General features: G+C 36.8%; 2 protein-coding genes and 1 long non-coding RNA gene across 5 annotated transcripts; 2 read left to right on the plus strand and 1 right to left on the minus strand.

The window, feature by feature from the left end:
• Window positions 1–23,177: 23,177 nt before the first annotated feature.
• Window positions 23,178–35,293, minus strand: LOC138891485 (uncharacterized). The gene is made up of 2 exons (XR_011407751.1): window positions 35,005–35,293; window positions 23,178–23,707 (listed from the first exon to the last, which is right to left on the minus strand). It is a non-coding gene; the product is annotated as an uncharacterized lncRNA (long non-coding RNA).
• Window positions 35,294–38,042: 2,749 nt separating this feature from the next.
• Window positions 38,043–40,926, plus strand: LOC104120685 (zinc finger CCCH domain-containing protein 39). 3 transcript variants are annotated; one of them, XM_009632500.4, is made up of 3 exons: window positions 38,043–38,292; window positions 38,558–39,365; window positions 40,402–40,926. In XM_009632500.4, the coding sequence occupies exons 2-3, from the start codon at window positions 38,615–38,617 to the stop codon at window positions 40,644–40,646; spliced, it is 996 nt and encodes a 331-aa protein (XP_009630795.1). In that variant the 5' UTR covers window positions 38,043–38,292; window positions 38,558–38,614; the 3' UTR covers window positions 40,647–40,926. The 3 variants fall into 3 exon arrangements, with proteins under 3 accessions (XP_009630795.1, XP_009630796.1, XP_033508573.1); XM_009632501.4 differs by having other exon boundaries at window positions 38,043–38,245; XM_033652682.2 differs by having other exon boundaries at window positions 38,043–39,365.
• A 9,858-nt stretch (window positions 40,927–50,784) lies between these two features.
• LOC104120686 (uncharacterized) lies at window positions 50,785–56,248 on the plus strand. The gene is made up of 2 exons (XM_009632502.4): window positions 50,785–51,027; window positions 55,994–56,248. The coding sequence occupies exons 1-2, from the start codon at window positions 50,860–50,862 to the stop codon at window positions 56,042–56,044; spliced, it is 219 nt and encodes a 72-aa protein (XP_009630797.1). The 5' UTR covers window positions 50,785–50,859; the 3' UTR covers window positions 56,045–56,248.
• The last annotated feature ends 15,841 nt before the right edge of the window (window positions 56,249–72,089 follow it).

Consider the following 72,089-nt stretch of genomic DNA (forward strand, 5'->3'; position numbering starts at 1 on the left):
TCCCTTATTTTGCAACAGATTAAGCATGTTTTTGGTGATCTGGAATGTCTCTGCTTGTATCTAAGATACAGCAATGGCGGTGGCTAAGTTATCAGCAGTTGGTTGTGCCCAATCATAAAGAGCAGCTTCTGGCACAATAGGTGCCACTACTCCATTGTTTGGGTCAACCCAATTATTCCGATTGTTTTCGTTGACATCGTCCACGTTGTCCATTTCAATTTCGAGTGTGTGTTTTTGTTGTAACTGTTCGTTCTTCTTGTTGGCTCGATTTAATGCCTTGAATGCTTTCGCGGGGTGTGAGAGTCCTTCAAAAAGTTCACCAGTCCTCAAAGAGCTTCTAGGCATACACCTGAGTCACAGGAGAATTCAAACGTCAAAATTTCAATGGAAAAATTTAAACACTGTAAGAAATTGATCTAAACTAAGAATCCTAGAAATTCTTCTAAGTTGTAATAAATAATACCGTTAGTTCCCCGGCAACGGTAACAAAATTTGATCACGCTCAACTATGCCTTATAAAAAGGACTAAACGGTCGCTGCAAATATATCCCGGTTCAAGTTCGGAGTCGAATCCCACAGGGAACTAACCTATTTACTACAACTTTAAACAATGCTAATGATAAGCTCAGACAACTTCCGGATGCAAGAGTTTGATGAATAATTAGTGAAATTTATTTAGCTAAGGAAAAATGACAATAAAATTAGCAATAATCAAGACTAAAATTGAATTCAAGGGTAAAAGGATCTAGGGTTATTGATTTCTCCAATTTTTGGATTAATTCTCAACTCTTTAACTATAATCTAGCCGTAATACTCTATGAGAATTATGAGTTTCGGGCTACCGTAATTATCTCTCGATCAATTACGATAATTTACTAGAAGCATTCTACTCTAATTAACAATTTATGCAACTCAGAATTGTCCCACCAAAGCTTCGTTATTTCTAACCCCACTTTTAAATTCAAGTAATTAATCTCTTAACTTTCCCAAAAGTGGTGTTGTTCAACAACAATCTAACCAAGTGTTCTTTCTCAATCAACACAAGGTAACTAGACACGATTAATCGAGGGCCCTTCCAATTAACCACTATACAATACGTAGTTGAACAATCATAGAACAAACACGGCTCAATTATAACAAAATAGAGTCAAGACTTTATCCAACAGTTGGTTCCATCAACCCTAGATAATAAATTTAGCTACTCATACTAATGAAAAACAAATCACTAAAATAATTCATAATCAACAAATAGAAGTATGAAGAAGAAGATGAAAACTCTTAGGAAATTATCCGTCTTCTCTCCCTCGTTCTTGCCTCTAAAATCTTCTAAAAACATCTCCCCTTCACTTCTGGGCGAGTTTAGGTTTCATATAGGTTTAGGTTAGTCGCCTAGGAAATTACATAATTAACCCTGCGTATTTGGCTTTCGTCCGCCCGTCCGCGGCCGCGGATTCGACCACGGATCCGGCCGCGGATTTGGACTGCCTCACTGCCTTGAGTTCGCGGCCCACTCCGCAGCTGCGCACCTGGAGGGGTCATCTCACTTGCTTTTCTCGCTCCTTTTTGACCGGGCTAACCTTCGATTGGCCTTTCACACTCTATGTTGACTCCAAAACACTTGTTAGCTCCCTCCTAGCTCGTAGTAGCTCCTGCAAAGCATCAAATTCTTAATTAGAGCATTTTTTTTATCTTTTAGCATTCAAATATCAATAAAGTACGACTAAATTAGAGTGTAAGTAGTGTCTAAATTGCATAAATATAGCCTACTATCAGTTATAAAGGTTGTGATTCACATTGAGGTAAAGTTGTGAAATATCATTCTTGTTGAGTTATTCACTTTCGGCTGTTATTGTTGAGACTCATGTGCATATTGTGGTTGAGCCATGGGCTATCTATTGTGAAAACACTATTATTGTTGATTTCTTTGGCAAGGTGTGATATTGGTCAATTGAGGTGCGATTTGTGATACGTTTTGATATCGATACACATGCGGTGGTATAAGGCTTAGGTTTGAAATGCATGCGGTGAGATAAGGTGGGCTTGATTCGCGTGTCGCTAGTAGAGGAACTACTTGAAGCCACGCGGTGTGATAAAGTGGCTAAAACACGGGAAGCTATTTCAGGAAAAATGATTTTCAAAACTAAATGCAAGGCTCTCGCGGTGATATAAGGAAAGATTGTTAATTTTTTTGTGATATGAGACTACGAGGCGGTACCTCGGTAGTGATTATTGTTGATATGTTTCTATTACATCACTTGTGTTTTGGTTGCTTTGTTGCCTTGGCATGTTATTCCTTGTTTTCTTCCGTGATGCCTTATTTGTCTTAGTTCAGTGTAGATATTCCTGGTATATTTCTTTATTGTTTCATTTCCATTGTTTATCATTATTCCACTGTTATGTACCTGTTCAGTCTCTTAATTATTCTAGTAGGGCCTTGACCTGACCTCGTCACTACTCTACTGAGGTTAGACTTGGTACTTACTAGGTACTGTTATGGTGTACTCATGCTACGCTTCTGCACATCTTTTTATGCAGATCCAGGTATCTCTTACCAGTCCAGGCACCAGTGAGTCGAATTCAGATTTGGAGACTTCAAGGTATACCTGTCGACGTCCACAAGCCTCAGGGTCAACCTCTATCTAGCTTTATTTCATTTTCTCTTTTTATAGACATTGTTGTATATGGATGTTCATTACTTACTTGTAGAGCTTGTGACTTAATATCACCGGATTTTGGGGAGTTGTGTTCCGCTGAGTTGCAGAGTTCTTTATAGGATAGTTGTTAAGTTATTTGAAGTTTTTATCATTTCTCAATTAAATTCTGCATGTTTGTTAGGCTTACCTAGTCTTAGAGACTAGGTGTCATCACGACATCTTACGGAGGGAAATTAGGGTTGTGACACGTGACTTGGTTGAGTTCGAGGAATTCAGTTCTGATGGCTTGGTTATGTGCAAATGGGTCTCGTATAGCTCCCGATGATTTCTACCACGACTTGGGGTGAATATTTTCTACAAGCATGGGGAGTTTGTGTGCGTTGTGATTTTCTCCTGAATAGGATCAGGTGGAAGATTTCTAGCTAATCGAGTATGTAATCTGCTTGTGAATCCAAGTTGATTATATGGTTCTCGTGTTTTCATATTATGGCATGATAGATGTGGTGTGTCATGTGGGATTGGGATTTGCATGTGCACCGTCACGGTTCAGTTTTGAAGGGAAGGTCATGAATTCTTATACATCATTGACGGTTTTAGATGATTAAATGAATGTTATTACTACTTGGTATTGCCTGAGAATGGTGCGTATTTCAGAAGGCGCACTGTGTTTTGACTTACGGATGCTTCATTGGTATTGCGATACTCGCCTGGTTGAGCAACAACTGATGTTCAGATTCTACCATGTGGAGCGGGGGAATTATAGAAGTATTTCTCATAGGATGATTGTGTATAAGAGATGTATTAGTCATTCGAGTGGTGGAATTGGGATCGGCTATGGTGGTTCATGTGTTCTGTGGATTTGGAGACTAGGAGTTCTTAGAAGCAGAATGTTTCGGGGTTACGGACTGTGAAGATGTGGCCAAAATTATCCAGATACTGGTACGTGTCATGGTTAGATCATTGTGGACTTTTAAAGGGCTATTTATCCATTTGGGGATGACCAAAGTTGATTTAGGGGCCTATTGGTAGGTCAAAGAGGATGTGTATTCTATACTGGGTCGGATTTATTGACTCAGAACTGTTAGTGTTGAGAGGTGTGTTATTCGGTTAGAGTTGAGCTTGTTCGTGTTCTGATATATTCTATGTGTTACTCTACTATGCTACGAGGAAGTTGTGATTTGTTGGTTATATACACACATGATGTGGTTCTATTTGGGTTTTGAGTGAGATAGTTATTGGGGTGTTTAATGGTTAGTTATGCCTTGGTTATGGTCTTTCCAAACTGTGGTATATTATGTTTTCGCTTCTCCATGGTTATGGTCATGCACTTCGTGTACTTGATGTCGAATTGCGTGTGGTTGTTGATTTTTGAGAGTTGTGGCTTGAGGTATTTCATACAGACCAGTGTTTGGATAGGGCCACACATTGCAGTGGAGTTATGTTGGGATATGATCCTTTGTGTTAGATTCGTGTGTCTTGGCCATGTGCGATGGGTTCATAGCATTGCGTTTGTGATGGTACTTGTTGAGCTTAAGGGACGGCTCTCCTATTTGAGTCATTTTCCATGTTTGAGTACATTTGAATTGTTGCTTATTGGTGCACGGATTGCACTGTTTGTGGCTTTAGATTGTATTGGTGTGGCATGCCAATAGAATAGTTGTGTCTGATGAGATGAGGTCATTGAACCAGGAATGGGTACTATCAGACTTGATTATCGTATGTTTGGAAGAATAATATCATAAGTCGGCTTAGAATTTGGTTTTGGTTTTTGTCGGACGAGAGAGAGCTCCATGACTTGTTGATCTGATGAGTGGTTATGAGTTTCTACGTGTTTCTTTCATCATTGGCAGTGTACAAAGGTTTCTAACAAGGTTTTATTTGATATGGGGTTTATTACCGGTACCGAGTTTTTTTTTAGCAGCTAATGTGTTAGGAAATTATTGCTATGAGTATGCGAGTTATGTGGTATATCATGTGATTATATCTTGGGATTATGGTTATGGCTTGATATAGCTTTTTCAGACTTATACAGTGTGTAGATACGAGATTCGGGTCTTGTAAGGAATTTCAGATGTTGGAAATTGGCTTCTAAGGTTTATGGGCTAAGGTTGAAGGAAGAATCTTCAGTTATGTTGAGTCGACAGACTTATATGGATTGGGGTGGCGTGGGATCACCCCCGGGTATGTGCATGTTAAGGTTACACAGTGATTTGACGGCTTTGGAATGACTCTTGGCACGTTCGAGGACGAACGTATGTTTAAGTGGTGGAGAATGTAATGACCCGATCAGTCGTTTTGAGCATTTGTATTCCATTCAGCTATTTTAAGTCTTGAGTAGCTTCGTATGATGTATTATGCCTTGTGTGAATCATCGGTTTTGGTTTTCACGAGATTCGAAATTGATTTGGAAGAATGATTCTCAACTAGGAAGCTTTAAGTTGAAAGAGTTGACCAAGTTTGACTTCTATGTATTTGACCCCGAAACAGAGTTTTGATGGTTTTGTTAGGTCCGGATGGTGGTTTTGAACTTGGGCGAATTCCCGGATTTGCATTTAGGTATTTCTAGAAGGTTTCGGCGCTATTTGGCGAAAGTTGAAAATTAGAAGGTTGGGAATGTTCATAAGTTTGACAGGGAGTTGACTTTGATGATATTGGTTTCGGATTGTGGTTTCAGGAATTGTAATAGATTTTTTATGTCATTTGAAACTTGTATGCAAAATTTGAGGTCATTCCGAGTTTATTTGATATAGTTCGGCAGGAGTTTTAGAAGTTGAAAGTTCAAAAGTTCATTTAGTTCGATTTGAGGTGTGATTCGTGGTTTTGATATTGTTACGCGTGGTTTGAGGCCTCGAGTTGGTCCGTGTTATTTTTGGGACTTGTTGGTATATTCGGACAGGGTTCTGAGGGGTTCGGGCGTGTTTCGGATTGATTTCAGACCATTTTTCTTCATGTTTGTATTGCTCATTTCTACTCATTTCTGATGCCCCAGTTGTTCTTCGCGATCATGGAGATGTAGATGCGATCGCGTAGAGGAAATCTGGAGCTGGGCATTTTTTTCATCGCGGTCGCGACTGGGGGATCGCGTTCACATAGCATGATTACAGTACGCGTTCGCATATGAGTCGTCGCGTTCGCATAGAGCTGAGCCGGAGCTAGGAGCTGGTGATTTCTCTTTCACGTCCGTGTGAGTGTGTACGCATTCACGGAGAGTTGGCATCTATGGGCATCGCGTTAGCTTGAGTATGATCATGAACGTGTAGAGTGTTTCATGGCAGTGTGATTTTTCTTCTTCACGGTCGCGATTCATATATTTGTCCAGTGATTTATAAGTACTCTATTTTCGAAGGTGTCAAACATTTTAGCATATTTTGAGCTATGGAGCTTGGATTGGGATGATTTTCACCACAAGGATTGGGGTAAGTGTTTTCTACTCGGTATTGATTTTATTCCGTGATTCCATCTTCATTTTTGGTATTTGATTGATGATATCAAAAGAGAATTTGGGGGGGGGGGGGGTTTGTTTAAACTTTCTTAAAATAAATTTATGAGTTTTGAACATTGATTCGGATTCAGATTTGAGTAAAATTAATATGGTTGTACTCATAATTAAATGGGTTGTCTGATTTTGTAAGTTTTGTCGGCTTTTGAGATACGGGCCCGGGTTTAAATTTTGGTTGACTTTGAGTAAATGTGTAAAGATTTGACCTTTATCATTTGAGATTGTTTTCTTAGGCATTATTTGATGTATTTGAGTTGCTTTTGGTTAGTTTCGGGCCGTTCGGAGATTGTTACGCACGGGATGGAATTTCTAGAGTATGATTTGGCTTGCTCGGTATTGGATTTGGCTTGTTCGAGGTAAGTAACATATCTAAACTTGAATTTGAGGATATTTAACCCTGGGAACTATGTTATAAGAGATGTATTGAGGTGACGCACATGCTAGGTGACGAGCGTGTGGGCGTGCACTAGGGAAATCATGATTCTAGTTGACTATTAGACTATGACCAGACTTGTTTTGTTGTTATATCTTGTTACATCCGTGTTCTCCCTACTTGTTTGATTATATGATGAGTGAATCATGTTAGAAATCATGTTTACGCTATGCGCTTATTCGATTGAGACCTAATCATGCTATCTTTGTTGTTTTGAGTTATCTGCTCTAACTATAATTATATACTCAGTCATGATTCTTCATTTGCATATCATATCTCAGTCTATGTTCATCATTCGTTGTTACATCACATGTTATCATTGTTTGGGCTGAGTGGTACGAGAGTGTGAACCCTTGAGACTTGAGAGATTGATGACTGAGCTAGGGCCTGAGAGTCGGATTGTCAGTGATATTTATAGGATCAGGATGCATGCCACAGCAGGCCTTATTGGCTATTTAAGGGATCGGGTTGCATGCCACAGCAGGCCTTATTGCTATTTATGGGATCGAGTTGCACGCCGCAGCATGCCTTATTAGCTATTTATCGGATCAGGTTACACGCCGAAGCAGGCTTTATTGACTTATTATGGGATCGGGCTGCATGCCGCAGCAGGCCATATTGGCTCTATATTAGCGCTTGGGCAGGATCCGCCCCTCCGGAGTCTGACATACCAGCAATGAGCGTAGGTACCGTACAATGCTGAGTGATTGTGTGTGATGAGTGGGAGTTTGAGTCAGGTAGATTGAGTACTCTGAGAGTGTGAGTATCTGGGATTATCACCGTGAAATCATTCATTTGACATGCATACTTGGCATGTAGGCATAGAGATGCATTTTTCCTCATGCTACACAGTATTGTGACATTCATGATTTGATATGTAGGCATAGAGATGTACTTTCCTCATGCTATCTGATAATGAATTATCTTATCTGTTGTTGAAAGTTTGGGAAAAATCACAGTTTTATGATATACTCACATTTTGGTAATTTCGGTGAAAGATTTGGGTTTATCTATTATACTTGAAAAGCATCTCTATTCTTCTGTAACTGTGAACGAGCTGAGTATGAGATCTTTTGAGTTCTTACATGTATTGCTTTCATTATATTGTTACGAGTTGTTTTCGACTGTTAGTGTTGGACTCTAACCGTTATTCGAGCTCCTCACTGCTTCCAACCTAAGGTTAGGTTTGTTACTTATTGAGTACAAGGGGTTGGTTGTACTCATACTACCCTTCTGCACCTTACGTACAGATTTTGGAGCCGACATTGTTGTATACGGTGGGAGCTGGCATTGAAGATGAACCTGCGTTCCGGCTAAGTTGCCTCTTGTTCTTGGTAGATTTAGATTTCTAAATCTATTTATGTATATTTCGAACAGATGATGTATTTATTTTATACTAGCTTTGTAAACTCTAAGTCTTAGAAGCTCGTGATTTGTACTACCAATCCTTGATATTTTTGTATAAAACTTCAGTTATTTCATCATTTATTTTCTAAATAAAACTCATTTGAATTGGATTGTTGTTTATTGGCTTACCTAGCGGGTTGGGTTAGGAGCCATCATGACTAGTTAGATTTTGGGACGTGACAGACCCCAAGTTCCCTCTGTAGGATAACGTGATGGCACCTAGTCTCTACGACTAGGTAAGCCTAACATGCATAGAAAAATAGCGAAAATACCACTACAACTTCAATAAAACCTTCATTCTATAATGATAACTCAACAGTACAATAGCCAAAACTTCCCCAAAACCTGGTGAAACGGATTCATAAGCACTACAAGATGGTACTACAAGTCTCGAACTACAATACTGTTTGAAACAAGAAAGAAACAGTGGAAAGTCTAAAATAGAAGGGGAATCTAAGGCATGCGGACGTGGAGCAGGTATACCTTGAGTTCTCCAAAAGAAGCAACTCAAATCAACTCTAGCGTCCGGCATGGGCATACGTACTTGGATCAGCACAAAACGATGTGCAGAAGCGTAGTATGAGTACACAACAACGGTACCCAGTAAGTATCAAGACTAACCTCGGTAAAGTAGTGATGAAGTCAGGTCAAGACACCTACTAGTATATAATAAACAGAATGAACACGTGGTAACAAGAAGTAACAGAAAATGGAGCAATAAGTATTATGAAGTTAGTTAATAACAGAGACTAACGAAAGAATTGTAAACATAGAGATAACATAAGAGAAGAAATTGAAAAGAACCACGATGTTCATATATGGACAATAACTGATAGAACAATGAAGAATAAAACAACAAAAAGTGTTCCCACCAAATAACTCTTTCTAACACGAGATAAACAATATGAATCACAACGAGGTACCGCCTCGTGTACAATAAGAATCAAAATCGAGGTACCGCCACGTATATATATCAAGAATCACAACCGAGGTACCGCCTCATATTCACAATTCACAATCCACAATCACAATCTCAATCACAATCTTTCCTTATACCACCACGTGAGCCTTACATTTAAATAGGTTTCAAAAATATTTTTCCCGAAATAGCTACACACACTTTAGCCACCTTATGATGTCGTGTGGCTTCACGTAATTCCCTTACAAGCAAGATGCACATAAGTCCCACTTTATGCCGCCGCATGCACATTAACCCCTAGCCTTATACCGCCACATGCACGTCAATATCACATCACAATAACAACTCGCACCACAAGTACTCATATATCACGACTTTCCAATAATCAACAATATCAATGTTTTCACAATATTAGCCCATGGCTCAACCACATTGTGTACAAGAATATCAATAACAACAATGAATGTAAAGTGCTAAACAAGAAAGATGTCTCAATAATAAACAACTTCGATAACGACTTCCACATATTCAATACCAATAACTCAACAATGAGAGAGATAATGTATAACCACGATATTAAATACGAATAACTTACAATGGAAGAGGTAACATATAACAATGACTTCAAATAATGGAAATCAACAATGAACGAGATAACACGAATAATAACTTCAAATAATGATAATCAACAATGAAGAGATAATATGTGACAATAAAAGAAGCAACAAGTTCAACTAAAGCATGAGAGGAATTTATCAATTAGGATGTAGAACAAGTGTTAACGGGTCATTTAAGGCATGTAATGATAGACTAACACAAGCAAGAATAAATTGGACTATGAGAATTTAAAACATTTGCAAAGACTTAAATGCCTTAGCACGTAGTAATAAGGTTTTGTTTGGAGGTTTGAACAAGGTTTGTTCTCGATGTAATTTTGCTTAAAACTCGTGGGGGCTTAGTATGACCGGGAGCTTTCCCCACAGTGCTTACTTAGAAGTTTTTAGATTATAATGTTTTCGAGGGTAGCCTTTGAACCGGTTTGGAATTTTTGAAGGCCTTATGGTTTGGTTACGTGTTTCAGACGTCTCCGAGCCGTTTCTAGGATAGTCATAGCCTTTTAAGTTCGGTTATTGCCCAATAGGCTTATTACCCCGGGCTTCCATACCCGAGCCGTCCGGGCTTTCCCAGGATGACAGTCCCCGAGTGGGGGTGGCCGTAGCCTTTAAAGTTCGGGCATTACCTAATAGGTTTTTGTTCCCCCGGGTTTCGACAGCTCGATCCATCCGAGTTTTCCTCATTCTTTGGCTGCAGCCTCCAAGTGTTATTTTAATTCGTAATATATGTAACGAAAAGAATGAACGGGGTCGTACCTTAGCAATAGTATCATTTTAAGTGGGGTACATTCCAGTTGTTCGATAGTCGCTCACCGTTCCCTGCTTCGAGTTTGTATGATCCTTTGCCGGTGATCTCGATAATTTGATACAGATCTTTCCAATTCGGTCCCAACTTACCTTCGTTCGGGTTCCGAGTGTTTAGTGTCACTTTTCTTAACACCAAGTCCCCAATATTGAAGTGTTGGAGGTTGGCTCTCCGGTTGTAATACATTTTGATCTGTTGTTTTTGGGCGGCCAACCGGACGAGAGCAGCCTCGTGCCTCTCGTCCAATTATTCCAGGCTCGTGCTCATGTCCTCATCGTTTGACTCTTTGGTCGCATAGCGGAACCTGGAATTCGATTTTCCTACTTCGACCGGTATTAGCGCTTCGCCACCGTAGACCAATAAGAACGGGGTGGCCCGGTACTAGATTTTGAGGTCGTACGATATGCCCACAAGACTTCGAGCAAAATTTCTTTCCATTTTCCTTTGGCGTCGGTCAACCTCTTTTTAAGATTTTGGAGTATGGTTTTGTTCGTAGATTCCGTATGCCCGTTCCCACTAGGGTGATAGGGTGTCGATAGGATCCTTTTGATCTTATGGTCCTCAAAATATTTACTCACTTTACTGCTAATGAACTGCTTCCCATTGTCTCACACGATCTCGGCCGGCATTTCGAACCTGCATATTATGTGGTCCCAAATGAAGTCAATAATTTCTTTCTCCCTAACTTTCTCAAATGCTTAGGCTTCCGCCCATTTAGAAAAATGGTCAGTCATAAATAATATAAATTGAGCCTTACCGGGTGCCCATGGCAGGGGACCAATGATGTCCATTCTGTATTTCATGAATGGCCAGGGTGATAGCACCGAATGTAGTAGCTCACTGGGCAGATGAATCATCGGTGCATGCCTCTGACATCCATCACATTTTCGCATGAACTACTTTGCATCTTTCTCCGTGTAGATCCAGTAGTAGACGACTTTGATTATCTTACGAACCAATGATTCGGCACCTGAATGGTTCCCGTAGGTGCCATCGTGAACTTCCCTCGAAACATATTCGGTATCTCTCGGTCCCAGACATATGACGAGCAGGCCATCGAACGTTCTCCTGAATAGGGTGTTCTCTTCGTACAAGCTGAACCTGGCCGCCTTTGTGTGTAGAGCTCTCGATTCTTTAGGATCCAAGGGCAATTTTCCAGTCTTCAGGTAATCTATATACTTGTTTCTCCTGTCCCAGGTTAAGCTTTTCGAGTTTATCTCGGCATGGCTTTTTTCCACTACCGATTTCATGAGTTGTACGACCATTCCCGAGTTGAATTTTTCATCATCAACCGACACTCCTAAGTTAGCAAGAGCATCGGGTTCGCTGTTTTGATCTCGATGTACATGTTGCAAAGTTCATTCTTTGAACCAATGTAACATCACCTGTAGTTTATCCAAGTACTTCGCATTCGTTCTTCTTTTACTTCGAACGTTCCATTGACTTGGTTAACTACAAGGAGGGAATCACATTTAGCTTCAATCACCTCGGCCCCCAGGCTTTTATCCATTTCAAGACCTACAATCATGGCCTCATACTCGGCCTCGTTGTTAGGCAATTTTACAGTTCTAATAGATTGCCTAACTACATTACCTGTAGGTAGCTTCAACACGATGCCAAGTTCATACCCCTTTGCGTTCGAGGCACCGTACGTAAAGAGGGTCCAGATTCCGGAGGAGGTTCCCGAGTTCAACAACAATTCCTTCTCGACCTCGGGTATTAGGGCTAGCATGAAGTCAGCCACAAAGTCCGCCAAAATTTGAGATTTGATGGCGGTTCGGAGTCAATATTCGATATGGAGGTGCGCGCCTGAATGGACACCAGATGCACCTGCCTTAGATGCTGCACGATTAGTGCAAAAGTGAAGTATGAGTACATAAACAACATGTACCCAGTAAATATCCAGTCTAACCTCGAATAAGTAGTGACGAGGGGTCGACATCGACACTTACTATGGGCCAATATAGGCATGGAATATGTGAATAATAAAAATAACACAATAGCAAGTAGTGAATAAATAATTCATTGACTCATAGTAAATTTCAAAATCTCCATTTAACACACACTAATTCCAAACCAATTACGGTCATTAAACAAATTATAGCCTCTCAAGCCATAACATAATATCAAGTGCAATCGGACTCCGAGTATTATCACGCACGATTTATGTCAAGGTCATACAGCCCAATCCAAAATACTATGTGCACTCCCGAGGGTCAAACGGCACGAACCACATATGCATATATTATACTTTCGAAGCGAATGGCCTGCTCCCATGAGACTAGAGAAGTTTACCTCACTCGCGGAAGTACTTGCGTCATGAGTAGACATGGATTTCTCAGAGTTATTATGTATTTCTCAATTCTTCCCAAAAATAAGAATTCTAAATTGGAAATTTGCAACTTTAAAATCCCTAGTCTCAGCTCTATTTAAGACAATTAGTATGCATAACAAACATAACCGTACAATTAAAATATGATGTGGATCTAAGACCACTAGGAGATTTCATCAAATATAGCTACGCACGTACTCTCGTCACCTAGTGCGTACGTAGCTCCCCACACAAGTAGTACACAATAAGATACACCTAAGGGGATGAGTTCCCTCTTACAAGGTTAGGCTAGAGATTTACCTTGTTCTCAAGCTCACTTTCGGTCCACAAATCCGCTCAAAATCCTCAACTTGGTGCCAAACAACCCGAAACTAACCAAATATTGTATAAATAAATCAATATACACTCGCAAGTTCATAATTTAACTATTAGAGTAATTACCCCACCCAAATTGAAAGATTCCTAAAATTTACCCCCGGACCCACGTACCCGGATTTCGGAAATTTTCGTAGATAAATGTTACCCATAACCTCACAAACTCAAATATATAATGTTCACCCAATTCCATAATCATTTTCGTGGTTAAAATCTATTTTTATCGAAAACCCTAGGTTTTTCTCAAAATCCCATAAATTTAACCAATTTCTATGTTAAATCTACCCATGACCCGCGTATTTAGCTAAAGAATTGATAGGGATCACTTACCTCTTGGTGTTGATGAAATCTCATCGCAAATGCTCTAAAGATCGCCTTAAACCAAGTGAGTAATGAGGGAAATGAGCTAAGTCCCGAAAGAAAAGTCTCTTGCACAGGTCGCAGATGTCGCATTTGCGACATATTGTTCGCAAATACGTGAAATTCATCACAAATGCGAAGCTGGGCCATCTCTGCCAAGGTCACATTTGCGACCAAGATCTTCGCAAATGCGAAGAGGGCGGCTCGCAAAAGCGATAAAAATATTCGCAAATGCGAACCCCTCAAAATTTTCCCACCCTTGCAATTGCGGGTCCCTCATCGCAAATGCGAATAAAACCTCGCATTTGCGAGACCTGCTGCACCAGACCACAAACTAGCAAAACTAAAGTTCTTCACCACTCTAAACGCGCTCGAAACTCACCCGAGCCCCCGAGGCTCCACACCAAAATTCACATTAGTCTAAAAATATCATACAAACTCGCTCGCGCAATCGAAACACCGAAATAACATGTAAAAGCATGAATCATACGCCAAAACGCATGAATTAAATCATGAAAATCAAAAACTTCTAAAAATACTTCCACGCATCTGATTCATATCAAATCAACTCGTAATGACGTCAAATTTTGCGTGCAAGTCACAAATCACCATACAAAACTATTCCTAGTCTCGTAATACCAAACGGACCTCGATAACACCAGAACTTACTTCAAACAAAATTTAAAGGACTTGAAAACCTCCAATGCGCCAACTTCCGATATTAAGCGCTAAAAAGCTCCCAGGTCATCCAAAACCCGATCCGAACATAATCCCAAGTCCGAAATCATCACACGAACCTATTGAAACCTTCAAATTTCGATTCCGAGGTCGTTTACTAAAAATGTTGACCCAAGTCAAACTTTACACTCTTAAGCCAATATTAAGGAACTAAGTGTTCCGATTTCAACCTGAACCCTTCCAAACCCGAACTAACCATCCCCGCAAGTCATAAAATTGTAAAAGCACATACGGGAAGTCTTATTTAGGGGAACAAGGATCTAGAAGGCAAAACAACCGGTCGGGTCGTTACATTCTTCACCTCTTAAACAAACATTCGTCCTCGAATGGGTCTAGAATCGTACCTAGAGTGTCGAATAAGTGTGGATATCTGCTCCCATGTCCTCCTCGGTCTCCCTAGTTGCCTACTCAACTGGTTGACCCCTCCACTGAACCTTTACCACAGAAATCTTCTTGGATCTCAACTGGAGAACCTGTCTGTCAACAATGGAAACTAGATCCTCCTCATAACCTAGGCTCTCATCTAGCTGAACCGTGTTGTAGTCTAACACATGCGACATGTCGGCATTCAGCGCATGGACGCGTGGAAGACCGGATGAACTTCCGATAGACTAGGAGGCAAAGCAAGCTCATACGCAACCTCCCCAACTCGTCTCAACACCTCAAATGGACCTATAAACCTTGGCCTCAACTTGCCCTTCTTCCCGAACCTCATGATTCCCTTCATCGGCGAGACTTTCAAGAGAACCTTCTCGCCCACCATAAATGATAAATCATGCGCCTTATGATCCGCGTAACTCTTCTGTCTGTACTGTACTGTGCGAAGTCGCTCCTGAATCAACTTTATATTTTCTAAGGAATCCTTCACCAAATCAGTACCATATAACTTAGCCTCGCCGGTCTCAAACCATCTGACGGGCGCACGATATCGTCGACCATATAAAGCCCCAAATAGAGTCATCTCGATGCTGGACTGATAATTGTTGTTGTAAGCAAACTTGGACAAAGGCAAGAATCGATCCCACTCCCCTCCGAAGTCAATCACACATGCTTTGAGCATATCCTCCAAGATCTGAACCATCTGCTCTGACTGCCCATCGGTCTGCGGATGAAAGGTTGTGCTGAGCTCTACTCGGGTCCCCAACTTACTCTGTACTTCCCTCCAGAAATGCAAAGTAAACGGAGGGCCTCTATCTAATATAATATAATCAGGCACACCGTGCAACCGAACAATCTCCTGGATGTAAATTTGGGCCAATCTCTCTGAAGAATACGTGGTCACAACAGGAATGAAGTGTGTCGACTTGGTCAACCTGTCGACAATGACCCAAACTGCATCAAACTTCCTCAAGGTCCACGGTAACCCAACTATGAAGTCCATAGTAATGCGCTCATATTTCCACTCAGGTATAACCATCTGCTAGAGTAGGCCACTTGGCCTATGATGTTCATACTTAACTAGCTGATAATTTAGGCACCTTGCTACATACTCAACTATGTCCTTCTTCATCCGCCGCCACCAATAATGTTATCTCAGGTTGTGATACATCTTTGTAGCACCTGGATGAATAGAATACCGAGAATTGTGTACCTCCTCTAGAATCTTTTCCCTTAATCCACCAACATTAAGAATACATAGATGACCCTGGAGCCGGAGAACACCATCATCTCCGATAGTAACCTCCTTGTCACCACCATGTAGTACCGTCTCTCTGAGAACCAATAAGTGTAGATCGTCATACTAGCAAGCCTTAATCTGGTCGAATAGTTAAAACTGGGCGACGATGCATGCAGAAACTCGGCTGGGCTCTGAAATATCCAACCTCACAAGTTTGTTAGCCAAGGACTGAATGTCCAAAGCTAATGGCCTCTCCTCTGCTGTAATGAATGCCAAACTACTAATACTCTTCGCCTTTCTGCTCAAGGCATCTACAACTACATTCGCCTTACCCGGATGATAAAGGATGAAGATATCATAATCTTTTAGTAACTCAAGCCACATGTGTTGTCTCAAATTAAGACCCCTCTGCTTGAACAAATGTTGAAAGTTGCGATAATCAGTGTAAACCTCACAGGACACCCCATAAAGATAATGCCTCCATATCTTGAGAGCATGAACTATCGCGGCTAACTCCAAATCATGTACGGGGTAATTCTTCTCGTGGGGTTTCAGATGACGTGAAGTATATGCAATAACTCGCCTCTCCTACATCAATACACAACCCAGGTCAACGCATGAAGCGTCACAATACATAGTATACATCCCTGAACCAGAAGGCAACATTAACACCAGTGATGAATTTAATGCGGTCTTGAGCTTCTGAAAGCTCACCTCGCAATCATCGGACCATTGGAACGAAGCACCATTCTGGTTCAATACAGTCAAAGGTGCTGCAATAGAGGAGAAACCCTCCACAAACCGACGATAATAACCTGCTAACCCCAAGAAGCTCCTGATCTCGGTCGATGTGGTAGGACGAGGCCAACTATGAACTGCCTCGATCTTTTTGGGATCTACCTTAATACCCTCGCATAATACAACATGCCCCAAGAATGCCACATAATCTAACCAAAACTCACACTTGGAGAACTTAGCATATAGCTTCTATTCCCGCAAGGTCTGAAGCACCACTCTCAAATGTTGCTCGTGCTCCTCCATGCTATGCAAGTAGGTCAAAATGTCATCAATGAAGACAATGGCAAACGAGTCAATATATGTCCTGAATACCCGGTTCATCAAATCCATAAAAGTCGTCGGGGCATTATTCAAACCGAAAGACATCACTAGAAACTCATAGTGGCCATATCTAGTCCGAAAAGTTGTCTTCAGAACATCCAAATCACGAATCTTCAATTGATAGTACCCCGGTCTCAAGTCGATCTTAGAGAACGCCCTAGCACCCTACAACTGGTCAAACAAATCATCAATACGCGGCAATGGGTACTTGTTCTTAATGGTAACTTTGTTCAACTGGCGGTAATCAATGCACAACCGCATAGTCTTATCCTTCTTCTTCACGAATAACACTGGTGCACCCCAAGGCGACACACTCGGTTTGACGAATCCCTTTGCTAGCAACTCCTCAAGCTGTTCTTTCAACACCTTCAACTATTTCGGAGCTATACGGTATGGTGGAATAGAGATAGGTTGGGTACCTGGAGTCAAATCAATATAGAAATCGATGTCACGATCTGGTGGCATGCCTGGTAGATCAGAAGGAAACACATCGGAGAACTCCCAGACCACGGGCACTGAATCAATCATTGGAGTCTCTGCAGTAGTATCCTGAATATAAGCTAGATAAGCCAAACAACCCTTCTCGACCATGTGTCGAGCCTTTAGGAAAGAGATAACCCGACTAGATACACTGACATACGAACCCTTTCACTCTAATGTAGGCAACTCTGGCATTGCCAAGGTAACAGTCTTGGCATGGCAATCAAGGACGACATGATATGGAGATAACCAGTCCATGCCCAGGATGATCTCAAAGTCATTCAGATCAAGCAACAAAAGATCCGCTCTGGTCTCATACCCGCAGAAAGTCACGATACAGGACTGATAGATCCTATCCACAATAACAGAATCGCCCACTGGAGTGGACACGTAAACAGGAGTACCCAAGGACTCACGAGAAACACCCAGAAAATGAGCAAACATAGATGAAACATATGAATATGTAGACCCTGGATCAAAGAGTACCGAAGCATCTCTATCGCAGACAGAAATAATACATGTGATCACGGCATCTTAGGCCATTGCATCTGGTCTGGATGGAAATGCATAAAACCTAGCTAGAGTGCCACCTGACTGGGCTCCACCTCTAGAACGGCCCTTACCTACCTGCCATCCACCTCTAGGCAGTTGGACGGCTCGTGCGGCAGCTGGTGCTATAATCATAGGCTGATGACCCTATTGTACTGCCTTGCTCCAAAGTCTGGGACAAAACCTCTTCATGTGGCCAAGATCCCCACACTTGTAACAAGCCCTGAAATAGGAGCTCTCTGGCATGGCGCTGAAATAGGGCCGCATTGGAGCACCCCCGAGAAGGCGGCGGTGCTGGATATGTGGTCCTGCTAGATTGACCCTTCCCAAACTGACCTTTGCCAACAGAAAGAGCACCACTGAACCCTCCAGAATAACAGAACCGCTTATACCTCGGCACCTCCTCTTGGCTCCACTAACGAACACCCTCGATCCTCCGAGCTATCTCCACAACTAGCTCGTAAGAAGTCTCCATCTCAACCCTTCGGACCATAGTGTCCTGGATACCAGAGTACAAACCCTCAACGAACCTCCGCACTTTCTATGCATCGATAAGAAGTATCATAAGTGCATGGCGAGACAACTCAGAGAATCTAGCCTCATAGTCAGTCACCGATATTTGGCCCTGCTCGAACTGCTCGAACTGAAATCGCAACTCTTCCCTCTGAGAGGGTAGAATGTACATATCCAGGAAGAGGCGTGTGAACTGGAGCCAAATCATGGGAGGAGAACCTGCTGGTCTGCCGAGGAGATAGGATTTCCACCATCTACGGGGCCTGCCCTCCAGCTGAAAGGTGGTAAAGTCCACCTCGTGGGACTCCAATATCCTCATGTTATGCAGTTTATCCCTACAACGATCAATAAAGTCATGGGGGTCCTCATGTCGCTCACCTCCAAAGACAAGAGGGTGTAGTCTGGTCCATCTGTCTAATAGCTTCTGCGGCTCACCGGCCGTAGCTGGTCTGGGCTCAAGTATAGCTGCTGCAACTAGCTGAGCTCCGACCACTGGTAGTGCGTCCGGGGTCTGATATACAGCAGTTGCATGCCCTGGAGCCTGAGCTGTAGGGGTCTGTGCTCCCCCTCCCGCCTGAGATGTGGCTGGGTCTGCTTGAAATAAACTAGCATGGGTCATAGAATTTATGAACCGTAGCATACGGCCCGTGACCTCCTGGAATCCTGGTGCGAACATGAAATTCGCTGGGGTTGGCTCCACTGCAGGTGCCTCGCCCTGCTCCTCAATAGCAGGGTCCTCCATTGGATTCACTGGTGGCACAACTGGAGCAACTCTAGGACGTCCTCGTCCTCTACCACGAGCTGGAGCCCTTCCTCGGCCTCTAGCAACATGGGGAGTTGCTCCTCGATGGTCGGGTACATCTTCCGCGTGTGTTCTCACCATATGTAAGAGAGTAAGAGAAATACACTTAGCACAATATTAATTGCACGATAGGAGATGAAGAAAGAGTAGTTTCCTAAGAACCTATAGCCTCTCGAAGATAAGTACAGATGTCTCCACACTGATCCGCAAGACTCTATTATGCTTGCTCATAACTTGTGAGTCCTACGTGAACCTAGTGCTCTAATACCATGTTGTCATGACCCAATTTCTCCTATAGTCTGTGATGGTGCCTAACGTCGCCGCTAGACAAGCCAACGGTAAATTAGCCATGTATTTATTCTTTTTAACAATTTCGAAATACAACAGCAACCCAGTAATTACATGCAATAGTAATAGAAGCATAAAAACTAAACAATAGATGACATGCAATAACAATAACCAGTAATTAAGGCCCGGGGCTAAGAAAAATAGAAAGGATAGTGTGGACTCAATATTAACCACAAGCCATCTAAGATCAACCTTATACAACCCTGCCTTACCCCCGGTATGAAGTAGGAAAAGCTCGACTACCCCCTAACCTACAACTCTAATGCTTGACCTCCAGACCTTCCTATCAATTTCGAAATAGTGGATTTTTATTTATTAAGTAAATAAGAGGTGAATAATTTTAAAAAATAAAGCGTAAAAAAATATGTGTAAGTGTGGTGAAATAAATAATCAAAAGCCATCAAATGTCTACTAGCATATTTCCAAGACCTGGTGCCATACGTGTATGAGCCACTAGTAGAATGTATAAAATACTAAACTACTGTCTGAAATAAAATAGACAGAAAGTAAATGCAAAAGAGAGACTCCAGATGCTACAGAATGGACTCGGAAAGCAGGTCACCACTAAGCCTCGGGTAATAGGGGTGTGCGCCTGAATGGACACCAAATGCACCTGCCTCATATCCTACACGATTAGTGCAGAAGTGTAGTGTGAGTACATAAACAACATGTACCCAGTAAGTATCCAGTCTAAACTCGAAGAAGTAGTGACGAGGGGTCGACATCGACACTTACTATGGGCCAATAATAAAATACATAAATGCTAAATAGGCATGGAATATGTGAATAATAAAAATAACACAATAGTAAGCAGTGAATAAATGATTCTTTGACTGATAGTAAATTCCAAAATCTCCATTTAACACATACTAGTTCCGAACCAATTCCGATCATTAAATAAATTATAACCTCTCAAGCCATAACATAATATCAAGTGTAATCCGAATCCGAGTATTATCACGCACGATTTATGCTGAAGTCGTACGGCCCGATCCAAAATACTGTGTGCACTGCCGAGGGTCGAACGGCACGATCCATAGATGCATCTATTATACTGCCGAGGCGAACGGCCCGCTCGCATGAGAGTAGAGAAGTTTACCTCGCTCGCAGAAGTACTTGCAACGCAAGTGGACATGGATTTCTCAGAGTTATTATGTATTTCTCAATTCTTCCCAAAAATAATAATTCTAAATTGGAAATTTGCAACTTTAAAATCCCTAGTCTCAGCTCTATTTAAGACAATTAGTATGCATAACAAACATAACAGTACAATTAAAATATGATGTGGATTTAAGACTACCCGAACATTTTATCGAATATAGCTACGCACGGACTCTCGTCACCTAGTGCGTACGTAGCTCCCCACACAAGTAGTACACAACAAGATACACCTAAGGGGATGAGTTCCCTCTTATAAGGTTAGGCAAGAGATTTACCTCGTTTTCAAGCTCACTTCCGGTCCACAAATCCGCTCAAAATCCTCAACTTGGTGCCAAACAATCCGAAACTAGCCAAATATTGTATAAATAAATTAATATACACTCACAAGTTCATAATTTAACTATTAGAGTAATTACCCAACCCAAATTGGAAGATTCCTAAAATTCATCCCCGGGTCCACGTGCCCGGATTCCAAAATTTTCGTAGATAAATGTTACTCATAACCTCACAAACTCAAATATATAATTTTCTTCCAATTTCATAAGCATTTTCGTGGTTAAAATCCATTTTTATCAAAAACTCTAGGTTTTTCTCAAAATCCCATAAATTTCACCAATTTCTATGTTAAATCTACCCATGACCCACCTATTTAGCAAAAGAATTTATAGGGATCACTTACCTCTTGATGTTGATGAAATCTCCCTGCAAATGCTCTCAAAAATCGCCTAAGAATAAGTGGGAAATGAGCTAAGTCCTGAAATAAAAGGCTCTTGCACAGGTTGTATATGGCGCATTTCCGACATCTTGTTCGCAAATGCGAGAAATTCATCGCAAATGCAAAGTTGGACCATCTCTGCCAAGGTCGCATTTGCGACCAAGATCTTCGCAAATGCGAAGAGGGCGGCTCGCAAAAGCGACAAAAATGTTCGCAAATGCGAACCCTTCAGAGTTTTCCCACCCTCGCAAATGTGGGTCCCTCCTCGCAAATGCAAATAAAATATCGCATTTGCGAGACCTGCTACACTAGACCACAAACCAGCAAAACTAAAGTTCTTCACCACTCTGAACGCTCAAAACTTACCTGAGACCCGGGGATCCACACCAAACATCCACATAAGTCTAAAAATATCATACGAACTCGCTCGTGCGATCGAAATACCGAAATAACATCTAAAAGCATGAATCAGACGCCAAAACGCATGAATCAAATTATGAAACTCAAAAACTTCTAAAAACACTTTCGCGCGTCTGATTCTTATCAAATCAACTCGGAATGACGCCAAATTTTGTGTGCAAGTTATAAATCACCATACAAAACTATTCCCAGTCTCATAATCCCAAAAGAATCTCGATAACACCAAAACCTACTTCAAACAAAATTTAAAGGACTTGAAAACCTCCAATGCGCCAACTTCTGAAATTAAGCGTTGAAATGCTCCTGGGTCATCCAAACTATGATCCGAACATACGCCCAAGTCCGAAATTATCATACGAACCTATTGGAACCTTCAAATCCCGATTCCGAGGTCGTTTACTAAAAATGTTGACCCAAGTCAAACTTAAAATTTTTAAGCCAATATTAAGGAACTAAGTGTTCCGATTTCAACCTGAACCTTTCCAAACCTAAATTAACCATCCCCGCAAGTCATAAAATAGTAAAAACATATACAGGGAGCCTTATTTAGAGGAACGGGGGTCTAGAAGGTAAAACCACTGATCGGGTCGTTACACTAACCAACCATGCAAGTCATAAAACTATAAACACGCATGTATGAAGCATCAAAAGGGGAAACGGGGCGCAATTATACAAAACGAGCGATCGGGTCATTACACCTGCACGGCGATTGCTGCCCCTAAAGTCCCCTTCCTTAACTAGCTTTACTGTTTATTTTGTTTCGAATAATTGTAGTTTATTCAGACATTGGGTTTAGCAAATTTTAGTATGCTCATGTACTTGTGACACTAGATTGCGGGGTTTTGGCTAGTAGGTATTGGAGTTATTATGTGTACTTTGAAATTCTAGAGCTTTAATTCTTATTATATTGCTTTCAATTGTCTAAAAATAATTAGTTGTGTACTAATATTGGCTTACTTAGCAAGTGGACATTAGGCGTCATTACGGTCCTGTGGTCGGGGATTTCAGGTTATGATAGGAGGTAAATCTATATCATGGCGCTCAATAAAAAAATAATAGCTACCCACTTCTTCAAATCATGTAGAAATAATAACCATTCATGAAGCAAGTTGGGAGTATGATTGGTTGAGATCAATAACTCAACAGATTTAGAAAATGTGTGGTTTTTATTTGAAAAAAGGACATTTTAACTAAATTATATGAAGATAATGTTGTCTGCATTTCTCAAATGAAAGGGGGATACATTAAAGGAGACCGAACAAAGCACATTTTACCAAAGTTTTTTTTCACGCATAATCTTCAATAAAATGATAAAATTGATGTTCAACAAATTTTTTCATGTGATAATTTGACTGATCTGTTAACTAAGGCATTGCTAACCTTAATGTTTGAGAAATGAAGGTACAAAATTGGAATGCATCATCTCTGAGAAATAAAGTGAATTTTACAGGAGGGGGAGTAAAATGTGTATTATACTCTCTTTTTTTCTTAGCCAAATTTTATCCCACTGAGTTTTCCTGTCAAGATTTTTGATGAGGCAGTAAACGATACGTATTGCAAGATATGTGTATATATTTTCCTTCACTAAGATTTTTTTCACATGGTTCTTTTTTAGTATGGTTTTAGTGAGGCACATTATCTATTATCGGACATTCAAGAGGAGTGTTATATATTGCAGTACTCAATATGGACGTCCACTACTTCCACTACTCTTCTCGATGATGTAGTTAAGCCCCCACTACTTCTCATCATTATGGTTGTAATTTCCACACCTCCATAACATTTTCCATGATCTCAATGGTTAATGTCATATTCTTGACACCCTTTGTTGTTCCTCGGTGTAACCCTATAAAATAAAGGTATTAAAAATTATGATGGATACACTTGAAAGAAATAAGAAAGTTCTTTTTTCTTCTCTTGTCTATTTGCTAATATTTTAGTACTATTTTCCAAACATTATTTACAATCTTACCATAGTTATATTTTTTTCTACTCGGTATCTGCTTTGGGATCTAATTAATTCGAATTTCAGTTGGAAAATTTCACTTGAGTCGAAATCTCTGATTAAGGATAAAGGGGTGGTGGAATTTTAATAACAGTTTATCATATCTTGATCAAAAAATTTAAGCCAAATAATGTGAAAATATCAAAGCCTTTTTTGGCATATATATATATATATATATATATATATATATATATATATATATATATACCCCTCAATTAGGTATTTAATTAGATATTAAATTATATGCCTCAATTAGTAATTAATAAAGTGGGTAAAAATCTTCGGAGATGGATTCAAATTTCAGTAAATATAAAAGACGCTAGGTGAAAACTTATTTTTTGTAGGCAAAGTTAATTGGTATTTATATTGGTAGAATGTAAAATATCTCGGTATGATAATTTCGCTCAAGCTGACTATATTAGGTGTATTTCACAGCAATGAGTAAACAATAACATCCTTCAACCCTACTACTTACTTTGTTTCACTATGAGTAAGACGGATTAAATTGAATATATTAAAGTAGAAATCAAAAGGAGAGTGAGCGAAAAAATAAAAATTGAGGGAGAGTCATGAGTGAAAAAATGAAGAATGGGTGATGAATCTGAAATTAATTGGGATCAAGAAATATTTAGGCACCTTTTAGGAGGAAATAAATGAGATAAAGTTGACAAATAAAACTTTTGCTATACACCTTTTGTTTGCTTTATGTAAATTATTTGTCATAACAATTCACTAGCAGAAAGATTCCATCAACTTTTATTTACCGGTTCTTTCTTTGTAAAGGAGTAGATATAAACGTCACGTAAAAGAAAATATTATCGTTTCATGCAGATATAATGTTAACAGTAAAATGTTTTTCTTTTATCTCAGTTTATGTGTTATATTTTTCTTTTTAGTTTTTCTTTTTAGTTTTTCTCAAAAAATATTATACTGTTTTGTTTAGAAATAATTGAACATTAAACTTTCCATTTTATCTTTAATGAGCTTATTCTTAGTAACATAAATCTTTTTACGGATATACCTTAGATTGTTTTGATAGAAATGCATATTTCAAGAAACTAAATTTCCATCTGATTAATCAATGTAATAAGTAAGATTTCTAGTACCCGTCATATATGCAGCTAAAGCAAGAAGTTTATTTATAATAAGATTTGTTTATATTCTAAGTATCACGACATAGAAATAAGAATATGTCGTATTTATGTAACCGATCACGCATAAATAAAGTACTTTATAAGGAAATTGTAGATAGAATAAGATATAATTGAGTTAAATTTTTTTAAGGATGATTAGTCTAACGATCCGACCAGTCATATTAAGCTCTAGCTCGTCGTTCAGCGGTTTGAGGCCTTGAGTAGTTTCACTTCATGTTTTATGACTTGTACGCGTAATCGGAATCAAATTTCGAAAAGTTCGGAGTTGATTTGGATGGAAAATTCTCAATTCGGAAGCTTTAGGTGGGAAGAGTTGAACAAGGTTTGACTTTTGAGTAAGCGACCTCGGAATCGGGATTTGAAGGTTCCAATAGGTTCGTATGATGATTTTGAATTTTGGCATATATTCAGATTGAGTATCGGGTTATCCAAAAGTATTTCGGCGCTTATTGTGGAAAGTTGGCATTTTAAAGATTTTAGAATTTTCTAAGATTGATTTGAAGTGAACTTTGATTTTATTGATGTCCGTTTGGGATTCCGAGCCTTGGAATAGGTTGTATCGTGATTTTTGACTTGCACATAAAGTTTGGCGTCATTCCGGAATGTTTTAAGTGTAATTCTGACGCGTTCGGCGAAATTTGATAGTTTGAAAGTTGAAAAAAGATTTTGATCGTCGATTCGTAGTTTGGACGTTGTTTGGTGTGATGTGAGGCATTCAACAAGTTTGCATCATGTTTTGCTAATGGTTGGTATGATTGGACGGGGTCCCGGGGGCCTCGGTTGTGTTTCGGATGGGCTACGAGTCATTTCGCCATGTTTGAGCTATTGTTTCTAAGATCTGGTGCATCCTTCTACGCGATCGCGAAGAAAGGGCCGCGATCGATAAGAACAAAGTGTTGTTCCAGGCCTTGTGAATCGCAATCGCGGAAGGAAATTCGCAATCGCGTAGAAGAAATTTCTTTTATCAGTGGTCTGACTTCGGGAGCTTATATCTTGCAATCTATAAGAAATTTAGGGATTATCCAAAAATAAAAGTTGTATCCCTTTGTATCTAATATTCAGAAAATTAAACCGTTAATCATTTGGAATTTTATACAAAAAGTTATGGCCATTATACCAAACGGTGTCTATGAAGAGGAAACAAAATTTGTACATCGCGATCGCAAGGTTTTGGCCGCGATCGTGATGAAGGAAACGATGCTGGAACTTTTGTTAATCGCGATCGCATGAATAATGACCGCGATCGCGAAGAAGGAGGCCTGGCAGGTGTATTAAACATCTAATTTCGAGATTTTGAGCTCATTTCATCACTTTTAAGTTTTTGGAGCTCATGTGGGGCGATTTGGGGTGATTCTTGAAGGTAGTTTTCGCAATATATCATAAGGTAAGTTATTCTTACTTGTTTCGTGTTAAATACATGGGTTATATATAGATTCTAACATGGAAATTTGATATAAATTATGGAATTTTTGGTAAAAATCCTAGAAATGGAATTTTTAGATTTTGACCACGAAATTGGACATGGAATTAAGAATAAATTATATATTTGAGTTTGTGGTATTATTATGGTAATATTTATCTTCGAAAATTTTCAAAATCCTAGCACGTGGGGCCGAGGGTTGACTTGGTTGACTTTTTGAGCAAAGTTAAAAATTATTATAAATTGATTAATTATGGGTATGGGGGTATATTTTTATTGGTTTGCACGTTGTTTGACTAGTTTTGGATCGATGGGCATTGGTTTGAGGTATTAGATAGGCGTTGGAGCCAGTTATGGAACTTCGTTGCGAGGTAAGTCTCCCGTCTAACTTTGTGAGGGAGAATCTGCCCCGTAGGTATTAAAATTGTTATGTGCTACTAGTTCCGGGTGCTACATACGCACGAGGTGACGAGAGTCCGTACGTAGCTAAAAGCATGTTTATGTCCGGGTAGACTTAGGACTTTGTCATGTAATATTTGAATTATTTAAACTCATTTTTGCTAGCTTAATTAAGTGAATTTACAATTGAAATTGATTTGAAAATATATTAGGCCGAGATTTATCACCTTGAGTTGTTTGGCGAGAAATTTGATAAACGGTAAGAGTCATATTTACTTTATGCTCCTGCACCTGTTTTGTAAGCATATGACTCGTAATTCGATAAGTTTCTTCCTTTTTTTGTGGATCGGGCTGAATGCCTCGGCGGTATATTGAGATGGATCTCTGGTTCGCGTCGGTCGACCCTCAGTAGTGTACACACCACTCTGGATGGGGCCGTACGGCCTCGGCATAATCGTGCGCTAGCAGTCCGAATATTTACGAGATCCACCCTTCTATTGATGCTTGGTATTTTATATGGTATTCCTTATCCGTTTGAGATTGCACTTGATATTTCAGATCTGTTGATATGGCACATGTGATTTGAGAGATTTATATCGTTAAAAGAAATTTTTGGAGGATTATGTTAGTTACAGTTTTTATCTCATTAATACTGTTGTGCTTTATATCTGTTATGAATTATCATATTGATTTATTGGACCACTAGTAAGTGTCGATGTCGACCCCTCGTCACTATTTCTCTGGGGTTAGGCTAGATACTTATTGGGTACGCGTTGATTTACGTACTCATGCTACACTTCTGTACTAAATGTGCATGATCTGACAGATTCATTTGGTGTCCATCTTGGCGCGTAGGCGCAACTGTTGAGGGAACTTTATGGTGAGTTGCTTTCTATGCTACGCATCGTAGCCCACAGAGTCTCAATCTTATTTATTTACTTTATCATGTCTATTTTATATTCCAGACAAATGTTATATTATTATTGCACTCTTTAGTAGACGCTCATGCACTTATGACATCGGGTTTTGGGATGTTCTAGAAGTTGTTTGTGATTTTGCTTAGCATTAACACACTTTTATTATCTATTCTAGTTAAATTGTAAGTTTTTACGATTTTAATGTGTTGATTTCTTTATCTAATAAAATTCACGATTTCAAAAATAATAAAATGCATAATTAAGTTGGTAGTTCATCGTTGGCTTGCCTAACAGCGACGTTGCGCGCCATCATGACCTATAGTGGGTTTTGGGTCGTGACAACTTGGTATCAAAGCATTAGGTTCACTTAGGTCTCACGAGTCATGAGCAAGTCTAGTAGAGTCTTGCGGATCGGTACGGAAACGTCTATACTTATCTTCGAGGGGCTACTTGGCTGTTAGGAGAACTTCCCTTCCTTGATTCCTCATCGTGCGATATGATTTCGTTGAAGCTTATGCCTTCGGTTCCTTCCTGCTCATTCGTACACGACGTCAGGCACTTTTTATCAGCTGGGCATCGACGAGTTGTGAAAATGCTACAGATGCGATGCAGGATGTTTTTCTCTGAGTATGCAGGCGGACTATTGTCATCGCCTTGTGGAGGAGTGTTATGTCATTTCAACCCAGTATTGATGTTGCCTATGGTTTCAAGGCTATGCACAATGTATTGTGATGTTCATGCATTGTTATCGTATAGTGCCGGTGTGAATTAGAGGATGCTTACTTATGTGTCGCGGCAATGAATGATTCGGGAGGAGGATTAATTGTTTCAAGATCGGGGGATTCGACATTTGATTCCAGTGGAGGAGAGGCAATTAAACTATAGATATTTAGGCGTTGGTTGATGGAGTTGCGAGATTGAATGTTTCTTAATTTAGTAGAACTCTTGTTAATATTGTGGTGTTGTCGTCCTTGTTTGAATGTATTGAGGCTCGTCGATGTGATGGTTTTATTTATTTTGCTTTTGGGGCAGTGTGTTGTGGAATGGTACCTAAAAGGCGGTTATCAGAGATGGTGATGTGTGGCGGCTTCAGGGTCGGATCGGTGCTTCTGGTGTTGAATGGTTCGAGAGGGATGATCTTTATGGAGGCTCAGAGTTGGTGGCATTTATCAGTTCGGGTGCTACAAAGATGGATTATGATTTGAGGTAGTATTTGGGTAGCGAAAGATGAGGAAGGACATGGTGGGAGGTGTCTCACGGAGGTTGAATTTCTAGAGGTCGTGTAGTTTGCTTCGAAATATGGTTAACTCAGAGTGAGAATGTTAGCGTATCGTATGGATTTCGTGGTAGGATGGCCACATGCTTCCAGAAAGCTTGGAGCGATTATGGCCATGTTAAACAAGGGACTAAATCTGTGTATTTCATTCGAGATGACGGCTTTCTGCTTCGGAAGTTTGAATACGATGGAAAGAGTTTGCTTGGGATGTAATATGAATTCGAGTTTTGGATGCATCACTAGACCTTCATTTGATGTTGATAGGAAAGAGCGAGCACTTTCGACTGGTGGATGAGCGTGGGCTCAGGAAGATTTATCTGATTTTGTGATGGCTGTAATCAGGGCAATATCGTTGGAAGATGTCGATATGGGGTCACACAGGTAGGCTATCTCCTGTGAGGTGTTAGGAGTTGCGTGATTCCTAGTAAAGGTCCTCTAAAGAACTTTATTTTCTGTCCAACATGAAGTATGTACTACGATATGAGCTGGGATCGCTTGAATAAGATGGTGTAACGGCCAGGAGGTCGAGTGTGTGTTTGGAGATGGTAATTCGAGTTATGTCATGCAAGTTTAACAAGAAATTGTGAGGAATTTTACGGAGTGACGGTGCGAAATCATGGTAACCAAGGAGGAGGAGTCATTTTGAATTATGGATTTATATAATTGTGGCTTGAAGCTAAGTGGGGGATCCCCACCGTCTACGATTGGGTCACGTGATTGTATGCCTTGGCAGTATCGGGTTATTGGTACATTGGTGGATTAGTTATGATTAAGGAAAGAGAGTCATTCGATTGCTTCTTCTGGGGTATTTGTGTGCTACCGGAGCACTGGTTGCTATCTATTTCGGGACCAGGTCAGAGTGGGTGACTCTCAACAATTATTCTAGTGGGTTCAAGAAGTAAAGTGTGGTGCCTAAGGATTTTCGAGTTCATCATGTGACTAAGGAATTAGTTTTGCAGCGAAGTGTGAAAGAGGCTTGGAGTATTTCTATGAATGTCACCGGGTCTGCAGTGCGATGCTAGAGAGATGGAGGAAACAACTTCAGTTTCGCAGGAGGTCTTTCAGAACGGGTGTATAAGTTTGAGATACTATTGAGTGCATAAGGAGGGTATGAGATGGCTGATGGGTATTGAGACGATGTGGTCTCGTAATTTGGGTCACTCGAGATGAGTGTTGTTTGAGGTCTGTTTTGTGTTTGAGTAGAACTATCGAAGGCAAGTCAAGAGTAAATTGGAAGAAGTTGAGTCAGTTAGTAGTGATTTGAATCAGCATGGTTGTGGAAATGATCAGTTCCTTCGGGGTGGTAAGGCTATATGGGTGATTCGTGGATGTACGTGCGGGCTTGACAGCCACCGTAATTTGATTGATTTGGAGGTATTTGATTCTGATGGCCTTGTTATGTGTAAATGAATCCTAGAAGAGTTACAGCGGTTTAGACGACGAATGGAGGTTTGCATTTTCTGTGGTTATGGGAATTCAGTTGTGTGTTGCAATTGTTCCTCTGAAATGTGTTGAGTGAAAGGGTTCTAGATGCTAAAGTGTTTATTCTTTTGGTGGTTCGGGAGTTATGATGAAACTCTTGTACTCTTGCGTAGCGGCATGATAGGTGCAGTGAGCAGTATGGAAATTGGAAAGTGAGGATCAAGGTTGCGGTTCGGTGTTGATAAGAATGCCACGAACTCGGAGGAGCAGGGGAGGATTTTAGATGTTCAAAGTATGCTGGCACTATTTTCGAGCAGCCTGAGGATGGTCTGTTTTGTGGTAGGAGTGTTGGGTATTGAAATGCGGATGCTTGGCTAGTATTATAGAAATAGCATGGTCGATGGCTATTAATGTTCAGTTTTTACTACCTGGTGCGGAAGCTTGTGGGAGTATATCCCACGGGAAGATCGTATAAGTGTGGCGTGTTAGTCATTCCATTTAGAGATTGAAATCAGGTATGGAGATTTTGGTACTATCACCAATGTGAGAGGTTATGACTGAGAGGCGCTTTATTCCTTGGGTTGTGGACTGTGGGAGTTTGTTCCGGATTTGACGACTGCTCGTATGTGTCATGAATAGGGTCATCATGGATCCTTGAAAGGTTATTGGCCCAATATGGGATGATCGGAATCGTCTTGATGTCCGTTAGTAGATCTAATGTGAATGTATGCTCTACATCAGGTCAGATGTGTTCAGTCAGCATAGCATTGCTTATGCAGGAGTCTTCGGGTGTTAGATGTTTATCCTGTCGTCATCTATTCTATGTAATACTCTATTATGCCATGTAGGTTATGAGACGGCTTGATTTTTTGCACATGTGTTGTGATCCCGTGTAACTTATGGTGTTATATGAGCAAGATGGCTCTCTAGATGCAAGTTGTTTATTTCACCTTACTCATGCTTGAGTTTTTGTAGTGCATGGCGATATCCGTCTCTCCAGGGTTGTATTTATGCACTTGACGTGCTTGTGGTCGATATTCGGGTATTTCGTAGGTATGAGCATTATGGCTTGATGGGTATTTCCTTATTTATTATTATGTGTGGATCGGGTGGCACGCCGCCACGGGTATGTTTCTTGGATCAGGTTGCATACTGCAATAGTGTCATGTTTGGATCGGGTTGTATGCCGTAAAAGTGTCATGTTTGGATCGGGATGCACACCGCAATAATGTCATGTGTGGATCGGGTTGCACGCCGTAACAGTGAGATATTGAGTATGGTTCCTTATACTTATTTTGTGTGCCTTGTTTCTCATCTCTAATATGGGTTCATAGCATCTGTTTGACCGTTTTATTCATTACGCATGCTGGATGGTTCTTTGCCAGAGTTCATTCTTCCTTATGGGTCACATTAGAGTTTGTATCTTATTGGCGCATTGATGGCGTCATATGAGATTTTTGGCGGTGTTTGAGGTGGCTTATCGCCCGAGCAGCTTGTACTGGCTGAGACGAGGTTATTGGAGCTAAAATCAGTGCAATCAAATTTATATAAGGTATATTAGAGGGAAAATGTCACTATTCAGTTCAGAATGAGGCAAGAGTTCTTGTTGAGCGTAGGACTCCATGATTTAATAATTTGGCAGGTGGTTATGAGCTTCTACGCGTCGTTTTCATCGTTGTAGTATCGCGAGGGTTGGATCAGGGCTTATGCGCATATGAGGTATACTACGGGCATCAGGTTAGTAAATTTGCAGCTTCTACGGTTGGAGGATGTTATTATGGGCATACAAATTATGCGGTGCATTGTGTGATTTCAGCATGGGTGTATGATCATATTTGGTACAACGGGTTGATATTGATATGGTGTTTGTATATCAGAATCGATTCTCATAGAGAGTTCTGAATGTTGGAATTTGGTTCTAAGGCTTGTGGGCTAAGGTAGCAGGAAGGATCTTCAGTCTAGATCTAGCTAATGTATTCACATTGGTTGTGGTGGCACGGGTAGGTGCACGAGGTGTTAAACAGTGGTTTTGAGAAATTCCGGAGCAGTTCTTGGCACGTTCGAGGACGAACGTATGTTTAAGTAGGGGAGAATGTAACAACCCGACCGGTCATTTTGAGCTCTAGCACGTCGTTCGGCAGTTTTGAGGCCTTGAGTACCTTCACTTCAAGTTTTATGACTTGTACACGTAGTCGAAATCGAATATCGGGAAGTTCGGAGTTGATTTGGATGAAAAAATCTCAATTCGGAAGCTTTAAGTTGAAAGAGTTGACCAAGGTTTGACTTTTAAGTAAACAACTTCGGGTTCGGGATTTGAAGGTTCCAATAGGTTCGTATGATGATTTCGGAGTTGGGCGTATGTTCGGGTTGAGTATCTGGTGGTTCGAAAGCATTTCGGTGCTTACTGTGGAAAGTTGGCATTTTAAAGGTTTTAGAATTTCCTAAGATTGATTTGAAGTGAACTTTGATTTTATTGATGCCCATTTGGGATTCCGAGCCTTGGAATATGTTGTATCGTGATTTTTGACTTGTACATAAAGCTTGGCGTCATTCCGAAATGTTTAAGTGTAATTCGGGCGATTTGGGGTGATTTTTGAAGATCATTTTCGCAATATATCATAAGGTAAGTTATTCTTACTTGTTTCGTGTTAAATACATGAGTTATATATGGATTTTAACATGGAAATTTAATATAAATTATGGAATTTTTGGTAGAAAATCTAAAAATAAAATTTTTAGATTTTGACCACGAAATTGGACATGGAATTAGGAATAAATTATATATTTGAGTTTGTGGTATTATGGGTAATATTTATCTTCGAAAATGTTCGAAATCGGGGCACATGGGCCCGAGGTTGACTTTTTGAGCGGAGTTAAAAATTATTATAAATTGATTAATTATGAGTATGTGAGTGTATTTTATTGGTTTGCACGTTGTTTGACTAGTTTCAGATCGATGGGCATCGGTTTGAGGTGTTAGAGAGGCGTTGGAGTCGGTTATGAAACTTCGTTGCGAGGTAAGTCTCTTGTCTAACTTTGTGAGGGGGAATCTGCCCCGTAGGTATTAAAATTATTGTGTGCTACTAGTTGTGAGTGTTACGTACGCACGAGATGACGAGAGTCCGTACGTAGCTAAAAGCATGTTTATGTCCGGGTAGACTTAGGACTTTATCATGTAATATTTGAATTATTTGAACTCATTTTGCTAGCTTAATTAAGTAAATTTATAATTGAAATTGATTTGAGAATATATTAGGCCGAGCTTTATCACCTTGAGTTGTTTGGGCAGATATTTGATAAACGGTAAAAGTCATGTTTACTTTATGCTCCTGCACCTGTTTTGTAAGCACGTGACTCGTAATTCGATAAGTTTCTTCTTCTTTTTTGTGGATCGGGCTGAATGCTTCGACAGTATATTGAGATGCATCTCTGGTTCGCGTCGTTCGACCCTCGACAGTGTACACACCACTCTGGATCGGGTCGTACGACCTCGGTACAATCATGTGTTATACCGCTAGCAGTCTGGATATTCACGAGATCCCCTTTCTATTGAGGCCTGGCATTTTATATGGTATTCCTTATCCGTTTGATTTTGCACTCTTATGGGATCGGGCCGTTCTCCTTTGCAGAATCGTGCGTAATATTCGATAAGGAGTCAGCGTATCTATGAATCTATCTGACTTAAGACGTGATATTTTATTGGTTATTTACCTTACATATATTCCATTCGAGGTAATATTCGGTATTCGAGGGTTTTTGTATTTACTCTTCTGTTGAGGATCGTGCTATGTACATATATATATTTTTACTGTTTTACTTGCCATGCTTCATATATGTCTACCTTTATTGTAGGGATAATACATAATTACCCCTCTAAGATTGCCTTCCTTTATCAGATGCACCCTTACACTTTGTGAGGGTCTTATGACCCCCTTATATTTGTTCAACCTGTAATTAATATCACCTTTTGAGCTGATGTGACATATTTCTGGATTGACTGCGCGTGAAAGCGCAAAATATCATATTTTTTCATTTTTCATTTTTTCTCTTTCTTCTTTTTTAATTCCTTTATTCTATCCCATCTTTTCTTTTTCTAATTTCTTTTCTTCTACTTTTTTGATGTTCTCCTTTCTTCCTGTCAGTGGCTCACCTCAATTCCCCATTAGCCAAACCTTCAAAACCAATTAACTTTCAATTGTAATCCATCAATTGATTTTTAATTTTCAAACTCAAGTATTTTGGGTTCAAGAAAAAAAACAAAGGATCACAAAAGAAAATCAATTTCCAGCGAGCTTGGGCTAAAAGATCGATTGTTGGTTTGACCTTTATCTTATCTCCATAATTTTCTAATTAAAATGTTTTCCATCCCTCTTCCATCTATTTGCCAAAATACCCCTCTTCAACACCAGAAATAAAATAGGAAAGAAGACAAATGATTTCACCAGAAAATTTTTCGACCAGACAAATTAACCGGTGGCTTTAATTTGTGTATCACAATATGTTCTCTCTTCCAATGAAAAAGTAGGAGGAATAAAGTGATAAAAACTAACCCGTGCATACCCAGATCGAAGGGAGGAGGAGCACAAACCCTCATTGTCGAAAAAAATGGTGCCGACAATACCAAGCTTTCCGGCCAACTAAAAATTTTCCTCAATCTATAACCTATGTCATACTCTTTTTTCTCCCTAATTCTGTTTAATATCAAAGCCATCTATCTACTATGAAGAAAAGAAGAATAGAGAAAATGGTGTGGGAAAGTGAGATGGGGCATCGAGAAGAAAGAGAAAATGAAGAAAAGAAGAAAGTAAAAGAAAGAAAAGGAAAAAGAATAAGAAAAGTTAAAATTAAGAAAAAGAAAAAGACAAGATAAAATAAATAGCAATAAAAAGGAAATTATATAGTTTTAAAAAGGTAATACACGTGTCAAATTATAGTTGGCGCATGTCATACACTATTTTAGTTGAGACAGTGCTAAGTAACGGAAGGTGTTATTTATTACACTTCTAACAAATATAAGGGGGTCATACGTAAAGTGTAAGGATGCATATGGTAAAAGGAGACAATTCTAGAGGTAATTATGTATTATCCCTTTATTGTACTTTGATTATTTGGCCACTAATAAGGGTCGATGTCGACCCCTCGTCACTGTTACTTCGAGGTTAAACTAGATACTTATTGGGTACGCGTTGATTTACGTACTCATACTACACTCTTACACTATTTGTGCATGTACTGAGATAGGTACGTTTGGTGGTAATACTGGCGCGTAGGCGCAGTTGTTGAGAAGACTTTGGGGTGAGCTGCTCTTTATGTTACGATCTGCAGCATACGGAGTCCCCTTCCTATTCATTTACTGTACTCTATCTATTTCCTATTCCAGACAGTTATTGTAGTATTATTGTATATTCTGGTAGATGCCATGTACTTGTGACATCGGGTTTTGGAGATTTAGATTTTGTTCTTGGTTGCATTTCTGTATGATATTTGAATTTATGTTTCGAGTACATTCGATCATTTAAGATAATATCAGTATTTTTCTATGAAAATAAAATAATTCCGCTTATTTATTCATTATTTGGTTCAAGATGCGAAATGAACTATCTATCGCGTGTTGATTTAATTGTTGGTTTGCCTAATGATAGTGTTGAGCGCCATTACGACCTATGGTGGAAAATGGGTCGTGACACTAAAAGTAAAATTGCATGAACTTCAGTCATCTGTATTTGAAGTACTAATGTTCTGTTGATTTTTTTTTCGAAATTAAAAATTTTCTCTTTAAATTTTAACAATTCAACACATAATTCAATACCCAAATATACTCCAAATAATTTGAAACATAAGTTTAAAATACCATAAAAAATAAACCTCAATTATCAATTTGTCTAAATAACAATAAATCCAACAAATTTATTTTTGCAACATTCGTAAATTAATAATGTTTTCAAGCTTTTAAATAATATCCATTTGATTTAAAACTTACTTTGCATATTCAAAATGCAAGACCCACCTCTTCAAAGCATTATATTTTAATTGCAATAAACTACGAATATTGAGTACGAGTTAAACTTTTTTTAAAAAGTGAATACAAGTTAAATGGGGGGCGACCAAATAAGATGCCCTATATTTTTTCGGCCGCCTTAAAAAATAGTAGTCGGAAATATATATATTTTGTATATTAAATATATTAAATGTATTAATTTAATATATATTAAATGTATTAATGTATTTAATATATATATATATATATATATATATTAATTTTGTATATTAAATGTATGTCTCTCTCTCTCTCTCTCTCTCTCTCTCTCTCTCTCTCTCATATATATATATATATATATATATATATATATATATATATATATATATATTATTTTGGGAGTGGCTAAAAATATATATTTCTCTAATTAATTTCGGCTGACGGGCTAAATATAAAAAAAGCGCAATTTTTTTGGGGAAAATGCCGTTGTAAATAGTTTTGACTACGAGCTAAAAGTGATCTTTGCCCAATTTTTTACGGGACTTTTGCATCTATACCCGATTTTGGGGTCACAATTGAAGCTATACCCACTTTATAAAAAATATTGCAAGCCTACCCACTTTACGATCAATTTCAGACTTAACAAATCTGAAGTTTAAAAAAATAGTCTAAAGTGCAATGCATTTAAGGCCAATTAAGTTTAAAGTATAAAATTATACTTAAGATGCACTTAAGGCCAAATAGGTCTGAAGTGCAATAAATATTTCCATGCACTTAAGTTTAGAAAGGTTTGAAGTGAAAAAATTGCACTTCAGATGCACTTAAGGCCAAATAGGTCTGAAGTGAAACAAATAGTTTTATGCACTTAAGGCCAAAAAGTTAAGTGAAAAATTGCACTTAAGGCCAATAGGTCTGAAGTGTAACCAATTATTTCATGCACTTAAGACCAAACAGTCTGAAGTGAAAAAATTACACTTCATATGCACTTAAGGTCAAATAGGTGTGAAGTCCAACCAATTGAGGCCAACAAGTTTGAAGTCAAAAAATTGCACTTCAGATGTACTTAAGGCCAAATAGGTCTGAAGTGCAACCAACGTTTTCATGCACTTAAGGCCAAATAGGTCTTAAGTGCAAATTGCCCAGAAATAGAAATTTGTTTTTTGAATTTGAACAATCCAATATACGATTTAACACCTAAATCTACTCCAAATGAACTCAAATTTAAAACATAACCTCCAACTATCATAAAAAATAAACCCCAATTATCAATTTATCAAAACAACAATAAATCTAACGAACCCATTTTGCAATTAAGAAAAAGAAGAAGAAGAAATCCTAAGCAATAGTAAAAAATAAAGCGTCACATCAGCTCATCACTGTAAAATATCATAAATTACCTTAAAATATGTTCACAAATACCATATAAAATCACTGTCACCCGAAGAAGAAGGAGGTGGAGGAGGAAGAGGAAAAAAAGGCCTGAAATTGTTTAAACTCTGGGTACTAGTTAGAAATATTTTTAAAAGTGGGTAGTGCAATTTTTACAATTTTTACAATTTTTACCAAGCCTCGCTAGCCCAGACCTACTCTGTCCGTCCACAGGCCCAAAATTCAGTCCAAAGAACCCTGAAACCCAAGCCAACCCGCAGCCCCCCAGCTCCAAACCCTAAAAAGAATCTAGGGTTTTTCAATTCTTTCCCTCCCCTCTCAATATTCTTATAAAGTGTACATTGTTGACTTGAACTCTGATCATCCATGCACAAATCTTAAAGTGGTTCTTTTGATTTTCTTGGAAAGAATTGAATTTTTTTAAGGTACTCATTTGGCTATTATTGAAAGTGAAAACAAAGATCAGACTCAGGTTTGCTGATTTTGCATTGCTGTTATTGTGTTTGCTTAATCTTCTTAAGCAAAGAAACTATTATCTGGCTTCTTGAATGACCGTACATGTTTTTATAAATATACATATTTTTGGTTCCCATTGATACATTAGTAATTCTTGTCTTCAGCCTGACTTATTGATTTTCTGTGCACTGTTGTTTGACAATCTTTGTGTTAGTTATTTATGGTGTTCTGGTATTTTAATAAGTATCTCTGATAAAAATTGAATCTTTATTTTCTTTTAGAGAAGAGAAGTGTAGAATTGGATTCAGTTTAAAGAATTGATATCAGAAAAGGGGAAGATGAGTTATTCTGATCCACCACCTCCTCACCCGCCCTTTATGCCAATGCCATTCGCTGGCGGTGATATTGGAGAAGTGTGGCCACAATCTCCAATGAACCATGAATTTCCTGAGTCCTATTCTCAATTTGATCATGCACCTCCTTTCAAGAGACTGAGGAATTCCGATAACAACTCACCGAATTCTGCAAATTATACTCCTACGAATTCCAGAGTGAACCAGCTGAATCTTATAGGAAACAAAGGAACGAGCCATATATTTTTCAAAACACGCATGTGTGCCAAGTTCATGGAAGGAACTTGCAGGAATGGGGAACATTGTACATTTGCTCATGGTGTTGAAGATTTGCGTGAGCCCCCTCCGAATTGGCAGGAACTAGTACGTGAAAAGGATAGAGGGGTAGTAGGGAACTGGAATGATGATCAGAAAATAATACATAGGATGAAAATTTGCAAGAAGTTTTATAACGGAGAGGAGTGTCCTTATGGAGATAAGTGTAATTTTCTTCATGAGCGTCCTCCGAAATTTAAGGCTGACATTCCAAGGCAAAGGGAAAGTTCTGCAATAAGCATCGGAACTACAGGTAACAGAAGTGATGCTGAGTTGAATGAGATTAGTAAGCATGGAATTGTAGATTCAGATGCTGTTCGAATTAAGCCTATATATTGGAAGACAAAGATGTGTAGTAAGTGGGAGACAACTGGTCAATGCCCCTTCCGAGATCGTTGCCACTTTGCTCATGGCCAATCAGGTAAAACTAATTTTACAGTCATCTTTTTGTTAGTTGTTAGTTTGACTTTTTGTTTAATCGTTTGTAAATCAATTATCTCTTTTACTTGATTTAAGTTTTGCAAAATTCCATCATCCCTTTATTGTAAAAAGTAAAGGCTGCATAATGTAATAGAAAATAGTTTTTAAGACAGAATAATTACGAGCAATGGAGCGCCTAGAAACAATGCTTGCTGATCCTAAGCAAGTTATTTAGTGTAGTAGAGCTGCAGTGGTTCAAGTTGAGAATCTAGTATAAAATTAGATACTTCTTATTTTTCTTTTTTCCATATTTTCTCAGGGAAAAGTTTCCAAGCTCTTCATTCCGGAAAAGGACAAATAAAGCAGTGTGTTTTCATATGATTAGCCTTCTGTATAACACCTGCATTGCAGAGAAGAACAGACTGTATCTAAAATCTTTTCGTAACCTAATAATTAATAGTTAATGCCACACGTGTCTTGTTTCCACTTAAATATGAAAAGCTTGACATTAACTCACATTCAGATTATATCCATGTATAAAACGAGGAATTTGTCGTGTTGCCGTGTCTTGACTGATGTTTTGCATATTCACAGCCATTGATTGTTCTCAGATTATGACTACTCTATTTCCTGTGACGATACATTAGATATGCAATTTCTCTACTAGGTCATGTCTCACATTTGAAACAAGTAACAATATATTTAGCTGTCAAGGTCTAGTCTGCCTCCTGGTTTTTATAGGTCTAACAATGAACTAACTTGGTCATAACCACTTTTTACTAAACATGGAGATACTGAATATGTGAATGGTGGGTTTTGTGTGCTACGCTTTTTAAAATCTTAAATTGACTTTCTATCGCTAAAATGGTGTGTGGACTTCTTTGTTCTCCATCAGCCTTTCCAGGAAAAATCTTCCATTTTCCTTTGTTATCGCTTATTTGGAGTTGTATTCTCGTGTTTCTGTTCAAACTTAGAAGTTGCTCGAAAGGGCTTTTCTCTGTCTATCGGTTTTCTGATGTTGGCTATTTCTTTGACAGAGTTACAGGTGCCTAGTGGTCCGGACTTGTTGATGAATTCTCTCCCCATTATGCCAAGGCCCTTCTCTGTTCCACTTGTTGAGTTATCCTCTGCAAATGCAGTGGTTAATGCTTCGATACAAGAAGAAAAAGAGGATAAGAAAATCTTAAAATGGAAACTGACCAAGAAGATCTATCGGATATATGCAGATTGGATTGATGATCTAGTCCCGCCCCACCTATTAGCCAGTAAAGCCGATAGCTGATTTTCCAGGTTAAGGTTTATTATCTCCTTTCAGCGAGGATTAAAAAAATACAAGGGAGATGGAAATTTTGTTAGTGTGTTCTATAGTTTTCATATTTTGTGTCACCAATTGGCTTTTGAAATTTTGGAATTGCATATTTGTTTGTTATAGAAGAATCCAAATAAGGTAATATCTTGGGGAATTCCCTAGTCAGAGAGAGTGGAAGCATCATTTTTTTTTTAGCAGTTTGGTTTAAGTCTTTTGAGAAGTATATGAAAATGCTCATTTTTGTTTGCCTTCATTGTAGTTCCAAGCCCAATTTCTCTTTTTGATATCAGGCCCTTTAAATACAACCATATCATCTTTGAGAAAACAAAACTTTAGTTCCTTGATAATTTCTAGTTTGATCAGGAAAGTACAAAAAATGAATCTGCTAATGAAGGTTACAGACTCGGTCAAGAGGAAGAACTTAATAATATGGTAGCTGCTCATTGTTATTTTGGCCGGTTGAGTATGCTAGTTTCACCAACTCTCGTGAATTCATATTGCAACTTCAGACGAAAGGAAAAAGATGTCATCTTTACATAGCATATTAACAGAGTGAATTTGCTAAAATTTAACACATTATTCACATCAGATAACAATATTCCGAAAGTTATGGTGTCAAAATTCAATCATAACCGGCCAAAAACTTCACAGACGTTTTAGCAAGTGATGTTGAAAGAGTTGTGTTATAAAGGAGACTTAGATGTCCAAACGAGAAAAAGAAAAGCCATTAAGTTTAAGAATTTTAGAATTGGAAAGTAGAAGGAACAAGAAAGAAAGAAGACGCTTGATAGAATCAACCGATGGAGTAGGAATTTCGAAACAAGGTGAAATTTTTTATTTTTATCAAAATCTTCTTCTACTAAGTGTTCCTTAACCAGACATATAAGCTATATATGCACTTGCACTTTGCAAAAGAAAGCCGCTGTTTTTTTCTTCAAAGCATCTCGTATTGTTTTCTAGCCAAATATACACAATGTATGAGGGGATGTCCAGATATTTTTCAGCTTGCTGAGAGGTCTTTTGCGCCTGCCAACGGGACAATAAGCTCTCGACATCCTTTGGCATCACCTACTGCAAACTTTGAGCTGGTTGGACCATGATCCATTTATTGGTTTTACATACTTTGACCCGTCCAAGTTTGATCCACCCCGTCCATTTTACACCCCTAGGCTAGACACGTCTTAGGTGAACAACTCAATGATAAACAGCACATAAAACACAGTGTAGGCGGCAATTGAATACAGAAAATGGACTTTCTAGGGGTTTCCATAAGGTAATAAAACGTCGTTTTATATCACAAGTTCTCTAATCACAAAACTGAAATTCACCATGAAAGTTGAAACTAGTTCCACAAGAGGAGTGCAGTACTGCCTAATGCTTTCACTGAGTAGGAAATCAAAGCATAATAATAGCAAGACACTAATCAGAAAAGCGGCAGTGGAAATCTAACTCGTGCATGGTCTTGAATCATGGATCTTCCATTAGAGAAAGGACCACAAACAATTTAAACAAAGGAAAAAAAATCAAGTTAAGCAAACAGAACATCTGCATTACTGTTGAAACCAAGATTCAAGAGCACATATCTACCGCTTTTGGGAGAATGAAGGTTGTCATTTATGATCAATGAAAAGAGATTAAATCAGTGACTATTGTAAGTGGGCAGAACTCTTATTTGCTCTGTTTTTAGCTAGAGACCTTTGCCTATCTCATAGAGTAATCTCAAGTGTCATCTTCAACAACAACAACAACATACCCAGTGTAGTCCCACAAGTGGGGCCTGGGAGGGTGGAGTATAAGCAGACCTTACCCCCACCTTTAAGAAGTCAGAGAGGTTGTTTCCGAAAGACCCTCGGCTCAAGTATCATCTTCATATGTTAAAAACCTAAAACAGCTCTTATCGCTTTAACTTACAAGGCTTAGCAGCATAAAGGAATTATGTTTACAATGTATTTAACCTTAAAACATAAAATATTGAGCTGCCCCACATACAAGCCACTGATGTCAATAAGCAGAAATTGACGAAACACCAAGGTGACTCTAAAATACACAATCAAGCATTACAAACTAAAAGCAAAGAGTACTAAACTGTCTTGTGTTGTTTAGCATGTGATACTTAATTGAGTTCTAGTCAATTATGCTATTGGCTAATAGTATATACTGGGCGTATGCTAACCATATAGATCCATTTTAGCATCACCACATAGATCCAGCAAAGAGACAGTAAAGCCTGTCAAATAAAACAACATAATACAGACTCATTGAATCATAATACTCAAGCTCCAATTCCCAAACAGAGTCCTAGTTAGCATCTGAAAAAGTATCATGAACAAAGGAGCAAATAAACTAGTATGAGAATTATTTTTCTTGAGCCGAAGGTCTTTCGGAAACAACCTCTCTACCTCCACAAGGTAGAGGTAAGTTATGCGTACACTTTACCCTCACAGACCCCCACAATGTGGGTGTATGTTGTTGTATGATTCACCAAAAGCTGTATCTTAACCAACTTAACACCTGAAATCAACTAACTATTCAAGTTCTCCGAAAGTTGTAGAACAGAAACAGTTTCCCTACTAATCTTTTTACCAGCTCCATCAGGCCTTCCAAATGCCAACATACATGATTTACCAAAAATTGAATCTTTGTATAAACCGAATCTGATATTTATCAGAGACACAGTGACAATATAAGTATTCTTACCGTGTAATTTCCACTTTTGAATTCAAATCAATAGATTCATAACCAACTTCATTACATATTACAATCCAGCTAAAACTAGCATCTGTTAAAGAATATTAAAAAAATCACCTATAGCAACTCAAATATAAAAAGAGAAAATTAACTGATAAATAACAGACCATATCAAGGAAAAGAGATTTAGCTTGCGCAAAATAAACACATAACACTAGAAATGTAATCGACATTAAGAGCATCCAGTAAGGAGGTAATTCATTAGTACCAAATTCCACTTCCATTAACCAACATCAGCAGCCAATTGACAAACAGATTAAAAGCATATTTCCATTACACATTTTTTTTGAAAAAAACAGCAAAATCCTAAAAGAAGTGCTAATAAGCGTCAAATCGACTAATATTTCTGTTGTAGTTCTTAGACAGGGCTGAGAAGCTGAGAGAGGGAGGGCTTAGGTTCAGAGTTCATGCCGAGGATGATGACAAGTGGAATGAAGCCGTAGTGGGTAATTACTTTGGCCTTCTTCGCCGTCCACGTGCCCCACTCCTTTACGAACTTGGACACTGCCGCCACAGCTCCGTCGTCTTCATCGGCGGCTGCAGCCTTCTTTGTGTTCTTTCCTTTGGACTTCAGCATTACCTTGGATGTCATTTTTTGCACAGAACTGAGTCTGACGTCTGAACCAGCTCTTTGGTGGCCTCCTAGTGGAGTATTTTGTTTGCGTTCTGCTAAACGTGAAAGCCCTAAAAGCAGTGATGACTGATTTTGTTATTTAGGGTCACGGCCACTTATAGCCTATTTGGCCAAATTTTTCCAATCCTAAGCATTTTTTTTCAAAACGTGATTTTTTTTCAAAGTTAAATTAATTGGCCAAACTATTAAATAAAATAAAAAGCGAAGCACCAAAAAGTAACTTCTATCCAAAAATATTTTTGAGAAAAATACACTTAGAAGTAATTTTTAAAAGCTTGGTCAAATACTGATTGATGCCCATAAATGTTTTTCAAATTAACTGGCCAAACACAAAAAAAAACTTTTGAGAAAAAATATTTCTCAAAATAAACTGATTTTTACAGCTTGGCCAAACAGGCTATTAGTTTCGAAAATGTAAATTTAGCCCAACTTCTTCAAATGGAAGCAAAGATGTAATGTTTAATCTATCTACAATATTTAAAGCACTCCATTGACGAAATGTAGTTCGCATTTTTTACACTTTAAAATCATATTTTACATTGTACAAAATTATAATTTAACTTATTAAAATTTAGGACTTTAAAATCAATTAAAATTCTAGTAATTAATTTTTTTATTTGAAATTTTTTCATAGAAACCTGCTATTTAGGAATTTAAAATCACTTAAGATTTACCTTACATAAATTAAATTCTTTCCTAATTGAAGCAGGTAATATAGGTATAAACCGTTAGTATTACAATTAGAAAAAAATTAAGGCTAAACATTCGCTTACTTGTCAAGAAGACACGTAAAAAGGAGTCTTTGAACATAAAGTTTTCATCTCAAAATAACTATAATTCTTTAATATTATTTTTCTTAATATTTACTCCATTATATCTTGAGATTAACTGAAATTTTACTTATTAAAATTTTCATATTTGAACTAAGTCCTTATATTTTGAATTTTAAATTTAATTAAAATTTAACCAAAATTAATTAAAATTTAACCTTCTGTAAATTATGTTTAAATTTGAATAATATATAATACTCATATAAATTCCTTGCTACTTTTGAACATTACATATGCACTGGAATATATTTTTATATTATACTTGAACTCCCTTCCTTCACTAGCTTGCTTGAGTATCCTTTTTGAGTGTTCTTTTTTAGCATGATTTTTATTGCACTTTGATTTTGTATTCATTTGATATTCATAAATAATCAGTTGCGTGCTGATATATTTTAAATAGTATCCTTCAATATTATATAAGTTTTCAAGGGTTATGTGTTCTTGCTAAAACTGAAAAGGAAGCCAAATAACTTATGAAACTAAAAGAATGACATTATAAAACTGAAATAAATTATAAGTTGAATTATTGACTAATGATTAAGGACTTTTTATAAGATGGTTTCTTTTTTTATTGAGTTAGTTATACACTATCAACATTCATGATCGTCCTTGGGAACTTACATTTTTATTTTATAACTCATGCATAATTTTAAATAAATTTATACTCATTGATACGCGCATTGCATATTTTTAAAATTTAGAAAAAATAAAATTAAGATCTTTCTAGGTTCTGCTAGATGATGTATTCGTGCCATGCACGAGCCCAATTGTTGTTATTTTTTTCTTATTTTTATTTTTTAATATTTCTTGGTCTTTTGCTAATTAAACACTTTGTTCGCCTTTAGGAAAGAAGAAAGAAAATAGATTTTTGTGCAATAACGTTAAGAACCATGATTACATGTATTGTTATTTATCTTTTGCATTATGTGTATTTTACTTTTGCTGAAATGGTATTACTATACCAATCACTTTGTAATACTCTGACACTTTATTATACAAAGATTATACCATACTTCAAGTACAATTTAGAGTATTTCTAAATAGATTCTATACTTTTTTATTTAAAAAACAAAAGTTATGCACCACCAAACTTAAAATTGATTACAAAAAAATAATTAAAAAGTTAGTTGAAAAATAAGTCATGATGTATTTTTCTCATTGTTTAAATTGAATAATATATAGGTTTACTCTTTTAATATTTTCAATTGTGTTAATGTATTACGTGTTCTTTTTATGCTAATCAAAATTTGAATAATAAAATATATTAATTTTATTCCCAAATAGTTGACAAAAAGGTATTTTTTGGTTCTTTGAAAATTTGTTTAATGACATAGTTAAATAATTTATTAAAATAAATTAAACTCTCGATGACTCTAAAAATCAAATTGACCTTAAATTGAAGCATTACAGTTTATTTTTTGCAGTTTCGTTTGTAATGATTGAGATACTATTTAGGGTATAATACAGCTTTCTTCACCATAATTATTCGGTGATATTTTTCAAAAATAGTTAATTGTATAATTATGTATTTTGAAATTTATATAAGGTTGAATTCTTATTGAACCGAGGAAGTACCCAACTAACCTCGATCATAGAGGAAGAAGTATAATCTTGCATAATGATACTTCTCATGCTTCCTAATATTTAATAAAAAGGGGACTTGACACTATATTTTATTTTTAAATATTTTATTTATAATTTTATAAAATATTCCAATTGAAATTGCAATTTAATGAGGACTTGTATAAAATGATATCAATTGATAATACTATAAAAAATCTAAATATAAATCAACATAAATTATCGCCATTTTTTAAATATCTTCTTTACTTGAAATAGTCAATAAATAAAATAATGAAATAATGTTTCTTAAGGAGATAATAGAATTGTTATATAGAAATATATGTTACAATAATATATCTTTAATCAAATGAACGTTTGAATTATAAAATTACCAAAAAGATATTTTTTATAAAATTACCAAAAAAGATAAATTTTCTAGTTAAAAGTACTTATTGAAAAATATTAATAACAGTAATCAATTAATGCATTTAAAGAAGATAGTGAAAGTTGAATGGAAAATGGGGCCCACTTGAAGAATTCAATAGCTTAGGGCCATGCTAGTTTTGATTTTTTCTAGCATTAAGAACCCACGACAAAGCTTTTGAGCCTAATATACAAGCAAACAATGCAACGATATATTTGAAGTGACCATGATGCCCTTGGTCGACCTCCTTTTCTCTTTTTTATACAATAGAAAAAAAATCTCTTATTTTGAATAGAATCTAAAAAGTTAGAAAATAATTTATAGTGGATCGTATTAGAGGGTGTTTGAATTGAGTTTTAAATTGGTCAAATCAACTTTTAAACTCTTTTTAGCCTTTTTCAATGTTTGACAAAATTAAAAAGTGCTTAAAATATGTTAAAAGCAAAAAAGCAATAAGTTATGTTAGTTTAAAAGTTATTTATGTTGATAAGCTAATCCAAACGGGCTCTTAGACGGAGTTGAATCTCATTGATATTAGGGACATTACTATTTAACTGGACATTCTTAATTATGTAAAATATGGAGCAATTTATGCAAAACACCCATTGCGATTAAACTAATTATCCTTCTTTACCCATTTGAAAATTAGTTACAATATATACCTACCCAGTTAAAACTAATTACCCAACATGCCTAACCATCCCATATTTCTTACCCATTTGGCTTAACATAGCTTGATTTAGCTTGGATTAGTTTGGTTTGGTTTGGATTGAATTGGCTTGGCTTTACTTGATTGGTTTGACTTGACTTGGTTTGGTGTGAATTGGCCTGGCTTGGTTTTAGTAGCTTAGTTTTACTTTATTTGGTTGGAAGGGCCGGATATTAAAAAAAAGAAAAAAACTATCCTCTATAGCCCCTCAAATTTTTAATACCTCATGTTTTTACCCACTTACACGAAATGGCTCTTCGGCCCAAACTTATTGCATATAATAACTCGAAATATTTATTTTGTATACTGACAGTCTATTTTGCATATTTTTTGTATAGTAACAGTCTATTTTATATATTTTTGTATAATGACAACCTATTTTGTATATTTTGTGTATAGTAACAGTCTATTTTGTATAGTGACAATCTATTTTGCATAGTCACAATCTATTGTATAGAAATTATATAGTGACAGTCTATTTAGTATATATTTTTTATAGTGACGGTCTATTGTATATATTTTGTATAATGACAGTCTATTTAGTATATTTGTGCATATATTTTGTATAGTGATAATCTATTGTATATAAATTGTACAGTGATAGTCTATTTTGTATATTTTTTGTATAGTGACAGTCTATTTTGTAGTATATACCTTCCACCACATTCATGCCTTGTACACTACCACTTACAAGACATAATTGAAAAATCAAATGACCAATTGCATATCTGAATTTAAAAGTTATAACAAGAATTGTATTCTTCTTTTCATAAAATTCCTTTTCTTTCTAATTTGATGAAACCATGTAAGCAAAAAAAAATTACAGATTGTCAAGAAAATAATGGAAATAATTGTTTGGTCCCTCACAAAATTTGCCAATTGGCAACATTGGTGATTGACGTAATTCTCCTTAATTCATACTTCCAATGTTTTCAGTGGGAGTATTATTTATTGACACTAAACCCCATAATTCTTACAAATGGAAAATAATATAAATAGTTATACGTGTCCTCTGGCTAATTGTCGTGCTTCACGATTAAACAAACAAATAAAAAGAGCAAATTTATGAAAAATAGAACTCTCCAGCTACTTGTTTCACTGAATAGCAGAACAAGCCTCGAGATTTCACTAGAAAATTCATAAACCCCTAAGATATTTTTCTGCAAGATTTTACCTTTAACCAATAAAACAAATATTTTTATAATCCTCAAATAAAACTACGTCTTCCACCCCCTTCTGCTCCGATCATTTTGGTGGTCATTCTTATTTCGTGGGATATTTGTAATTTTTGGGAAAAATAGGAAATTTATTGAAGAAAAACATGTTTTTTCTTATAAATGTTCTTACTCCATTTGATGAGAAAACATGGGAAAGAGAAAGGACGTTAAATCCTTTGTTTGTCAATATCGGTGGACAGTTGTCCATTCCGACAAACTCCAGTTTGTCAATTTCGGTGGCTAGCCGCTGGATTATTTTTGGGCTATAAAATGTATATTGTAATTTTTGGCTACTAGATGTTTTAAGTTTGACCCGAGTGATTATAAATGAATTTTGCTCTTAAAAAAATAAGTAGAGGAAAAACTTTATGGGTAGAGGCAGATAAATAGTTTGCTTTGGGTGGATATTTACAAAAGATCCCCTAAAATATGAGCAAAAGTAGGGGTGGGCGTCACTCGGTTCGGTCTGTTATTATGAAAGTACGGTTCGGTTTATCGTTTTTCGATTTTGTAATATTAATAACCAAATCAAATCAAAGTATTTACGGTTCGGTGCGATTTTGTCAAAGTTCGGTTCGGTTATTTTCGGTTTAATTTTTCGGTTATTAACGGTTCAAGATTTTTATATCTTGGATTTACTTCCAATGGTCATAAACTTCCAGTGTTTTTTGCATAATATAAAAACTAGAAAGTGGTCATAAACTTCTAGTGATTTTTGCATAATATAAAAATTGGGCAGTGGGCAATGTGCATAATGTTGACATAATCTTCCAGTAATTTTTGCATCTTGAGCCACAAGGTAGTGGGCATAACGTTGTAGCATCCAAACATGAACAAAATAACTATTAACCTTTCAAGTCCACTAGCAACATGAACAAAATAACAACTAACTTCTGGCAGCATCCACTAGCAGGATTTCACAATATAACAATTAACCTTTCAAGTCCAAACAAGCTAGCAATATATGAGGATTTCACAAACAAGCTAACATTTCAAGTTCAAACAGAACACAGCAGCTACCAAAGTAGCAAAATACCGCACAGTTCAGCAGTGGCAACTGGAAAAATAGTCCAAAATAGTTTAACACAGATGGACTCATTCCATTAACACTCCAGAAAAGAAACAGAAAATTGCTCAGAGATTAATGAAACCCATCAAGTCCATGTTACTATTTAACAAAATAATGTATCATAGAAAGGGATTAATAGAAGAAAGTTACATGTTGACTTTAACTTAGCTGAATAATCAACATAAAAAATTTCCACCAAAATCGAATGAGGTGAGGAACAGAGGAAGAAAACTGAAAATGAACTCATAACTTAGAAGAAGTCGCACTAACCTGAGGAAGAAGGCAATAGTAGCATAGAGGTGAAAGGACTAGAGGAACCCTAAATCTAATTTTTTATTTAAGCTTGGGAACGTATCAGTAAGACTAAGTCTTTATGTTTGGGTAAATTGGGTAGGCTTCAAATGGGTATTGCACTATTGGGCTTCAACCTTCAAATGGGTAATAAGTTTTAGACTCTCAAAAGAACCCATATGCTCAAACCTCACCGAAAAATCAAAATTCACGGTTCGACCGGTATTATGCCCACCCCTAAGCAAAAGAACGAAAGACAAGGTACTATATAGCTGATTTTAAAAGCACTATTTAAACTTTAGCCAGTTATCTATAACTTATCTATAGTTTAGTCTTACTCCCCCCTCCCCCCCCCCCACTTAGGACCTTCAGGCCTGAAACTTTGAATGCTAGAGCCTATGTTTGAAATTTATTTCAAAGCCTACATTTGAGATTTGATTCTGAGTCAACTAAATTTTAAATGCTGTATAGATTTCGGCTATATTGTAAAAAGGTTCCTGAAAGCGGCTATTCTATGCATTTTGCTCAAGTGTTCTGGTTCACCCCAAATTCGCAATGACGCCATTCCGACGAGAGCCCGAGGAGGACATTGTTGTCATTTCTCCAAAAGAGAAATAGAAGTTGAATTACCTTTGCACCGCAGCTTCGGACTACGGAGTATCCAAATTCTCTAATCTCACAGGTAGAAGAGGAGAGAAAAAATGGGAGGGGGAATGGAGTACAACAAGAACAAGTGGATCGAGGAATGGGGAGCCGCGAGGGAGAACCTGGAGCACAACTTCCGCTGGTCTCGACGTAACCTGGCGATTGTTGGTATCTTCGGCATCGCCGTCCCTGTCTTGATTTACAAAGGAATCGTCAAAGAGTTCGTAAGTCCCTCCGATTTTACATTTTATCTCGTTCTCCTAATCAACTTTGCTTCTGTGCATTTATTGTGGTGCGTGTGCAGTGGATCTGCTTTTTAACCCTAATTATTGAGCATACATAGCATTTGCATTAATAAATTAAGCAGATTTACTGGTTCTAGTCCTTGCAAGGCAATTTGTCGAGTTCTTAAAATAACTAAAGATTTGAGTCTTCAAACGCTCAAACTTTCCTGCTATTTTGGAAGGATATATCAACGCAAGTTGGATATCAAGTGTTAACTAAATAGAAAAATCCCGATTTCGATCATCTTTGACGCCTCCTCCGTGCCGAGAACATATACACCACCTGTTTGGTGTTTACCTTGAGAGGTTGGTGCACTCTTCTGGGAAATCCAAGAAATAAGCTTTTATAACACATTCAACAATGGATTTGGAATTTGTTGCGCTAGCAGAAGCAGGCAAAGAAGTCCAGTGATTTAGGAATTTATGTTTAGAAATTCCATTGGCTTTCAAAAGGTGAGCTCAATTTCAATTCATTGTGACAGTGAAGCCACTCTAACATGAGCATATAGCAATATATATAATGGGAAGTCACGAGACATAAGTCTTCGACATGATTAGAGAGATTTAATTAAAAATGGAATTATCTCTTTCATACTTGTGAAGTCAAAAAGTAATTTGGCCGGTCCATTTGCCAAATCTCTTGCAAGAGAATTTTAATGAAATTACTTCAAGTTTGATTTAGTTAAAACTACTTTATTAAGTCCCCCAACAATGGCAACCCTACCCGACACTTGTGAATGAGTAGTTTTGGGTTCAAAGGGTAATAACAAGTTGTTGATAAGTGGACTTTTAACTACTTAAGAAGAAACATACTAATACTGGCTGTCACAAATAAGAGAGTTTAGTTTTAATGCTCTTAACAAGGTTCAATTCAAGGAACAAGTGTCTCAAATGTGACAAAAACCTGACAGGACTTCACCTATTTGAACAATTGTCCCCCAAATACTGATTTTAGGAAATCATTATTTAATGTATTTCAAACCTTCGTTTTTTTGGTGTTCTTTATTCATATTTTTCTAACAACAGGTATGGTCAACCCAAATTTCCTTCTCTTTCTTGACCTCTCTACCTCACTAATCATTCTCTTAAATTGATGTGCATAACCACCACTACCACCTATGATTCAATGTGTTGCTTAGGCATTGTGTTTGTGTTATGAATGAAAACTGGCCATGAGGCCACGGTGAAGGAGACGTTTGGAAAGTTAACAAATTATGTGTGGAATCTGAGGTAGGAGCATGTGAGGCATGAATTGGGTAAAGGGAAATAAATAAATAATTAGCAATAGAATAGAAAAAAAAAAGTGTTGGGGCAATTGTGTTATGAGCTCCTATCCCGAGCGCCATACATAAATCATTTAACTCCCGAAACGTGCCTTCCGTCGTGGCCTAAGGCCAATTTCATTCATAACACACTGGTAATGAAGACATTGATATTGGGGCAAGAGGCTAGGAGCTACTAACTCTTTCAGTGAAATACAAGTTTAATATGTTCTAGTTAGGGCTCAAATTACATTCTGAAAGGTTGCCGCATTGTGATTTTTAGCAAATATTGGCTTTGTAAATAGAAATATTTTTGATGTTCTTATTCATCTCGTTGGTTTCGTTTGTATTTTGTATTGATAAATTTGGCATGAGAAGAGACTTATGTTATTTGAAGTTGATAACTGAGTTTTTGCTATGAAACCAAACAACAAATTATCATTCGAAACCAAATCCAGCGATCTGAATTTCTTTTTATGGTTGGGTTCTAATTTTAGTGAATTGATAATTTCACAAGTAAGCCAACAAATAAGTTAATCTTAGTTTTATTTAATCTATAATAGGAATATCATTGTATTTATGATTTATTTCATAAAATATCTTCAGTCGATGGTGCTCAGGGCTTTGATCTAGTGGTAGAAGCGTAATATGTGATGCGTGGGTTAGATGCACGTCATGAGTTCAAACCTTGCCGCACACGAAAGTATGGTAATATGTGATGCGTGGGTTTAATACTACTACTTCTTCTACCAGTCTCCATTTTCAGCCTATGTGTATAACTTTTGATAAAAATCAATGATCTCCCTCTTGATTCTCTGTGGTTCCTCAATTTTTTCTCCCTGGTTCCTCAATTATTTCTCCCTGAATCACTAGATGATCAATGCTATTATTTCTTTTATGAGCATTATCAACTTTATGGAAGAATTTTGTATTTCCGTCCCTTTCTTTTAGCCAGAGAGTTTTGGATCTTTGCCCCCATGCAATTTCTTCATTTTAATGTATTCCTCATATTCCATTAAGAGAGATGCCTTCTTAACAATTTCTCCCTCTGTCAGAGCTCTAGCATCCTTTATTGAGTCCAAATCTGCCAGTTGATTCAGAATATTGCTTTTTTGTATGCCTAAATTTCCATTACTACTTCTGCTTCATTCCTTAAGCTTGCCTTTGAGTGCTTTAAGTTTGCAAGTTAGTAAATGATCTGGTCTTCCTGAGAAGCAAAAGAATTCCTCCAATTTCTGATTCTGTCTACAAACCCTTCAATATCCAACCACCAGTTTTCAGACTTAAAATAAGTTTTGACTTGCTCCCAGGTACTGCATTGTAAAAGACATAGGGACATGATCTGAGATCAATCTCGGGGGTAGGGTTTGCTTGATGTTTCTAAATCTGTCATTTCATTCTTCAGAGATTAAAATTCTGTCAACTCTGGAGGCAATGACTTAGTTATCCCCTAATTAAAGGATCCCCCTTCCAGTTGGAGATCGATTAGGTTAATAGCTTCTATAAAAATCTGAAAATTCCTCAATATCTCTAGACTTCTTATTGCAATTCCTTTTTTCAGAAGAAAATCTGGTGACATTAAAATCACCACGTCAGCCCATGGTCCTTCCATCAACCCCCTAACAGCACCTACTTCCCCTGTACTGCTCTCCTTTCAATATAGCAATTAGGAGCATACACCCCTGTTATGTGGCACCCAAAATCTTGCAGAAAGGCGTCAGTTTTGCAAGTCAATGTATGGGCTCTAATCTGCAACACTTCCTCTTTACATACTCTACAATCTCATAACATTATAATACCCCCCTGTACCTCTGGCTTCCAAGCATGCGACCAAAAAAAAACCCTGCTTAACCAATTGCTTTATTTCCCCCTCTAGTTTTGTCTCTTGAAAACAGATAATATCTGCAATCCAGTTGAGTACTAGACTCTTCACAATTCTTCTTTTCTCCACATCATTCAGTCCCCTTATATTCCATGAGATTAATTTGATCTTCATAATTCAATTGGTAGTAGGCCTTCCCCCCTGCTTCTTCTCCCATTTCTCTTGAATTTTACATTAAAAGAAACAAAACCTTTCAATTCCTGAGTACCTTTGAACCTGGGCCTCTTAATATCCAGTTCTGATTCCATTCTTCTAGCTCGTGTACAGCTATCTATCTGCATCAGCAGCTACAAAGCCTCCACTTCATGCCCCTGGAATCTACCCCAGACATTTTGCTCAGTTTGAGCAAATTGATGTACTCATACTGTTGCATCTATCTCTTTCCCAAGAAGTGGGTCCTGGTTTTGAACATGAAGAGGCTCAAAAAGGAGGATGATTTAACAGTGATCACAGTAGGTTAAAACCGGGGTGTAAGAGAAGACGTGAATTCCGGTGGATAATCACACCGGAAAAGGTTATTCTACAGTCCTAGGAAGTAGGAAAGAGAAGTGTCTCGGGAAAAGTGCCCGGGAGCATTTTCACTGTCCAATTACTTCAAGCTGGAGAACTTTTTAGTCATTTCCCAATTCCATTTTAATGTCCCTTCGGCGCCATTGACATAACATATCTCGTTACTTTAGGTTAGGTGTTTGTCAGGAGTTCTTATCGTGGTTAAAGATTTTTGTGTCCGTATAGAGAAGTGTGGAATTTGGAGAACTTCTAGTTTTACATAATCCTGAATTTGCCTTAGGAGAATTATTTAGGAGCATCTTGACAACTTTTGGAATTTTTCTTAAATAAAGAATGTTTTGGAGTAAAAGTTTGTAAGTAAACGTAATGGCATTTGGCTAATTGTAATTTTTGAAGATTTATGAATGTTTTGTGAGTGGAAGAGTTTTTCTTTGAATAACACCAGTAAACCACTTATTTAGAAAAAACAAAACAGATTTTGATTGTTTTTTAATAACCTTCTCGAAGAAACTTGAATCATTTTGGAAAAAGTTTTATTTGCAAATTTCAAAAAGGTTTCCACAAACAAAGGATAACTTAATATTAGACTGGAATGGCTCTGAATATAGTGAAATATGCATACAGAGGGACCCCAATTAATTCGGGATTGAAGATGTAGTTAATTTATAATGACCTATGCCCAGTCAAAATAGGATTTCTGAAGGTTTATGGATGGAGTAGCCACTTTGCTTTTTCCCCTTCGTGGTGCTTGATTTTTATTGGGCGTAACTAGAATTTGTTTTGGGAGTTTAGCTTTCTTCTATTTGTGATCTTTATATTTTTGTGCATATATGTTCTCAATATTGGAATTTAGTTTGCATTATTGTTAATTTGTCACGAGTTGCCTCTTATTAGGATCCTTGCCCACTCTTTACAGTTTCTTAGTAGTATCAGCTGCATCATACAATTGAAAAGCCATTGTGCGTGCTATGAATTTGAGTCCTACATCTCCTATATCTGAGATCTCAAATCAACTTTGTTACGGGTTTTCAGTAAACATCAAATTACACTTTTAAATTCAAGTGGCATCTGTGTAATGTAGCTTAAAGACTGTTTTTACTGCATTTTCTGTACTGGAGATATTATCACTACTCTTGTTAATACCTTGTGGCGTAGTGTGAGAAGAGATTAGTTATTATTGTTTTGTCCCATTATATTTTAGCCTCAAATTCTACTTTTTTATGAGTACTAACACAATGGTAATGGTTGACAGCATTTGCATGATGATGAGTGGGGAAGGCCACGCACAAAGTTTGTACCATGAAGCTTTTATAGCTCTGTAATAATCTTGGAAGGAGGACAATTAAATACTTCCTAGGTGACCTCAGCTTGTCAATTTCTGTTTGAACGAACTTTTTCCTCAAAAATAATTTTGGATCTGCCCTTTGAAATCTCACTCTTGGTGGCTTTTGACATTGGCTACTATATGATTGTATCTCTTGAAAATATGAACTTTGATGTTTTGGTCTGTGTGTGTGCACGCGCGCTAGGGTGCTTCTGGTATTTGAATATCTGATGCAAGCTCGTTTTGATCTGTGGCTTGTGAGGGATAAGAGATAGGTGTTGGATACATTTGATTATTTGAGGAAGTGTTCATATGCTGGCAGTACATAACGTTTGATACCCTGTGTTAAATAAAACTTCATGGCCTCCTATTTATCAAATCTCTTTAAGTTCTGTTCAAAGATTCGAAGAAATGCCAAAATGTCTACTTGTGGATGGTTACAAAGGTGGAATAGAGCGTTGTTACTCATATCGAGTCTATAAGTGTTTTGGCATCCTTGTTTCCTCCACCAGTAGATGATCGTTTCCTCTAATCCAGATTTATAAAATACAAGTTAGTGAGACTCCAAAGTCCGCCGAGTTAAAACTAGAAGGCGTCAGAAGGTTCTCGTTTAACGTTTTTCTTTGTAATTTAGAGTTGGAAATTGGTGTGAACTCTTCTTCTTGAGCAATTTGGACATTTTATATTTATGAGTATGAGAAAAGGTACTTATTTCATTTGACGGACCGAAAACATAGCATACATGTGGATGAGACCACATTTTCCTCACTCAATTTGAGGTAATTGAAGACTTCTTAGAACAAGTGAGGTGAGCAATCTGAGTTGATGAATGTGCTACAGAACGCATATGGATGTCCCAAGTCCTGATGCGCCAGAAACATACTGTTTCCTGTCCTCGTCTTCCCCAAGTTAAGTAGGATATAAGACTTCCAAAATTAGATTTTTTTTAAGAGAATGCAAGAAAAACAGGGATCAGAGATGAGAGATAGCCACCGTTTAGAGACAAGCTTGAAAGTGAAGAGAGGTTTTGACGGGAGTTAGAGTAGCTAGAATCTTGGTTAGAAGATCATCGTTGCCTTCAATTGCTAATGCACTACCAGAGTACACTGTTTCTTCAACTTTCTTCATCTTCTTTGATATGCTTCATAGCAAGCAGACAGTCTGATTCACTTCCAACTCTTTATTTTCCTTTCTTTGCACATTCATGGAATGTATTTTGTCATACTAAAAATCTTTAAGTTTTTTGCCGACTTGAAACAGGAAAAATGCAATGACAGAAGATACATGGTGTAAACCAATGACCCATTTCCTTGTAGCTAAGGGAGTTTTTGGACAAAAACATTCTTGATCTGTACTCTCAACTTAAATTTCATCCTTTAAGTATCTATGTACACAAAAAAACATAACGTTTGTCAAAATTAGGAGAATACATCCTACCTTTATTGAAAAACGGCCGCATGGTGCGCATAGCGGAATTTCGCTATGCGCAGGGTCCGGAGAAGGGCCGGATCACAAGGGTCTGTAAAACAATTTGATCGCCTGTAAGCTGCATGGACCAGTGAGTTACAATCACATCTTTTTTTCATCTTAATCAATTGATGCTTCTCTTCCTAAACAGTAACTTCCCCTTCTGCATCAAATTAACAAATAAGAGCTGAAGAAAATGATCATGCCATTCGCCAACATTCTACATATACCACAAAAATCCATATCTTTTCTCATTTGGTTCGCTTAGCACCTCAAATCCTCCAGCAGGAAGTCACTTGCCAATACATTTTCAACAAGAGAGATTGTTATCTTCTTTAACGCTGAAATTGGCTGCAGGTTCAGTAACTTTACCCTTTGGCCTACTGCGTCAAGGAAGGTTTTAGTTATCCTTATTCCAAAAAAATTATGCGTTACATCTTCTTTATACCACTTGTCAGTTGAACTAAAATGAGGTCATAAAACAGAAGCTACTCCAGCGCATCTTTAAAAATAATTAGACTAGCTATGCTTAAAATCAAACAAGAAGGAAAAACAAATGTTAGCTGAAACAAATAGGCATTGAAGCAGGAAGATCCCATTATCAAACTAGCTATGCAATCAGGCATTAACCATCTACTTCTGAAGACACTACCAAGATGGATCACTTCACTTTAACCCATTATCATCAAAGTCATCAACAACTCATTGAGTTGAGCATTAGCAACACTCCTACCAATGTATCCAATGTAGCCTTGTTTCGACAATAATATCCAATGTATACTTGTGTAATCTCGGTTGATGAGCCTGCTACTTCAACAGCAAGAGTTTATTGATGTGAAATGCATCATCCAAATATGGGCTAACGTAAAAGACAAACATGTGCTCTCTCTGTCTTGCAAAACCTTAACCAATGTCATGTTAACAGACGTCGCAACTCAGTGCAAAAGTATGATGAAAGTGCCGAACTACTGTTTTAGTGATTTCTCATTTTGTGAGGTGTCCATAGGAATTTGAAATTCCCGCATAGCAAAGGAAAATTAGCAATATAAATGCAAGTCAGACACCTCATTCTAAAAATATGAGGTATTCGATGTTGTTACTACTGCAAGTATACATTTTTTATTTTATTTTTTATTTTTATAATGTGAATATTTTCCTTGGATGCTAGAAAGAAATTAATTGTGGTCAATTAAATCCCTAAACCAACCTCAGCAAACATGTTATGATATCATTGAACAATTTAGAACTCAAGAGAAAGGAATCATGTAGTTTTATGATAATACAGTAGCATTCAATTCTCAAGTTTCAAAAACAACAGCTAATAAATCAAGCGTGATGACTAAGTCAATACCAATATAAATAAAGAGTTTACCACAAGATTTGTAGTCAACTAACAGTTGAAAAAAGGAGTAGGACAAAGACCTTCAAAGAGGTTGCCCCGTGCTGTATTGCCCTGACAACTGGCCTATTGTAGGAAACTCAAGTGGTTTCTAACTTGATAAACTTTTTTTTTCTTTAATAGAGTACAAATTTTATTGAAATCCGAAGCTACTAGCACTAAGATGGTGCTCAACAGTACAACTTCAAAGATTACAGCATAGTCATTCCCGTAGAGAGCTAATAAATTCTATCAAGTGGTTTCTAAACTTTGCATCACCGAGACCAATGAAGAAGGGCAAATATACTCATGCTATCAGGATCAATTGTTTCGACTGCCCTCATCTAATTCTGAGATAATCTATGAAAAATGCTATAAACAAAGATTGATTTCATTCTTTGGGGACACAATTGCATATTAAAATTTTATATTAGCACCGACCGAAAATCTCAGAGAAGCTATTTCTATTCTATGGATACCTTCAAGAATATAAAAAAGTGACAGCCATCTAATGGAATTAATTTGACTCAAAGTTACTATTGCAGTCTTCAGTAGGAGAAAAAAAGTGAGAGAAGACTTAAAACAAAGATTGTAAACCCTGAAATGCTAAACTCTGCCTGATTTTAAACAAGATAGAACAACCAAAGTGTCAAGACATATTTCCTATATAACTTCTGGTTTATCAGTTTCTTCCTACCAAGTATGGATACTCAATCAGATGATGAACTTTCCTTATAGATCTCCTAGACGGAATCTTCTCAACAGCACGTAACGGCGACAAGCGTAGCTTGCTGCAAGTACTATCTTTTAAGCTGATTAATTTAACTTGGCGACGTGGTAGCTAGATGCCCAAATATGGTTCCTGATTCTCTTCTCTTGCCATAACAAAGAGCATAGTAATATCAACAACAGAAAATTTTCTTGGGATAGTCGTTTGTTCCCGTAGATCAATGCAATAATTTAAGCTCCAAGAGGAGTAGTCCTTTTCCAATTGAAAGATGTCAAGTTGATGCCACTCACCTAATGAAGTGCCAAGCAGATACAAATGATCATGTATACATCCACAGTAGTATTCTTTTTTCATTTTTGGCATTGGATAAGTGTGGATAATTTCCCAATCAATATCAAAAATAACAAAAGCTATCTAATTGACTGAATGTCCAAAAAATTGCTCCATTGAAGAAAACTCCATCAGCATAATCAATATGTTTTTTAAAACAGAACTCCCGATTGCTTCCAGGAATTTGTCTCTGAAGAGTATATTTCAATATGGAGATATATGCCAACGCTAATAACTTTGTAATGAGGTGATATTGAATGGTCAAAAGCCAAACTCATGTCAAGTGGAAACATATTTGGGCTGGGAAGAGTAGTGAATTGCTTTATAGTTGGATTACACACATAGTACTTCCTCTCATAGTAAGAGCCACAAAGAAAGAACTAAACCTTTAAATTTTTGTTTACCTTTGAGGGGAATGTACTAAAGGTCTCCAGAGGGAAGTAAAAGAGGGATCGGAGATAAGAGACAGCCACCATTTCCTTTTGGAAACAAGCTTGAAAGTGAAGAGGTAATAGCAGAATCTTGGTAAGAACATCATTGTTGCCTTCAATTGCTTCTGCACTAAGAGAGTAAGCTTCTTTGAGAGGCCTCTTTGCTCGTTTGCGCCAAGCCATAACTCTTAGACGTCAAAATCAACAGTAAACACTATGGAGGGAAACGAAGAGTATTCCAGAAGATTGAAAATGAAAGAGTATCCCACAAATCTCTATATTTTACATGGTATCGTATATATTTTCGAAAATATTTGGGGAGTCTTACATAAATGTTCCAAAAAAGCTTAACAACCTCCAACGATTAATCATAATCTTACCAAAACTAGCCAAACATATATAAAAGTTGAAAACCCAAATAAATAAGGTTCTTTCTCTCCAAGAATCACACATCTCCTTCCATATTTTCAAGAGTGATTAGCAACAGTAGATGCAAGACGGAAAGAGAATTTTATGGATGAAGTATCAAATAAAGTGATGAAATATAAAAAAATATATATACAAGATTCCAAAAATCTAAGCAAAAAAACTACTTTTTTCAATGGGTATGATTGAGATTCATTGAAAACATATAGACGAGTCAATATACAAATTTTGAGGAGGATTGGAGGTGATTTGGACTGATTTGATATCAAAATTCGTATTTAAAATCGAGTTCAAAAAATTCTTCTGCGACATATGTATCAAACATGTATCACGAATGCATCTCACACGCAGGTATCCATGGATATACATGTGATACATATTTGATACAAATATGATACATATATGATACACAGTGTGATACACCTATCATTTTTTTTATGTTCATCTTCTATTTCGAATTTTCAATTCATACCACCTCAAAGCTCCACCAAATCATCTCAAAACTTAGATTCAAGCTCTTTAAGATGTATCCAATCTATTATAATAACACCTACTCAAAAGAAAGTAAAAATTTGACCTTTTTTGGCTACAAATAGCTAAATGTCTAATATTAATAATCCCTCTGTTCCAGTTTACGTGAACCTATTTCATTTTTGGTCTGTTCCAAAAAGAATGAACCATTTTTAAATTTGGTAATAATTTAGCTTAAAATTATAATTCTACCCTTAATGAGAAGCTTTTATAACCACACAAATACTCTGAGCTCCTTTTTGACTTGTTTAAGACTACAAATTCCAAAAGTCTTCATTTTTTCTTAAACTCCGTGCCCAGTCAAACATGTTCACATAAATTGGAACAAATGGAATAATATTTTTGAATTGACCAATTTTTATAATAAGCTACTCATAAATAGACATAGCTGATATTTTCCCAAATAAATACAATGAAGTGTCTTCTCATAAGACTTCAATTTGGGCTTTGGCTCGCATCATTAGGCCTTGTCTCATTTGGGGTAAAATTCACAAATAGCTAGACTGTTATTCAAAAATAAGTCACAGTTTTAAAACTAATTGAAATTGAAAAAATACCACATATGTCCATTTATAAGTAACTTATTATAAAAATTGGCCAATTCATAAAATATTACTAATATTAGCCAATTAGCTATTTGTAATTAAAAAGGTCAAGTTTTTCCTTTTTTTTTTTTGAGTGGGTGTTATTAGAATAGATTGAGTACATATTAAGGAGCTTTAATCTACGTTTTGTGATTATTTGGTGGAGTTTTGAGGTGGTTTGAATTGAAAAGTTGAAGTAGAAGATGAACATGAAAAAAATGATATGTGTATCACATTGTGTATCACATATGTATCATATGTGTACCACATGTATATCCATGTATACATGCGTGTGAGATACATTGCGTGATACATGTTTGATGCATGAATCGCTGAAAAAAATTTGAACTCGATTTTAACTACGAATTTTGATACCAAATCAGTCCAAATCACCTTCAATCTTCCTCAAATTTTGTATATTGACTCATCTATATGTTTTCAATTAATCACAACCATACCCATTGAAAAAAGTCCTTTTTTGTTTAGATTTTTGAAATCTTGTATATATATTTTTTTGTGTTTCATCACCTTGTTTGCTACCTCATTCATGAAATTTTCTTTCCGTCTTGCATCTAATGTTGCTAATCACACTTGAAAATATGGGAGGAGATCTTTGTATGTGATTTTTGGAGAGAAAGAACCTTATTTCTTTGGGTTTTTAATTTTTATATGTGTTTGTCTAGTTTTGGTAAGTCTATAATTAAGGCTAGACGTTGGTAGGTTGTGACTTTTTTGAGACATTTTTGTAAGATTCCCATTGAAATTTAGCTACTTTTTCTGATGCAAAATTTATTTGAATAGAAATACCTCCAGATTTAAAAAGCAACCAGTACAATATACTGGAGTTCAAGCTTCTACAAGTTAAACTCCAACATAGTATGTTGGACCTCAAACTTTTACAAATTAAAATTCAGCACATTATACTGGAGTTCAAGTATCTCGATGTAGGGATGTAGTATAATAATTTCTCCTAGTATCTGCTTTTATACTTTATATAGCAGTCACTTTTATGTAGGCAAATTATATGAAGGCGGGTCAAAAGCTAGGTTTTTGTCCCAAACTCAATATGCTGAAATTCACATATAGGGTGTCTTTGATTTTACAAATATAAGTTTCAAAATCCAACATAAAATGCTAAAAAAAAATCCATATTTCATCCGAGGGTATTTTTGTTCAATTTTTCTCTTAGCATTAAATAGTGGCTATTATTCAATTACTTTACAAATGCCGACTATTTTTCAATTACCAATTCAAAAATTGGCCAACCCACGCTATTTTTAGTCTCATTTGAACTTTGGAGCCCCAAAATTTCAAAATTTTGAAGGAAAAAAACTAAAATTGCACTTGGCGCTTTCTTGCCGTAAGTGTGCATTACACATTTACAAGTATATGTTGGTTAAGTTTTACTACTATTTATATTTTAGTTGTTAAAAAAGGATTTTGTTTATGTTGGTTAATTGGCGTTAAAAATGCATTTAGTCTAAGTTGATTATTGCATTTTTAATAATAATTATAAAAATATAATTGAGTGAAATATGCATATCCTAGTAAGGTTACAACGAGATTCATTATACATTAATAACCTAATTCAAATTCTAGAATAATGCCCCGAACTTTATGTTACAAAATTTGAACTCTAGTATAGAATTCCAAAGTTCCACTTGTAGAAGTTGAAATTTAAGACAGTATCTTGAACTTTGAACTCATAAAAGTGAAACTCCAGTACAATTTTTTCGTGTTTTAGCTCAAGTTACTTTTTTCATATTTTAATTATCAAATTTAAAAAGTGGCTACATTCAACTACTTCGCAATAACTCGTCATTTTTAATTACAAATTCAGAATGTGGCCAATTTGCGCTATTTTATGTGTTTCTAGCGAGCAAAATCACTAGTGTCAATATTTTATAACCACGTGTTCTCACATATTTTTCTCGAAAAAACAATAAACTCAAGATAATTGAATATCTCAAGAACACTACAAAAAATGGAATACAATGAAACATAATAGAATATGTATAGATAACTTCTTGTGTAATTTATTTCTACTGATTTTGGTCGGTATTGATTGGTCTTTTACCAGAAATATATTAATATACCGACCGACATCGATCGAAAATTGTAAGTTTATTTGTCAAATAATATATAATTACTGATCAACTTCGTTCGGTTATATTCTTTTACATTAAAAATTATTTTATCTGTTCGATCAATATTGGTCGAAAAATATAATTATATCTTAAAATAAATATATATTTACCGACCGACTTCGAACGATATATTTAACATAATTTAGGTCATATCCAGAATTTAGGATCAAAATAAGATTTTACTATTTAGACAGTCTGCGGTTGAAAAAAACCCGCGATTGGTACCTTTTATTAACCAATCATATACCACCTGCCTTGTTTTTGTTGATTTTCGATTGAAAAACAGCCATTAGGACCGAAATCAATCGATTTATTTTAGCATGTTTAAGCCAATTTCTAGTAGTGATACCTTCTTCTCGATTTCTTTTTTCATAACCAGAGGTCGAAGAAGGAAGAGGTAGATTGCCTTATGGAGAATGTGGTCATAAATCCATAATATAGTCTAACCACAATGACGGAATTAATTATCTTCATGCATAAGGATACTAGATTACCTTTAAAAAATCTACAGGGGGGGGGGGGGGGAACTCTAAAATATCTGGGGCATCATAGGAAGAAGAACTTTGAACTATTTCGAAAATGAATTTTAGTACTTCTTCATACAATTTTCTCAGCTGCTAAAAGCCTTGTATTAATTCTCATTTATTGAAATTCGAATCCAAGTAATGTGATCATACTCAATAGTACTTCGATGAGGGGAGTTTATCTACAACTTATTTAATCGTCAAACTAAAGTTGGAATAAGTAGCTTCTGAAATCCATTAATTAATTAATACATATTGCAATCTTTTATAAGAAAATTAAATTATGGTGGATGTCTACTCTTCCTCCTATTACGACCCAAAATCCCAACATGTCGTGATGACGCCTATCTCAATACTAGGCAAGCCGATAATATCAATAAACCATAATTTCTTTTAAGTTTGAAAATATAATATTACAAATCTGATGTCACCGAGTACATGAGCATCTATATATTATAAATCTGGATAATACGGTGCAATTATGGTTCATTTTCAGTAATTCCAGCAAAGAATAGATATGCTATCAAATCTGGCAGTTTAATGTCAAATCAATTTTTATACAGTTCCTGTTCATGTAATCCGTATATAAAAAATCTTTCAGAGATTTCACAACAATGACAGATAGCAACTAAGTGCAACAACAAATAGAAATCAAGTACAACCTCTTAGGACAACAATCATTCACTGGGCTCCCAGCCCTCATCACTCACTCTCAATGGGTACCCGCGCTCACTGGGGGTGTACAGACTCCGGAGGGGCTCCTACAGCCCAAGCGCTATAATCTGCACGGACAACTCACGTGTCATAATATAAATATATGGATCCGCACGGGCAATTCGCGTGCTGCACGGCCAACTCACGTGCTATAGTATAATATAAGGATCCGCACGGACAACTCACGTGCTGCACGACCAACTCATGTGCTATAGTATAATATAAAGATCCACGCGGACAACTCACGTGCTGCACGGCCAACTCACGTACCATAATATAAATATCTGGATCTGCACGGCCAACTCACATGTTGCACGGCCAACTCACGTGCTATAGTATAATATAAGGATCTGCACGGCCAACTCACGTGCTATAATATAATATCTCACAATCAGGCTTTCGGCCTCACTCAGTCATAAAGCTCTCCAGTCTCTAGGGCTCTCAACAATCATACAATCAGCCCAAACAACAATGATATGATGTATCAATAATAATAACAGAGACTGAAATAAAATGTGTAAGTAAAAACTGAGACTGAGTACATATAACATTTAGTAGGCAATTCAACAAGTACACGACCTTTGTGGATCCCAACAGTACTATCACATAGCCTGAGCATGATTTTTTTTAGTCAAATTTTATCAACACATAGAGAGCATATAGCTAACAACAAATTATTCAACTTTACAGTTTTCCGGGACAGACCAAGTCACAATCCTCTCGGTGCACGCCCATACGCCTGTCACCTAGCATGTGTGTCACCTCCAAAATAATCACATGATACAATAATATGAGGTTCCATACCCTCAGGACCAGATTTTAAACTGTTACTTACCTTAAAACGTAAAATTCTTTACTTTGCTATGCCTTTGCCTCGCAAATCGGCCTCCGGATGCCTCGAATCTAGTCATAATTAATTCGATTCAGTCAATACCAATTATTGTAATTAATTCCATAAGGAAATACTAATATTTTCCATAAAATCCGAAATTACGTCCCAAAATGCCCGTATGGGCCCATATCTCGGAATCCGATAATAGTTATAAAATATTAACGCCCATCCAACCACGAGTCCAACCATATAAATTTTACCAAAATCGGACATTAACTTGACCCTCAAATCTTCAATTGAAGTCTTTGAAGATTTATACCATTTTCAACCCAATCTTTACCCATTTGAACTCAACACTCTTTTTATAAACCTTATTGGTACGTATAAATAATACTCTTACACCCAAGAATCATACTCTTAATCAACCATCATTATCCAAACTCGAAATTGAAGATTAGGGGTTAGAACCTTACCTCTTTGATAAAGAACTTGAGGGATTTCTTGTTGGATTTCAAAGCTTGAACAAGAATTTGATGAACAAGATACTTTATCTACTTTCTCTCTCTAGAACACTCTCACTTCTCTCTAAAATCATCAGATAATTGCCCCAAAATATTCTCCAAAACTTATTTTGTCAAAATGGGGTCGGGTTATGAAAATAGAAAAATTACCCCTCCAAAAACAGGTATGCGGTCGCACAATGGACCGCACAATGGGTATACGGGTCGCACAATGGACCGCAAAATCGCTGCCGAAAACTGGGCAGCACTGGGCATATCGGCGACCATTTTGCGGTCGCACAATGTGTCATTATGCGATCGCATAATGATTCTGCGGTCGCACATCTGACCGCAGAATCTCATTTTTCCAGTCTTTGGTAATTTGGTCATAACTTCTTGTAGAGATGTCCAAATGATGAACGGGTTAAATTGTTAGAAACTAGACTCAAAGATCTTTCGTTTAATAGGTAATACACCATATAACACTTAGTATAATGAGAGTTATGCTCATTTGAAGTTAGATCTTATGCGAACTCACTTGAAACTTTAGTCTTATGAAATTTCCAACTTTTACATTCGATGCCGAAACCTATCGAATCAAGTACGATTGACCTCAAATTTTGCACACAAGTCATAAATAACACAATAAAATTATTTCAATTTCTATAATCGGATTTCGACCTCGATATCAAAAAGTCAACCCCCCGGTCAAACTTCCCAAATATTCAACTTTCGACATTTCAAGCCTAATTCTACTACGGACCTCCAAATAATTTTATGGACACGCTCCTAAGTTCAAAATCACCATACAAAGCTATTGAAATCCTCAGAAATAAATTTTGAAGTCGTTTACATATAAGTCAATATCTGGTCAACTTTTCCAACTTAAGTTTTAAACCTTGGAACTAAGTATTCCAATTCATTCCAAAATCTCACCAAACCCGAACCAATTATCCCGACAAGTCACACAACAATTGTAAAGCCCAAATTGAGCAGTAAAGAGGGAAACAGGGTTGTGATACTCAAAACGACCGGTCGGGTCGTTACACCTCCATTATCTTCCTCCATGATCTTCATCTCAAATGCTTAATGACATATTCAATGACATATTTTTCTTCACTTTTCATGCCTATATAAAGGCCTTGTAATAGATATAAAAATACACACAATCGAAAAAGAAAATCTCTTCGTTCTCTCTATCTCTATTTCTTGTTCATATTTTACTAAATTGATTTTATTTCATAACACGTTATCAGTACGAACTTTATTTTAACGTGTGCTCACGTTTGGATATCTAGTTACAAAAGACAAGTCCGAGTTTTCTAATATCTACATTCCTGAACTTCACTAGACTATTTTGTCAATATAAAAAGCTAACTTTCCTCGATTAAGTATCACATTTATGCTACAAAAAGTGTGCCTGGCAGCATGAACCATCAAATTAATTTCTTTGCCATTTTGATTCAAACTTGTAATTGCAGAAAATCACTAATGGATATAGTCTGAGATATTTTTATCTCTTCCTAGTTTAAACTATTCGAACAATATTGTTCTAAAAGTTAGAAAATACATCATAAACCTCGTCAAAGAGGATTGCATATTCTTGCAGAAAAGTATATAATTTGCACCTTATAGTTATTGAAAAAGACAGTTACACACTTTAATCTCGTTTGAATTGGAACTAACACCCCTCCAAAAAGGTGATGTGACAAGGAAAATACATTCACTTTCTTATAGGCGCGGTGAAAAAAAGATTAAAATGACTAAATTGTACACATATTTTCTTTAATTTGACATTATACAACTAAGCATTTTAAATCTTTTTATTAATTTATGATTATCTGATTAAGTGAGATTTTAGTGACAAACAAATTTTTTGTGGGCCCTTTCTTTTTACTTTTTATCTTCTTTTTTCTTCTCCACCTTCACTTTCTCATTTTCACCACCTTTACCATTGCCACGGTATCTTCGAATGGTTCACCACCTTATAGACCTATCGCTATGGCCATCTCAGCATCCCAAAACTTCAAACCCAATATTTAGTGCTGTAAAAGCTAAAGTTGATTGTATTATGAATGATACGACGAATTAAACAATAAGAATAAGAGAGTTAATTACAAAGTAAATTTTGCTTCACTAAAAATGGCAAGTCTTTAATAATTTTTTGGCAAGAGAGAATGCCCTCATCCATTAAACAAGTATTTACTACCTAATTCAGGGATCTACCTTTCAAAATTTTCGATCTCTTCTAAATTCTTCCTCCACTGTAACCCCTTCTTCAAGCTCGTTATCTCGAGCCTTGCAATTTGTGTAGGGAAATGACACGGAAAAATAAGGACAATACTGCAATAATATTTGTGAGCGGATATAGATATACGGATTGACTTAAGTCGTGCTGGGCACTGTCCTAAAAAACTATTTCAACAATGTGAAATGTTTTCCCGGGATTAAACAAGCATACCTCTATTTTAGATGATATATGAATCAACAAAATTAAATAATAAATCCAGCAAGTTTGAAAGATTGGAGAGGAGGATTAATAATAATAATAATAATAATAATAATAATAATAATAGTAGGTAATGATTGTAGGAAAAATGTAATGATTAACTAACTAGTAACTATAAAGGAGGAAGAAACAACATGAATTCTTAGTAGAGAATTGAGTGAAAATGATGGCTAATCCACAATCTATTTATACGCAATTAGGGAAGCTATATGTATGACAAGTGTGAGAAATCTTTTAACACTTGTCCAAATATATTAGTCCACTTAGCTTTAATATTAACAAGTGTACCTAGTCTTCCATGCACGAAGACACATGGTAGATTTGTTGGGATTGAAGGTTGGTGAATGAGAAATGCAGGGAAGAAATGTGAAGGGAAAGTGAGTTCCCTTATGCTTTGGAAAGAGCAATTGTCCCTCATTGGTGGTGGAAATAAAGGGAATGTACTTATATTGAGAAAGCACTTCCCTTGGTGTTAAGTGGTTTGGAAAGAAGGTAAACCTCACGCCATCGTCGTCGCTCGCTTCGGTCTCGGTCAAAGATTGATTGATTAATTTTATTGGACAAAATTTCTTTCAATTATTTAATTAATTATCGTAAAGTCAACCCGGAATAACCCAAGACCCGCGAGCGACCCGATCCGTTTCTTTCCCAGATTATTTTAAATTTTTTTCCCGAAATATTTTGAACATTCCCCCTGTTTCAACAGCCATGACTGGTTCTGAAAAGTTGCAAACTTTTCAGAAACAGTGCCAAAAATGGCTATAAATATACCCTGATCTTAGAATTTTTCCTTGCGAATTTTTCTGAACTTCTTCTCCTTCTTCTGCACAAATAAATTCTAGTGTAATTTACAGCCATTGAGTGGTTCGCTGTTCAGCGGCGTTTTTGGTACCGATACTATGGTGAGTTAAATCGTTCTATTCTGGGATAATAATATTCCAACACCTCGGGTACTTGAGGGGAATAATTTTCGTAAGGACACATTGTGCATTCAGTGGGCTCGATTTCATTCCGAAAATTATTTTCTGATTCAGGTTTCTGACAATCTCCAGTTTCAGCCTTATTTCTGTTTTTCTTGTTTCTGTTTTATGTTACAGAAATTTACTGGTTCGTAATATTATATTATAATAATTTAATAACAATCTTAAGTAAATTATATTTATACTGTAATTTGTATTATGTTCTTGGAGATTAAAACCTTTGTGGTTTTCTACTCCTTCTGAATTTTTTAATTTCTGATTTGAAGATATAAAAACTTCACCGGAGTATTAAAATTCATAAACGATTTGAATAACATAAAAATTTCATCATTTTCTTGTGAAACAGTATATAAAAAACTTTATTTTTTGTTTATTAAACGTACTGTTTATTATAAAGGTGACAAACGGATGGGCCGGGCCGGGTCGAGAAAAAAAGTGATCGGCTGGTCACCAATCCAAGTCGGGTTCCGGGTTTGACAAACCGGACTTAACGGGTCCGGCCCCATCCGGTCAAAAATTAAACCAGAACGGTTCTGGTCCTAAGGGGCCGGACCGGGCCGGGTTTGTGTATATATATATTTTTTAATATATTTTGTATAAATAAAGTAAAAATATAAAATAAAAAAATAATCTTATAAAAAAGGTGTTTGAATAAAGGATGCAAAGACTAAATTAAAGTTTAAAGTTTACATTTAACAACAACTAAATTAACGGGGAAAAAAAGTACATTCAAAGTTTAATTATTAAATATAAATCTAGAACTTCAAAGGTTTTGCATTGCCTTAGTAAGTTCTTCATAATCAATATGAACTTCTTGGCCATCTTGTGGAGTGTTAAATTAAGATGGGTGACCATGTGTTAATATATCTCCAAGTTCCTCGTCTTCTGGTTTATCAACATCTTCACGTCCCTGATTTCTTCGTTCCGATCTAATCTAATCTCTGAAACATACTAAAACTTCTAAAGCATTGCATCCCAATGAGTGACGGGTGTCTCCTAGTTGTTGTCTTGCTTGACTAAATGCACTCTCTGATGCAACGGTTGAAATCGGCACATTCAGCACGTCCCGAGCCATAGCGGAAAGAACATAAAATTACTCTTCATTCTCATCTTCAATTAGTACTAATGCCACGACAACCACCCCTGCTACCAACTCCAACACTACTAGGTGTAAGTGGTGTCTCGTCTTCAATTTCTAATTCATTATCTTCTATACTGAAATCTTCTTGTAATTGTTCATAATCTATATTATTATCATATGATGTTTCAGAAACATGTGTAGAGTCATTTAAATTACTACCAGATGTTGAAGTAGTACCTCTTTTTTTATTTTTTCGATTACCCCGATTAGCAACCTTATTACAAACTCTTTTTGCAGCATTAAACATATTGTGAAAAGTTAACTACTAAAAAAATTAAATATACAAATAAAATAGTAAATAAGAGAAAGAGTTGGAGGGAGTGCACCGAATTTCGAAATAAGTTGAACACTTGATGATTTTCGCAACTCCAATGTTACCACGAAGAAATGTCAATTGTTCAAACTTCAAACTTCAAACTTCAAATAATACGATAAATTAAATTCCAAAAAAAATGAGAGCCAAATACTTGATTGCAATTTAGGTGAAGAATGAAAGAATGACAATTGAGATTTGAGTTTGAGAAATGAGAGATGAGTGAAGAAATGAAGAAGAGAGGGGGTGTATTTATAGTTTTTCAAAGGGCTAAATTAATAATTACTAAAAGTGTTATTTTTTAAAAAAAATTGCCCAAAAAGGGCCGTTCTTGCAATAATTCGGTTGAGCAACGGTCAAATTCAATTTTGTTTGTTTTTTTTTTTAAATTGAAAAATAGTCGTTGAATCGGATCGGGCCGGGCCGGTTAACCGGTTCAACAAAAAATTTATTACACCGGTTTCGACCGGTCCGGTTAATAAGAATT

Source organism: Nicotiana tomentosiformis, chromosome 5, assembly GCF_000390325.3.
Source record: "Nicotiana tomentosiformis chromosome 5, ASM39032v3, whole genome shotgun sequence".
Taxonomy (NCBI): domain Eukaryota; kingdom Viridiplantae; phylum Streptophyta; class Magnoliopsida; order Solanales; family Solanaceae; genus Nicotiana; species Nicotiana tomentosiformis.

Excerpts from the sequence above, each read along its gene's own strand:
- LOC104120685 (XM_033652682.2), top strand. The coding sequence starts at position 38,615 with ATGAGTTATTCTGATCCACCACCTCCTCACCCGCCCTTTATGCCAATG. Across the intron at positions 39,366-40,401 it reads CTTTGCTCATGGCCAATCAG|AGTTACAGGTGCCTAGTGGT; the intron begins GTAAAACTAATT and ends TTTCTTTGACAG.
- LOC104120686 (XM_009632502.4), top strand. The coding sequence starts at position 50,860 with ATGGGAGGGGGAATGGAGTACAACAAGAACAAGTGGATCGAGGAATGG. Across the intron at positions 51,028-55,993 it reads AAGGAATCGTCAAAGAGTTC|CATTTGCATGATGATGAGTG; the intron begins GTAAGTCCCTCC and ends AATGGTTGACAG.